The sequence below is a fragment of the Engystomops pustulosus genome, chromosome 6 (assembly GCF_040894005.1).
Source record: "Engystomops pustulosus chromosome 6, aEngPut4.maternal, whole genome shotgun sequence".
Classification (NCBI taxonomy): domain Eukaryota; kingdom Metazoa; phylum Chordata; class Amphibia; order Anura; family Leptodactylidae; genus Engystomops; species Engystomops pustulosus.
This window is the reverse complement of record NC_092416.1, coordinates 172,963,605-173,035,693: the sequence shown is the minus strand read 5'-3', so window position 1 is coordinate 173,035,693 and position 72,089 is coordinate 172,963,605. Positions and strand designations below refer to the sequence as shown.

Here is a 72,089-nt window from a genome sequence, read left to right as displayed (position 1 = left end):
TCCATAATAGTTTTTACATTGGACTGCGATAACTTGTTAAACTGATAGAGGGCGCTGTACGTATGCACTGATCGTAATGCATGCAGTGACTTCGCATTACAATAGAGGGCGCTGTAAGTGTGCACTGAGCGTAATGCATGCAGTGACTTCGCATTACAGTAGAGGGCGCTGTAAGTGTGCACTGAGCGTAATGCATGCAGTGACTTCGCATTACAATAGAGGGCGCTGTAAAAGCTTTACAATCCTAAAACCATGCAATTAAAGGAGATTCCGATAGAGGGCGCTCTAAACAGCGCACAAAAGGGGTGCCATTACTTCCAATTCCAATAGGCGGCGCTCCAGTAGCGGACGAACTATGAATATAGTTTTATGTAAATCCTATAGAGAGCGCTCTAAAGACTGAGCAATTACATGTGATACGAATAGATGGCGCGCTAAGGCTGCGTTTATGGTAAATCATTGATTTCCAATAGAGGGCGCTAGAAATACAGTACTATTACTTTTAATTCCAATAGATGGCGCTCCAAAAGTGCGCGAACTGTAAATACAATGTCACGTATATCCTATAGAGGGCGCTCTAAAGGTCCGCTTATAACAAGTATCTACAGAGAGGAATAAGTAGATCTCTCCGCGCTCCGTCAAATAGAGTACATGAGCGGACATCAGTAGATTAGTTGTGGATGGTAATATTGAGTTATTATTATGAAAAGACGGCAATAAATATAAGCTCATCGCCCTCCTGTAAACCCAATGGAAAGCACTGCATAACGCAACTCGATCATAATTACACCAGAGGGCGCTCCAAACACTCTTGATAGTCAGCCTACGCTGACCTTGAACATGCGTCTCGTTCCAATAGAGGGCGCTCCCAGCCTACACTGACCGTGAACATGCGTTTTGTTCCAATAGAGGGCGCTCGCAGCACATTAATTTCTTCCCACGAGCTGAATACTGTTCACATCTAGCTCTGTTCAAACGGAAACAACAGGAAATGAAAACACAACCAGCTCTTATCGCCAGGTAGTGATCACTGCTTCTAAAACCACAAAAAAACTCATAAGCTCATGTGAACACAAAACTGTTCAGACAAGTCTGCTGTAAACCTAATGGAGATCACAACTAAGGTTTACGCCAAAATGCATCAATCGCTTCTGTATGTTTTAACCCATTGGGGCACATTTACGTAGGGTTTCACGAATTTTTCCCTTTTTGGCTTGCATATGCGACACAAATCGGGGGGCGTGGACGTCGGACAACCCGACTGATTCGGACAAACCGCGGAATTTAATTTTCAAGATTGTGTCGCAAGATCAGCACTTACATGCACTGGGAAGAAGAAGGTGAACTCCTGCGGACCTGAGCAGGGGAAGTGACACATGCAGGATATCGGGCGCACGATCTTAGTGAATCGCGGCAGACCCGAATCCTTGTCGGACATTCCGGATTGGCGGCGTCAACAGGACGGGTAAGTTAATGTCCCCCATTGTATCAAATTTTTATGTAGCAATAAAATCTGCCTGATTGAGGATAGAGGACGTTGTGCTGGATCTGTTTTCTCTTCTATGTGTTTGCTTCGACCTTGAGCAACCCGGGAACAGTCCATTAATTCGGCAATTAAGGGTTAGTGAGCTGGATCTCCAGGGCTGGAATTAAAATTCTCTCTATTTTGGGTGTAAGAAGTCCGACCAGTGGCGTAACTAGTAGTGGCTGGGCCCCATAGCAGATTTCTGCATGGGGCCCCCTTCCCCTTTAAAAGATATATGCAAATTTATACAGACATATACACACATATAAAGTTCTACACTCATACATTCACTATCCTATACTCGCATCCACATACATACATGTATACACTCATATGCATACACAAATACATTTATACACATATATACAAACTCATACAGTATATGCACATCAAATTTGCACACTTACTGTATACTACATACACATTATATACATATAGTATGTATATGTATACTTATACATACAGTATAAACACAACATATACATACAGTGTTTACATACAGTACATACAGCATTTACACATATACATTTAGTATATATAGCATATACACACACATATAGCATGTACACACATACAGCACATGCATACATTCACATACATTCACATTCGCACCATATACAAAAACACACATACAGCATTTATATATTATATATACACACACACACACACACCCAAACATAAGCATATATATATATATGCACATACCCAAGCATATATATATATATATATATATATATATATATACACACATACCCAAGCATATATATATATATATATATATATATATATATATATATATATATATACACACACATACCCAAGCATATATATATATATATATATATATATATATATATACACACACATACCCAAGCATATATATATATATATATATATATATACACATACCCAAGCATATATATATATATATATATATATATATATATATATATATATACACATACCCAAGCATATATATATATATACACATACCCAAGCATATATATATATATACACATACCCAAGCATATATATATATATATATATATATATATATATATATATATACACATACCCAAGCATATATATATATATATACACATACCCAAGCATATATATATATATACACATACCCAAGCATATATATATATATATATATATATATATATATACACATACCCAAGCATATATATATATATATACACATACCCAAGCATATATATACACATACCCAAGCATATATATATATATATATATATATATATATATATATACACATACCCAAGCATATATATATATATATATATATATATATATATATATATATATACACATACCCAAGCATATATATATATATATATATATATATACACATACCCAAGCATATATATATATATACACATACCCAAGCATATATATATATATACACATACCCAAGCATATATATATATATACACATACCCAAGCATATATATATATATATATATATATATATATATATATACACATACCCAAGCATATATATATATATATACACATACCCAAGCATATATATATATATACACATACCCAAGCATATATATATATATATATATATATATATATATATATATACACATACCCAAGCATATATATATATATATACACATACCCAAGCATATATATACACATACCCAAGTATATATATATATATATATATATATACACGCACAAACATAAGCATATATATACAAAACGCACAAACATAAGCATATATATACAAAACACACACATTAGCATATATATACAAAACACACACATTAGCATATATATATATATACACACATTAGCATATATATACAAACACATGTAAATAATAGTACTTACTTTTTTGATGTCCAGCGTGGCGGCTGTGTAGGCCATCAGCTGGGTGGTTCGGCGTTCGGGCCGGCAGGTGGGTTCGCGGGCGGTTGGCAAGTGCGGGGGGGCCGGCGGATGGCAAGTGCGGGGGGGCGGGCGGATGACAAGTGCGGGGGGGCGGGCGGATGGCAAGTGCGGGGGGGGCGGGCGGATGGCAAGTGCGGGGGGGCGGATGGCAAGTGCGGGGGGCGGGCGGATGGCAAGTGCGGGGGGCGGGCGGATGGCAAGTGCGGGGGGCGGGCGGTTGGCAAGTGCGGGGGGCGGGCGGTTGGCAAGTGCGGGGGGCGGGCGGCAAGTGCTGGGGCGGGCAGCAAGTGCTGGGGGCGCGCGCGCGGGGATAGTGCGGTGGGGGCGGGCAGTGTGGTCGGAGGTTCCTTGTGCCGGCGGCTGGGAGGGAAGTTCAGTATTCGGGGTGGGTCAGTCACGGGGTGGGTGGTCGCTCCCCTTTGTCGGCCGGCGTATGGGAGGCTGTTTGGGAGGGAGTAGGCGGGTTAGGCACATGCGGCCGTGCGTCCCCGGGCCCCTTAAGTTCACGGGCCCCGTAGCAACCGCTACGGCTGCTACGGTGGTAGTTACGCCACTGAGTCCGACCCATCACGTGGCACAAAAAAAAAATTCCAATATTTAAAATGCACTTTATATTAATATACTATTTAAAATCAATCATTTTTTTGTATCTAAGATTATTTACTTAACATATGAACTCATATATAGACATATACAACCCCAATACCAACCCATAAATACAAAGATGTTGTGTTACTGCATAGATCCAGAAGGTAGAACACATACAACACAAGGATCAAGTTAAATACAGCACCAGAGCCAAGATCATACAATAAATACAGCACCAGAACAAAGTTCTATACATAATTACATAACCAGAACCAAGCCAAGTACTTACAGTAAATAGAGCAGAAACACCAAGCCACTTTAAATGCATTTTTTTAATCAATTTCACAGAATTTGGAATATTTTTTTCTGCCTCCAAACTGGAGAAGACTCTGATACAGATGTAACAATGTAATTTGGACTGGACAGTAAAAGCTTGTAAGAAAAATGGTGCAACTATTTTTTGCACCACATTTGGATTTATTTTGTAGCTTCCAGTGGATTGTGTGGAATATCAACAACAAGTACAATTTGTCTCTTAAAAAAACAAAAGTTACAGAAAGGGGGGTGGGGGGTGGGGGGGGGGGTATATACCTTGGCGGTAGTCTCAGAGTTCAGGTACCGGGGGGGGGGGGATTCCAACCAATCTGCAGGGACACTGACCATCCCTAGTGGACCATGGAAGAAGTTAAACAGGTCCTTTTTGATGTTCAGGAGCTTCAGGAATGTCTCATCTTTATAGTCCCATCTTGTACCAAACATAACTATGTTGATGACATTGTTCGCAGCCCGAAAACTTTCAAGAACTGTGTGGGGGATGAAGGTTTCTCCTGCAAACAAATTTTTTTTATAAATAATCCATATTCAAACTTAGTTCACATCCAAATATAGATGCACCTATGGCAACAGTTTGGTTTTGTAGAACCACATGGAGGTCCACATTGACTCACATCCAGTTTTCATCCAGTGCCTCCTGACACAGACATATTGGTAAAATGGTGGCCGAACAGCCAATCCGGCAAATTGACCCTCCTAGCAAATACCCATGGCTATGATTGGCCAGGATGACCCGTCATTTTACTGGATTATTTGTTCAGTCGCCAATCTGGAAACATGTCCAGGACTCCCCATGGGCAATCATAGTCAGGGGTATTTGCTAGTGGGGTCAATTTTCCAGATTGGCTTTTTTTTACTCCTCCAAGCTGGCAATATGTGCTGGTCAGGCAGACAAACCCGAACCTGATCATTGGGTCTACTCATATCTACCGCTTGCCCATTCCAATATTCCTTAGTGTGGTTACAGCAAATGTTTTTGTGTACTCAACGGATATCATTCCACCCAATAGGGGTTCAAAATATGTGCTCACGGATTACAAAGTGTCCAGAGCACCAGTTTAAGGCACACCCAATTATAGTTGGAAATGAACTACACTGAATATGTTTTTTGATAAAATACAGTTTTATTAAAACGTTAATGTACTAGAGGTCCAACATCCCACCCCTACCAATCGCATAAAAACACATGCATACATCAAAATAATATATATATATATCAAACTAATGAACCTAATAGTACACCTAAGAAAATCACTAGCAACATACACTCACCGGCCACTTTATTAGTTACACCTGTCCAACTGCTCGTTAACACTTAATTTCTAATCAGCCAATCACATGGCGGCAACTCAGTGCATTTAGGCATGTAGACATGGTCAAGACAATCTCCTGCAGTTCAAACCGAGCATCAGTATGGGGAAGAAAGGTGATTTGAGGCCTTTGAACGTGGCATGGTTGTTGGTGCCAGAAGGGCTGGTCTGAGTATTTCAGAAACTGCTGATCTACTGGGATTTTCACGCACAACCATCTCTAGGGTTTACAGAGAATGGTCCGAAAAAGAAAAAACATCCAGTGAGCGGCAGTTCTGTGGGCGGAAATGCCTTGTTGATGTCAGAGGTCAGAGGAGAATGGGCAGACTGGTTCGAGCTGATAGAAAGGAAACAGTGACTCAAATCGCCACCCGTTACAACCAAGGTAGGCAGAAGAGCATCTCTGAACACACAGTACGTCCAACTTTGAGGCAGATAGGCTACAGCAGCAGAAGACCACACCGGGTGCCACTCCTTTCAGCTAAGAACAGCAAACTGAGGCTACAATTGGACAGTAGAAGATTGAAAAAATGTTGCCTGGTCTGATGAGTCTCGATTTCTGCTGCGACATTCGGATGGTAGGGTCAGAATTTGGCGTCAACAACATGAAAGCATGGATCCATCCTGCCTTGTATCAACGATTCAGGCTGGTGGTGGTGGTGTCACGGTGTGGGGAATATTTTCTTGGCACACTTTGGGCCCCTTGGTACCAACGCCACAGCCTACCTGAGTATTGTTGCTGAGCATGTCCATCCCTTTATGAGCACAATGTACCCTGTAACATCTGATGGCTACTTTCAGCAGGATAATGCGCCATGTCATAAAGCTGGAATCATCTCAGACTGGTTTCTTGAACATGACAATGAGGTCACTGGACACAAATGGCCTCCACAGTCACCAGATCTCAATCCAATAGAGCATCTTTGGGATGTGGTGGAACGGGAGATTCGCATCATGGATGTGCAGCCGACAAATCTGCGGCAACTGTGTGATGCCATCATGTCAATATGGACCAAAATCTCTGAGGAGCTTCCAGCACCTTGTTGAATCTATGCCACGAAGAATTGAGGCAGTCCAACCCGTTACTAGCATGGTGTACCTAATAAAGTGGCCGGTGAGTGTATATAGGAGTATGGCTACATACACTAGTTGGAAAAAGAGGTCCCTGAAACAATAGTGTGACTGAGCAGTGTTCACAATGTTGAGGTAAAAAATCTTCTTATGTGTCTCCAGGGTTCATCATTGGTTCCTATGATTCCTGAATTAGAAAGAGTAGACAATAGTGAGACCAGCAGAAAATCATAATCCCCATAAACAGGGTTTTTACTGCCATGATGGAACATCAGACTTTAGGTAAAAAACATCATGGCACACTAGTCCACCATTCTCCACGGCTGCAGTTAGGATCAAGGCGTTCAACTAACCCTCCGGACTTCAGGATTACACTAGATGTGTAGCCCAGAATAAGTTTGACCATGAAAACACTGGGAAAGATGAGAAGTAAAGTTACTTCTAGAGTCCAAACAGGTGAATGCATTAGAGGAAAGTCACTAAATGCATAAACAATTCTACTCTAATGATCACCCACTGATATTTCTCATACCATATTCTTCATGGTAAGCTTGAATAAAGCCAACTTGAGTTAGGGCGTGAAGTCCAAATACAGACTTCTGAAATTAAGTTACAAACATTTTGGCAATTATTAATTTTACACCAGTCCTATCAGACATGCCCTAGGTTGATAACATTGCATATAATCTGGGAAGACTTCTGCTGGTCTAAACAGAACATCCCAATTGCTGTATTCAGTGAGTCTCAGGACAAATTGTCTTGTGTGAACTTACCACTTGGAAGAATAACAGAGTGTTAGCAATATGCTCTTCACCTATAGTTCTATAAATCATCCAGCTCTAGTGGCAGAAGATAACATCTCCATGACTGATCCTTCTGAGAATCATCTGACAAGAAGAGAAGACTCCAAGCTCTGATCCCTGCTGAGAGGATCAAAAGGAGTCAAGATCTTGGGCGAATGTTTGCTTTCCTTTCTCTAGGCAGAAGATGTAACATGGGGGTTGGGTGGAATAGATAACAGTAGGGAGGAAGAGTTAGTGAATGGTTCTTATCAGCTCTTGGTAAGGAGTATACTCATTCACTGTTACATTGGACACACAAACTGAATCCTATAGATAACACTTGTACAAATTTGACTATGAAAGAACAACCTCAAGTAAATAATATAAATAAAACATTACCAGGCAGATTTTGGTACAATTAGTCTACAATGGGCTTTGTATGGGGGTGCATTTGGCAATGTGCTGGATTTTATGAATATTGCTGGAACAGACAATCTCCCCATACACATCAGATTGTCACACACAACAGAAGGAACTTGGGAGTACCCGGGAGGAAAGTATCTATGGGAAGAGTCCAGAGGGAGGAGTCTGTGGACTAGTGGACCATCTGGACCACCACGGGAGTTGATGCTAGCCGCAACCTGGGACCGGAGTCTAAGTGGCACCTGGTCTTCGCCAGAACTCGCCGCAAAGCAGGATGGACTTGCTGTGGCAGGGTGCCACCAGGTAGTTCCACAGGTGCGACCAGTCCTTTGGTGGCAGTCAAGGTGGGATTCAGGAAACAGTCCAAGGTGGGATGCAGGAGACAGTCCGTGCCCAGAATGACAAAGGGGGTACAACACTGGGAAGAACCCTGGAACCTCTCAGCAGGGAGATGGAGCTGGCAGGAGTATAGGAACGCTGGCACACAGGAGACACAGAGGAACACAGGTGACGCTGGAGACACAGGAACATGGAGGAACACTGGTAACGCTGGAGACAGGAACACGGAGGAACACTGGTAACGCTGGAGACAGGAACACGGAGGAACACTGGTAACGCTGGAGACAGGAACACGGAGGAACACTGGTAACGCTGGAGACAGGAACACGGAGGAACACTGGTAACGCTGGAGACAGGAACACCAGGAGTGTATGGGAACGCTGGAGACACAGGAGACACTAGGAGCGTATGGGAACGCTGGAGACACATAGGGAGCGTAGGAACGCAGGATGGCTTTCTCTTCCTCAGGAACGGCTTAGGGAAGCCTGGTATGGAAACCATAGGAGATCCTAGGAGAAGATCCGGCGAGGCAGGAAGGGAGGTGCCGGAATATAGGGGCGAGCCGGATTAGCCAGAGCCAATCAGGAGGACGCTGGCCCTTTAAGTCTTAAATAGCCAGGGCGCGTGTGCCCTGGTGAGCGGGGACGTGCGTGGCCTAGTCAGGCAGCAGGAGCGCGGCCTTGATGGGACCGGAGCACAGCCAGGAGCCAGGAGAGGTGAGTACGGGCTGGGGGTACACCGCGCCACAGGGAAGGGCACGGGTGTGACACAGATGAATATTGGCCAACCATCTAATGTATGTGGAGCATCCCTATTCATCTATTCCCTATTCACCTCAATGGCAGATAAAGATAAGAATAGTTCTAATTTTAACACCAAAACCAAAATTTGTTTGCTGTAATAGACTTGAGTCTTTTACCAACCTTACCTACTATGATACTAAGCTTTATAATTATAAGTACTAAGCATCTACATGCACATTGCCGTTGCCCGTCGTACCGTAGCACCCCGCGCCGTATCCCGCGATAATGAGATCGCACTGGTTTCGGACGCCATCTTGCGTACTGTCAGCCATTTTAGATACAGTGGCCATCTTAACCAAGAGAACCAAACAGTGGCCATGTTAGGATTGGACCTGGTGGTGGGGGGAGGGGGGGTTATGTTGCCCAATCAGAAGCTATATGGTTGAAAGTCACTATGCAGACTTCATCCAGTGTGAAAGTGTCCACTGTTTTCTTGCTTCTCTCTATTTGAAGGCCATGTTATGACTTAACAGAACTAACACAAGGCCAGTTAGTCTGAGAAAAAGGGAGGCCTCTGAGAACAGGGAATAGTTTACACTTGATTAACATTTTCGGAGAATGTTCTGGTAAATTAATTATGGCCAATAGCATTACGGTATTCTATCTCCTTGTCACGCCCCTTTGATGATGATGTTTCTGTCTTTTATATATGCAATTGCGCACTAATAAACGGGAGAAGATTTTCTACATACACTAGAGGCTGATGTGTCTAGGTTTGTTCTCATCCTGGTACCAGGGAGCCATTTTTGGCCATAAAAGAGTTAATTTGAAAGTCACCTTTACAACATGAAGTAAGGACAGTTAAGCCCTAGATAAAAATCTCTAACACCGAGGAAGGATAGGACATCCTATCTTTTCATGGGGAACGGAGCGGTACGGTGCACCGAACTGCTTCAGTAGGGCGACTTGCAGCCATTGCCGTCTATGGGGGACATATATAGGCCGTATATACGTCGGCCATATATATACGTCCCCATATGGCAGTGTGAGTGCAGCCTTAGTGATTCTGATGGTAGATGTCCTTTAACCCCTTGCCGCACAATGACATCCCCCAATGTTGTGGTGCAGCAGTGGTTGTATGAAGAGGGCTCACAGGCTAAGCCCTCTTCATACACACTGGGTGTTTTCTGCATAATGCAGCAGACACCTATACGATCGCTGCTGGCGGCAACACGTGATGTCATCGCGGAGTGACAATCAGTTGTAATTTCTAAAGGTCTAATACAATATGCCTGTGGCGCTTGCGACAGATCATGTAGCCACCTTCCACTTCATTTCCCTAACTAACCTTCAACACATCCCTATTAATTAACTATCCCTTCCTATCCTAAGAGCGGTTGCTAAAAACACTCACCTGACACCTGACCGAGGGGTCCTCCCATGTCCTCCATTGTCTGTGGCTTTCATCAGTGTATATATATATATATATATATATATATATATATATATATACAGTATATAAATATATGCAACATCCCACCAGCGCCAAGTCTTTCTTTGGGTGGCTGGAGGTAGCCGGGGCCCAAAATACCGGAGTGGTTGGCTTATGCGGCCTTGGGCACGCTGTCGTCACAGTGCTTGGTAGTGAGACGGGAGGACGGGCCTTGAGCCCAGCAGGTCTCCAGCAGGTGGTGCGTGCAAAAAAAGTGAATGGAGAGGCTGATACCCCTGGGTGATGGAGGATGGGGTGCCCGCCATGGATAAGCAGCCTGATCCAGGGATCATACAGAGGCACATTGTGCAAATTAAATCACAGTTCCTTATTGGAACTTCAACAGCAGGTTGCAGCCTAACATCAGCAGCAGGTTCGGTGGGCTGAGAGATAGTAGGAGATAGCTGGTCTTCAGGAAGGGTTGCTCACAGCCTAGTAGTAACTTCAGGCTGGGCTGGTAAAGATGGAGACGAGTCCGGACAGTGGACCTCTGCTCTGGGGTTTAGTCTCCTGACTGCCCCCAAGGTGTCAGACAGCTGGCTTGAGACACCTCTGCTTCTTTTAGTTTGTCTGACTTAATCTGACTCTCTGACCATGTGCTCCTGCCCACAAGGGGTTTTATACTCCCCTAGTAAGGTGGCAGTACTCTCCAATAATCTTCCAGCTTGCTTTAAAGAAAAAAACAGCCAGCTGTCACCCTCGAAAGAGTAACAAGATGCTGCTACTCAAACATCCACAAATAAATAGAAAATACAGCAGGAGGTTCAGAATTCATAAAACAGAAATTTTTAATATTATTGGTTAAAAATAAACTATGGTATCGACCACCTAGTCAATTAAAAAGATACCACATCCAGAAATCTCACCAACCACTCTAGTGACAATTTATGACTAGTAATACAGTAGGTTCAATGTTTGAGGACAAGTGTCTGAGCAAACTGCTCACCTCAATATGCAACATAAAACTCAATACGCACGGGTGACAAATACTTATCACATAACCCTTGACAAGCAGATGTCATATATCATATACAGGACAAAATTATATAAATTGGAAGGATCTCACCAAGGTTTGGGGTCCAGCATTAAGAGCCTATTGAAACCCTAAGCTTATCTGGTCTCCTAACTCCCTGAAAAGACTCCCTTATACAAGGACAGTCCCAATACTGTCCCTAGTGCTACAGAATAGCTAATGTTGCAATTTCCCTACGTGTTTCATGCGTCATCAAGGTAACTTTTTGTGGTGCTGCTACCACCTAACTATATGAAGCCAGTAAGACTATGCTTAATTGGTTTGTTAGAGAGAACAAGCAGTGGCTCAATTACTCCCTTAACCATCAAGCATGTTAACTAGGTGCTGTGGTGGGTGCCATCTTGTTCCCCTGATGATTGTGTCTGTTGATGCATGAAACGCGTAGGGCCACAGCAGCTATTCTGTGGCACTAGCTACTTGCAGATGTCACAAGGAACAGTGTTGGAACCGTCTTTGTAAGGACAGGAGTCTTTTTAAGGTGTAAGGATACCAGATAAGTTTAGGGTATGAATAGGCTCTTTATGCTGGACCCCGAACCTCGGATCAAATGACCTCGGGTGAGGAGATCACGTATTGAAGATTGGTGAGATCCTTCCAATTTATATGATATATGACATCTGCTTGTCAAGGGTTATGTGATAAGTATTTGTCACCTATGCATCATGACTACTATTGTCTTTTATGTTGCATATTGAGGTGAGTTGTTTGATACAGTTTTGCTCAGACACTTGTTTACTGGTCCCCAAACATTGAACCTAGTGCATTACTAGTTATTAATTGTCACTAGAGTGGTTGGTGAGATTTATGGATGTGGTATCTTTTTAATTGACTAGGTGGTTGATACCATAGTTTATTTTTAACCGATAATATTAAAAACTTTGTTTTATGAATTCTGAACCTCCTGCTGTATTTTCAGCTTGCTTTACAGTAAAGAACACAGAATATCATTGACAATAGATAGGTTAATTGTTGCCCTGCTAGGCAGTGGTCCCAGCTGCAATTATAAAGTATTCCACTTTTGGAAACCTCCTAGAGAGGGGATCAGTCCCCCTAGACAGCTCCTAACATTGAGAGGGCGCTATTCGCAATAACTACCTACCCTGTGCACTGGCAGGGTTGTTGCATACCTCTTTGGTAATTGAATGAGCCGCCCATGGCTCTGTTTTGGATAGGATGGGGATATAGGCTGGGGCTGACCGATAGTACACCGCCTCCAGAACACGCACACTAAATCCTGTAGGTGCGAAAATAAAGTGCACTTTGGGTAAAGTGCTGGCAGCTTTTATAGAGTGGCGGAAACTGCCCACGGTCCTGGCTATTGGAACCAGGGTTGTTGTCGTTGTAAATACATTACATAGAGTACAATAAAGTTGGTAGTTATCACCAAGGCCTGAAATTTGTCCAAGGACACATCACCTAGGTGGCATAATAATAGACACATATAGTACTGTCACAGTCGTCCATGCGATCCATGTCTCGGATCGCAGGCACACCTGTGCTCCTCACGGTGGCGCTGCCCGCCCCAGCCCTCACTTACCTCTGCACGCTCCTGCTCCCATCCTGGCTAGGCCGCGCGTGTGTCTCTGCACCCTAGGGTGCACACGCCAGCTCTCAAAGATTTGAAGGGCCAGTGCACCGCTGATTGGCGCTGGCCACTTCCAGGTTTGCATTTAAATCGGCGGCTCGCATCTTTCCCTACTGGATCTTTGAGCTATACGCCATAGAGAAAGCTTCCTTGCTGTTGCCGTTCCTGTTTCCCGTTCCCATCCTGTTCCTGTGTTGATCTCCAGTTGTGACCTCGGACCTGACCTCTGAGCTTGCACCTCTGCCGCCTTTCCTGACTGCCTGTGCCTGACTCCGAGACTGCCCGCTGAGTTTATACTTTGACCTTGGCTGCTACCGTGGGCTACTCGCACCTGTGGAACGACCTGTTGGCATCTTGCCGCAGAAAGATCATCCTGCTTTGCGGTGGGCTCTGGTGAAGACAGGGTGCCACTTAGATTCCGGGCCCAGGTGTCGGCTAGTGTCATCTCCTGTGGTGGTCCAGGGGGTTCACTGACCCTGAGCCCTGACAAGTACATACAGTATACCTGCCGTCTTACCCTAGTGTGCAACGTCACTGCTTAGACACCCCCGGTCCCCTAAGAACCGCAGTTTACAGAGGCCACACAAGTACTGGGCGCAAGCCTGCGGTCCGGAGTTAAGCCTGCGGTCACAAATACCAATATCAAGGATCATATCATGCAACTACGACTCCGTAAAACAAATAATACAGAGATTTGATACTTCCTTATTATACAAGATCATAGAGTGTAGTTCATCCATTTTTTACTCAATGATTGCACATTTCCTGTTAACACAGAGGGAACAAAAGACCTCACCCCCCTCTTCTTCTGTTTACACTTAAACCCAGCATGTGTGCCCCAAAATGGTCTCCGAATTCCTTTTGGTATTCCTTCATGGAATTCCATGGTATTTCCAAGTATTGCTTTCCTGATACCTAAAAGTGCATATCTAGACCACAAAATCCTGTGCTTCTTATCAAATCTCAAGTTCTGCCCCTTATTAGCCCCTCTCAGTTATTAACAATGGGGCTAAGATTCCCTAATCTCAGTCCCATATTATAGATATTCCAGCTACTCGAGTATCCTGATCCAAATCTGTACTTTTATCAGCCAGCAATTCGAACCCATCGTCCATTCTCAGCCTTGGAGAATATTGTGTTCCAGCATAATGCTTCGCCTGTACTGCTTTATCGGTACCTCGGTAGGCCCCTCCAGTTGGTGGGAGCGAGCGTATGCCAGGTACAATATGAAACCCGACAGGAAACCCTTCCTAAAACTGAGAAAGCTTAGGCCTCTCTAAACCTATGGGGTGACTCATCAGATAGACCTTGGCAAACATGGGCAGAAGCCCCAAAGGGAAGGCCAAGAACAGAGTGGGACAGTACAGCCCAACCCAAATATATAGTACAGGGGTAGAACAAGACCCCCCACCCTAAATCCCAGCTGGACTTTTTCTCCAAAGATGCAACAGGACCCCATTACAGGGCAAAAAGCACCATCCCCGGTACCATCATTGCACCTTGGGAGATTCTGCCTCATCGATCATCAGGCTGTGATGAGAGATGTTCCAAAGCATAGGAATCCCCCCTCTACCTCAACTTCAGATGCTGACCACTAGGTCCCACACACAGGTTTTTGTAATCTTTCTAAGACTGAACTTCTTGTCTTTCTACCATCTACTAACCGACCCAACCCTGACCCAACCCAGCCTGATCTGTGGCATCACTATAAGGCTACATTCAGCCATAGCACGGCGGACACAGCGCTGCTCACCCCCACCCCTCTCAATAGAGGTTTATGGCACACGGCACCGTAATACGGGAAAAGTTAGGACATGTCCTGTCTTTTCCCTGGAACGGTATGGTGCCGCACCGTACCACGCTGTACACCCATTGCCGGCCTATGGGGGACGTATATACGGGGGCCGTGTATATGTCCCCCAACGGTCGTCTGAATGTCGCTTAACACTGAGGCAGCAGGTCCGCTGTCTTGGGGTTGTGCTGGTCTCCGACCTCTCCTTTGCATGGTATACTCACTCTATTGCTCGCTCTTGCCCCATGTATCTCAGAAACATGTCCAGAATCCGACCATTTCTGAGAATTGAAACTTCTAAAATGCTAATTGTTGTGCTGATCCACTCTCAACTAGACTCCTGTAACTCCCTACTAATCGGTCTTCCACTCTCTAGACTCTCTCCTCTACAATCTATTCTTAATGCAGCAGCCAGGCTCGTCTTTCAGACCAAACGCTACCCGGATACCTCCAGTTTATTATTTTATTTCCTTTATTCACGGGTGGAGGACTGAATTGTACTATATACAGGTGTATTACATTTAACAACAGCTGAACTGTACATAGCTGCTTATCTCTGCTCTCACTATATACAAGGCAGCGGTTACCTCAACAGACTTTCCCTGTTATCACTATGACTGCTTCTTTCCTGTAATGAATACTTGACCGAATCAGGAAAGAACCCACCGGGAAAGTCTATAGGAAGTAACATAAGACAGCAGGAGCAGATTGCAGGGAGCAGTTACAGCTCAGTATTTCTCCTTCAGCACTTTGCCATCTTTCCATCACTAATGCCCATCCCCCCACACCTCCTGTAGTCAGTAGCTCCAGTAGCTGTAAAAGGCATGGGATGTGTTACTCCAGGTCCCAATAAGACAGCAGCCTCCTCTCTCTTGGGAGATGAGCAGTCTGCATTCCGGGAGAGGGGACTTTGTGAATCCGGGGCCCCTCTACTCAGTGGGCCCTTGACTGGAGGAAAATGATTCCTCTGTATATATCTATGCTGCTACTGCACAGGTGTGGAAATATGACCAATTAGGACAAGCCAATGAAAATGAAGTTGTAGTACCTGGGGGGAAGGTTACTCCCCCCTAAGATAGATAAATGTTTAACAATAAAGTAGTTATTATTGGCTTTGTGCCACTTCTTGTGTTGCTTCTCCAGGTGCCCCGAATGTATTATTAGTCGGCACCACAATTTAGCTTCTTTTCTGATACTCAAAAGTTTTTTTTTTGTCGCAGCTCTTGAATCCCAACACTTTTCCAGTACTCCAGCACTTCTAGTTTCCCAAAACCATGATGGCACGAAAGACCAACAATAAGCAAAACAAAATAGCAAGTTCTATATCACCATTTAAGACAGTGGGGGTCATTTACTAAGGGCCGGATTCGCGTTTACCCAACGTGTTAACCGAATATTTCTGATTTGCGCTGATTTTCCCTGAATTGCCCCGGGTTTTTGGCGCACGCGATCGGCCGAACGAAAACCCGACGGATTCGGAAAAAACGCCGCATTTAAAAAAAAAAAGTGTTGCTGGACACGTGCTTACCTTCACCAGGAATAGGATCATGTACTCTGGCGGACCTCGGCGGACTTCAGCGCAGCGGCGACACCTGGTGGACGTCGGAGGAACTGCCTTAGTGAATCGCTGGAAGACCCGAATCCACCGCAGAGAACGCGCCGCTGGTTCGCCGCTGGTTCGCGAATGGACCGGGTAAGTAAATCTGCCCCACTATCTGTAATGCGCTAAATTATTGAAGGGTGTTAAAATAATTTATTTTATTTAGTTAATAGAGAAATAGTTAAGGCAATAAACTTATCAGCTTCTTCACTGTATGTAAGAATGAACTTTATACAGCGTAACAGCACAAGACACAGGGATGTGGTTTGTGGTTCTTTGACAAAAGTTAACCTTGAGTTAGTTAAAATTCTTCCTGTGTGAAAGGATGAGTATAATTTGATGGGAAATAACCATGTGATGACCCCCGTATTCTTCCTGATGTTGAAACATTTGCCTGTCAGTTATATTATTTATGAGTTATTCTCATGATTTTCCAATACTCCTGCTTATCCTCACTTATCCTGTCCTGTCTTACGCAAAACCAACAAGCCCTCCTACATTAACCCCTTATCACCGACACTAGTTTTCAGCTCAATGACCAGACTCGATTTTTCAAATCTGACAAGTCTCACGATAATTGGTTATAACTTCGGAACGCTTTAACATATCCTGGTGATTTTGAGAATGTTTTCTCGTGACACATTGTACTTCATGTTAGTTATAAAATTTAAGTGATAAGTTTTGCATTTCGTTCTGAAAAAAAGTGAAAATTTGGCAAAAGTTTGTAAAAATTCTTCATTTTCCAAGTTTGAAATGTTCTGGTTTCCAGACAAGATGTAAAACTACCCAAAAAGTTTGATAATTAACATTTACAGAATATCTGCTTTATGTTGGGATGATAATTTATGCTTCCGGTCATTTTTCTAGGATGTTATGAGGTGCAGAACTTTAGGTGCGATTTTTCTTATTTTCATGAAAATTGCCAAAACTCACATTTTGAGGGACAACTCAGCTTTCAAGTGACTTTGAGGGGCCTAAATAATAGTAAAACCCCATAAATTACCTCACTATAGAAACTTCACCCCTCAACGTATGTAAAACAACTTCTATTAAGTCTATTAACCCTTTAAGTGTTTCACATGGGTTAAAAAATATGGACCTGCGATTTAGAAACTATTGAATTTTTTTGGAAAATACATTCATTTAGGCCAAAACTGAAATTTTCAGAATAAATTAAATGATGAAACGCACTGCAACGCTTGATGCCCAATTCCTCCCGAGTGTACTGATACCCCATATGTGGTGGTAAACTGCTGTACGGGTGCACGGCCGAGTATAGAATGAATGGAGGCGCCATTCACTGCAGATTTGTATTGTCACATTGTACAACCTATAAATTTTTATTTTTTTTGGTAATACAAACATATGAGGGCTTATTATGTACGGGATGAGATACAATGTATAGATAATTTATTTTGGGAGTCTAAAGCTTATTCTTGAGATTTTATTAACTATTTCAAGGGGGACACAAACAAAATCATCAATTTTTATTTTGGATTGTTAGCATTTTTTTTTCCCCCGCTCACCGTAATGTAAAAATAATATTTTATCTTTAATCTCTGGTTCACTACGATTGCGGTGATACCTCATTTATATAGTTTTTCTTATTTTTGCTTAATTTTCCTGAGCAAAACCAATATTGGAGAAAATCGCATTGTTTTTACTATTGACAACTTTTGAGGGCCATAACTTCTGTATTTTTCTGTTGTCAGATCTGGTTGAGGGCTTATTTTTTGCGAAAACAGTTGTTCTTTTCAGTCGTATCATATTAGGGAACGTAACTTTTTTTGATCACTTTTTAGAACATTTTTTGTGATGGTGTTTGATGAAAAATTGTATATTATGGGAAGTTTTCCGAGTTTTTTTTTTACGTAGTTCACCGAGCGGGTTCAATATTGATTTAGATTTATTGTACAGATTAATACGGACGCGGTGATACCAAATATGCATGTTTTTGTGTTTTATTTACTGTATATGCATTTTATGTGTTACTGGGGAGATTATGGGACTTTTATTTTATTTATTTATTTAAGTATATTATAAAAAGTTTTAATTTTTTTTTTTAACTTTTTTACATTTTCCACATTTTGGCTTGAATAAGCGATCATCCGATCACTTATTCAAGCCTCTACACTGCAATAACCTTGTATTGCAGTGTATAGTGAAAGTAACTGAGCATGCTGCGCATGCTCAGTTACTTACAGCCGGGTCCTGCCAGGAAGGCAGGACCCGGCAAGAAGAGGAGCCGACAGCCTCGGGTCACTCGCCGGGACCCGGGGCAGCGGCAGGAGGGATCGGATCCCCCGGTAAGCACACCGGGGGGGTCCGATCCACGGGGGACACACTTGCACGCCGCGGTCATGCTTGACCGCGGCGTGTAAGGGGTTAAACACCCGGGATCGGAGTTTTTCCGATCCCGGGTGTTAGTGCCGGGTCTGGGCTGTGATATCACAGCCCGACACCGGCACTAAACTGACCCGATGTCCCGAAATCTTCTTCTGACGCGGCGCCGTAGAAAGGCGTCGCGTCAGAAGAAGTACCCTTAATGACCGACGTAGAATCCCGATAGGGCGGTCATTAAGGGGTTAAAAAGGGTATAAAATAAAGATACACAAAGGTCTTATCGGATCTCCGTGGATACAACTTAATTTGCTTGTGTCTACGTTATTTGGCCAATACATTTAATGAATTAATTACTTTCTGCCTTGAATTAATTATTTACTTTCTGGTTGAAATTGGACTACTCTAACAAGGGGTTGTCCGAATTAGGGGCTGGGGTGGGCTTTTAAAAAAAATAAATGTGTACTCACCTCCTCCGTCGCTCCTGATGTCCTGATGTCCTGCTCCGTTGTCCGTCTGATCCGTGACCGTTTGTTGTTTCAGGGAGCTTCCGGTCCGCCTGGCCACTCCCATCCATCACCATGGGGCAGATTTACTTACCCGGTCCATTCGCGATCCATCAGTGCCTTCTCTGCGGTGGATTCGGGTCCGGCCGGGATTCATTAAGGCAGTTCCTCCGCTGCTGCGCTGAAGTTCCCCGGAATGCACTCAAGTTCACTGGCCTATTCCTAGTGAAGGTAAGTGCAAGCTCCGCGACACTTTTTTTTTTTAACATGCGGCGGTTTTTCCAAATCCGTCGGGTTTTCGTTCGGCCACACACCCCGATTTCCGTCACGTGCATGCCAGCGCCGATGCACCACAATCCGATCGCGTGCGGCAAAATCCCGTGGGGAAAATCGGCGCAAATCGGAAAGATTCGGGTAACACGTCGGGAAAACGCGATCGGGTCCTTAATAAATGACCCCCCATATCCAAGCACCTGTCACAGCACTGGGATAAGGACGGATGGGCGGATCAAGCATCTCAGTAACATCCAAAGTAGGGTGGATTAGGTAGGTGGATATCTATTCTTGTCTTTTCTCTCTACTTTATTTTCATCTGTCTCTAGTCTCCCACACACAGTGCAACATGCGGAAACAGGATAACAAGGATAATGTGGAGACTTCTGAGAAAGGAATTCCTCAGTAATACTTCAAGAAACAGACACGTAAGAAGACAAGACGGGTTCATCCATAGGTAGATTAAACTTCCTGGATAAATTGAAGAAATAATAATGAATAATATCCATTATTCACACGAGGATAACTAAGACTTGTATTTTTATCTCGGATGCCTAATACTACAAATTTGACAAAAAAAAAAAAATTAGATTGGAATGTGAGAAATAAAAAAAAACTTCAATATAAAACTTAGTGAGTTCTGTATTCGTCACTTTAGAGCAGAATATGGAAATCATTCTTTAGGTGCGGGGATAGGCTCTCAAATAATATGAAAGTCCTGTTTTTCGGAACGCTCTTCTACTGGTACACAGGTCATATGTGTCTGATGGATTTGCAGGTTTGAATGTGAATTTATGAAGGAGAGCTGTGAGGAAGAGGAAGATTTCCATCCGAGCCAGTCCTTCTCCAGGGCAGAGCCTCTTACCTGTAAGAATACAAACCTTTTTAGTGCTTAAGCTTTAGTGCTTAACCATTTGACATTTAGACTTGTGAAAACCCCTTGAAATGGCAGTGACTTCTCCAATACGTAAGGGGGACGTTTACAATTTGAAAGTTCAGGGTCGACGTACCTGCTGAGAAGGGCATCCAAGCATCATTTGTGCAGAACAATCCACTCTGGTCCAAAAAGTTTTCTGGATTAAAATCCCAAGGAGACTTCCAACATTCTGGGTCTGACAAGATGGAGCCGAGCATGGGGAGTACGGTGGTTCCCTGTTTGGATGTCATGAAATGTTAAGTAACTCTCTCACCTGTTGCTGATAACTTATGTTGTTACCTGATTTTGATCTCTGATCCAAGGAAAACTACTCAAGAACCCTGAGGTTGGTCACTGACACCTGACTATGATAACTCACTTTGACATCTGACTTTGATACGTGACTAGTCATTACTAGCGGTGTAACGTTTGCAGTATTCTTATATATCTATTAGCTCTACATTACAGTTATATTGTCCTATACACAGATTATTACACACATGTACATATACACCTATGCACTGTAACACAAATAGACCTGTAAACTATTACAACCCTATGACTACTATATACACTACTCACTATGATGGATGTGTCAGCTGTGTGTGGCATCATAAGAGCAGAGCATACACAAAGCAGAAACGATGGAGCTGCTTCCTGTAATCACCAAGAAGATGGAGGAGCGTACTGCGTACAGCTCCTCCTGCTCTATAACATGCTGCCAACAGATGGACACGAAGTACAATCTGCTAAGCTCCTCCTTCTCTATAACATGCTGCCTGCAGGCTGCAGATAGGACTCTGTATACAATCTGCTCAGTTCTTCCTGCTCTATAACATGCTGTCTGCAGATAGGACACTATATAATCTGGTCAGCTCCTCCTGCTCTATAACATGCTGCCTCAAGATAGGACACTATGTACAATCTGCTGAGCTCCTCCTTCTCTATAACATGCTGCCTGCAGATAGGACACTATATACAATCTGCTCAGCTCCTCCTGCTCTATAACATGCTGCCTGCAGATAGGACAATATGTACAGTATATAATCTGGTCAGCTCCTCCTGCTCTATAACATGCTGCCTCAAGATAGGACACTACGTTGAATCTGTTAAGCTCCTCATGGTGACAGATCATTGCTCCCTGATAATATCAAGGGGATCAAAGGGGATCATTTTGGCGAAGATGAGGGCACCCAATCAAATGGCGGCAATCAAGGGTTAACAGAGATCAGTGCTGCCACAAGGCGCTGTGGCTTAGTTGGTTAAAGTGCCTGTCTAGTAAACAGGAGATCTTTCAGGGCAACACAGTGGCTCAGTGGTTAGCACTACAGCCTTGCAGTACTGGGGTCCTCAGTTCAAGTCACTTTCAGGTCAACATCTGCAAAGAGTTTGTAAGTTCTCTATATGTTTGCCTGGGTTTCCTCCGATTTCCTCCCACACGCCAAAAAAACACTGGTAGGCTGATTAGTTTGTGAGCCCCATTGGGGACAGGGACTGTGTGGAATCTGTAAGCGCTATATAAATAAAGGTGCTAGCACCAATCACAGGTGTTTCCGGTGGGGGTTTGTTGCAGTACGCAGCCCCCTATTATGGAGAGGTGTCAGCCCGTGAGCCCTCTCCATACACCCGTAGCCAATGTGTGACTTAATGATACTGCACACGTTGGTAGGGGGTTTACATGTATATGCAGTGGATCTTAAAATGGTAGGAATGTATTGGAAATTTACAGATCTTTTCACCCCTAAAGATTATTGAAGTTCTTACCTTAGGGATCATAAAACCTCTGAAGATTGTGTCCCCAGAGACCTTGTGAGCGAGAGCCATTGGAACAATGTCTAAGTATCTCATGATCTCATGTATCACAGCATTTGTATAAGGCATCCGGGACCTGTCCGAGATTGCAGGTTTCCTGCTTGGACCAACCACAGTATCAATTTCCTTCTGGACCTTCTCTGCAAAATATTAAACTTGTGGATTTATGCAAATTAGCTTCACTCTGCAGCCTTTTCCTTTTCTCTATACTGTCCACCGCTGCTTTATATGAGTTGAATCTGCAATAAAGGCTGCACCTCTGAGAAATGAATTTGCATAAATATGAAAAGTGCAAAAAGAGAAGACGAGAAGTATGACAGGAGCTTATTAAGTATCCTAAACAATACCATTTTTATTGGTGTAACGATGCATATATTTTGTTTCTTGCCCTCTTCATTCTATAGTTATGGTATTTTCTGTTTTGAAGCTACATGGCAGCAATCTCTCTCAGTAGCATTGAGTCAAATTTAGGTTGCCCACAGTACCCATGATGCCTAGTGCTCTCTCATTGTATGCTCAAGCAGTAAATCCAATTAGATTCCTACCATTAAATTCACTAAACACTACATAGTGTACATACAGGATCTATACAGTGACTAGCCTGGCAATAACATGCAGAAACAAGAAGCATGTAATAAATAGTAGAAAACAGCTGTGAAACAATCACATGAAGTGTATAGTCTGTTCTGTGTGACAATAAGGGGGTTAATTGCTTCTATGATTTGCAGAAAGTGTAGAAAGAGGAGAAGGAGAAGGAGGGGGCTGCAGAGGAGTGTGGGTCACAGTTTGAGGGGTAGAGAGAAACAGATAAAGTTCTGCAGAATCACAGAATGGAGTGGACAGACTGATACTGAAGAGTTGAGATTTTTTACCTAACAGAACTGGACTCACTTAGCTACACACGTAGAGCACCATCACATGAATGTCCCCTCCTCCCCCTTACGCAAACAGGTAGCAGCAGCCTCTTGTCTTTGTGAAAATGTATATGTAAACAGCTCTAGAAAATCACAGGACAAATGGGCACAGCCCTGAGACACAGCTAGTGCAGAGTTAGGCTAAACTCTCTGCCCCCTGAGGTGAGCTAAAGAATGTCGTCCCATCTGCCCCATTCAATAGTGATATATCAGGTTATATTTTTTAGCAAGTGGGCGCACATATGCTGACATCAGGTGTTAAGATACTGTATATACTCGAGTATAAGCCGAGTTTTTCAGCACAAAAAATGCGCAGACAAACCCTAACTCGGCTTATACTCAAGCCACGAAAAAAAAGTGTACTCAACTTCCGACGCCCCCCCCCCCCCCCAATATATGGTGGCCCCGGCATCAGCTCCGTGTCCCTGTGCGGTCTGTCGCTGGCATCGTGACGGCAGCCGCACGCTGACATTCTAATGCTGCCTGTGATGGAACGTGTGGGAACACTGAGCCGATGCTGAAGCTGAGATGGATAGAAGAGGACTTGCCGGGTGTGCGTTGGTAGGTGAGTACACCTTTTGTTTTTTTCCTACAAGCATTATATTGGGGGCAGGGGCTGGCAGGCTATATACTAGAGGGTGCTGGCAGGCTATATACTAGAGGGGGCTTGCAGGCTATATACTAAAGGGGGCTTGCAGGCTATATACTACAGGGAGCTGGCAGGATATATACTACAGGGAGCTGGCTATATACTTCAGGGGCTGGCAGGCTATATACTACTGGGGGCTGGCTATCTACTACAGTGGCTGACAGGTTATATACTGGGGAGGCTTTGACCAATGCATTTCCCACCCTCGGCTTATACTCCAGTCAATAGGCTTTTCCAGTTTTTCGTGATAAAATTAAGGGTCTTGGCTTATACTCGGGTCGGCTTATGCTCGAGTATATACGGTACATTATTTTTAAGTGGCAGGTCCTGCTTTGTAGCAGATAAATGTGCCCATGATGCTGCACCCTTACCTTGCTGCAGGCGGTGCGGCCTGAGGTAAGAGGCTCAACTCGCCTCATGGCTGGTACCCCCCTGATTGAAGCCCAGCAGATTTTTGATGCAAACAGTGTAATCTGAGCTTTGTTGGATTCTAGTCATATCTCTTACCTTGGATGTGTGGATTTTGTATCATCAACAGGAGACTGAAATGCAGCGTATTCAATGTGGTCTCTGTTCCAGCAATAAATAACTCAAAGGCTGTAACAACCAAATTATCCACACTGAACTCTTCACAATTCATCTCATTTTCCTGTAATTCAGAGATATACTAGTTGTAGACTGGGTATCAATATAAGGTTCTGTTCAAATTGAAAAACTGTGTATTGTGGAGTGCATATGTATTCAGCCCTTAGTCCTCTTATACCCCTTAGTAAAATCTGTATGTCCAGTTGCCATTGGAAGTCACCTAGTAAGTTAACATAGATTTGTTTGTCATTTATTTTCAGTACAGGCTGTCCCCTACTTAAGAACACTCAACTTACATACGACCCATAGTTACAAACGGACCTCTGGATATTGGTAATTTATTGTATTTTAGTCCCAGCCTACAATAATCAGCTGAAACAGTTATCACAGGCGTCTGTAATGAAGATTTAGTGTTAATATTGATTCTTATGACAACCCAACATTTTTAAAATCCAATTGTCACAAAGACCAAAAACGTTCTGGCTGGGTTTACAATGATAAAATATACAGTTCCGACTTACATACAAACTCAACTTAAGAACAAACCTACAGACCCTATCTTGTATGTAACCCGGGGACTGCCTGTATAACTAAACCTGTTTTGTGAAGGCCTCAGAGGTTTGTTAAAGAACGTAAGTGAATAAACAGCATCATGAAAATTAAGGAATACACCATGGATAAAGTCGTGGCAGGGTGTATTGCAGGTTAGGTATTTTTGAACATCTCAAGGAGTACTGTCCCTCTTCTGGGAATAGGAGAAGTATGATACAACTGCAAACCTATCAAGACAAGGTTGCCCATCTAAACTGATAGCTGCTTTTCCTCGTCTAGACTAAGTGGTCACTTTTGAGTAGCTGCAGCATGGCCAGAATTACCACCATGTACTTAATGCACAAGGCTGGTTAGCTGATGGGACAGCTTAGCAGCAGAAACTTTCTTCATATGTTTAAAAAAAAAAAAAGTGGGTCCATCCCCCCACCCCCCTTTGCTGCAGCAGCTGCTAGGTGCATCTGCCCTCATCTGCATGCAATAGTACCTGCGTCTTTAAGACATGAGTACAATTGATGGTGAAAGCGCCACACAGGACTATGAGTTCCTGTAGAGAAATTGGGGCAGATTTACTTACACGGCCCATTCGCGATCCAGCGGCGTGTTCTCTGCGGTGGATCCGGGTCTTCCGGCGATTCACTATGATAGTTCCTCCACCGTCCACCAGATGTCGCTGCTGCGCTGCAGAGCATCGGAACGCACTGGAGAACACCGAGCCGGGCTGAGTGAAGGTAAGCGTGTGCCGAGCGACATTTTTTTCTTAAAATGCGACGGTTTTTCCGAATCCGTCAGGTTTTCGTTCGGCTACCTGACCCCCCCCCCCCCCTGATTTCCGTCACGTGTATGCCAGCGCCGATGCGCCACAATCCGATTGCATGCGCCAAAATCCCGAGGCAATACAGGGAAAATCAGCGCAAATCGGAAATATTCGGGTAACACGTCGGGAAAACGCGAATCGGGCCCTTAGTAAATGACCCCCATTGTGTTTACTGTCACATAAAATATCAATAAAATACATTTGAAGGGGTATATGAAAGTCTGATACAAAAATAAATACAACAAAACTTTAATTGCCCAGATTTATCAATAGTGAGGTATACTGTACCAAGTACTGATTGCCTCACAAGTGTGCAGGGTGCACCAGATTTTTAAATACTGGCACACAGTTCCTGTCAGATATCGCTAACACCCTAGATCCTGCAAGTGCCGAGGCTATGGAGGCCCCTCTGGTGGTGGCTGGGCTGCTCTCTGCTGCTAAATCCTTCAGGCCCGACAGAACCCCAGGTAGTGACGGCCTCCTGGCTGAGCTATGTATTGCCAGACCTGCTGGAGTTCTACGAGGAGATGGTGGTGGAGGGCAGGATGCTCTCTGCAGCTAAATCTTTCAGACCCGGTAGGACTTCAGATAGTGAAGGTCTCCTGGCTGAGTTGTACGTATCGCCTGGAGGGCCTGATCTGCCTGGACCTGCTGGAGCTCTACGAGATGATGGTGGTGGAGGGCAGGATGCCGCTGACGCTGGGGCAAGGACTGATCATGGTCTTGTACAAGCGGAAGGGTGAGAGGTGCGACCTGAAGAACTGGCGTCTCATCTCTCTGCTCAATGCGGACTACAAGATCCTGGCCAAGCGGCTGGGCCACAGGCTGAAGGAAGTCATATCGGTTAGATTGTCCACCCGGACCAGACCTGTGGTGTCCCCAGCAACATGATCGCACACAACCTGGCCCTGGTGTGAGACACCCTGCAGTACGTCAGAAGCATTCGGGGGGCCCTGGTCAGCCTGGAACAGGAGAAAGCCTTTGACTGGGTCTTGCACCAGTTCATGGGCCTGGCCCTGCATACGTTTGGTCTAGTTAAGATGCTCTGCTCCATTGTCAATCTAATGTACCTTGATACCTTGCTCAGTGTTGGTGAACCGCTGGAAGACTGACCCTGTACTTTCAGGAGTCAGACAAGGCTCCCCTCGCTCACCTCTTCCTTTTGTTTGCGTTATAAAGCTATATGCGGTGTCTATCTGGCAGAACAAAGAGATCAGAGGGATCACTGCACCAGGTCATAGGGCTCGATGTACATGGATGACATGACAGTCTGCTACCCCGACCGGCATTGGGTGACAGTGCTCTTCCAGAGCTACAGGAGTTCAGACAGGCTTTGGGGGCAAAAGTCAACTGCAATTCGTCTAAGGTCATGGTATTCGGAGACTGGCAGCTAGCTTCTTCTGCCGCCTTCTTGAAATTTGATTCGGTAAGGAAGGCACAGCCCTAAAGACCTGGCAAGAATGCATGTCCAAAGTCAACAACAGAGTTGCACTGTGGGGCCACAGACAACTTTTTTTGGAGGGGAAAACTCTTGTCCTGCGTAACGAGGTGTGGCCCCTTTGGTCGTTCATGTATGCCGGAAGACTGAGCAACACTCCCTACCACCCCAGTTGCTCCTGGAAGGAGGAAACTCCTCTGCACCTGTTTTGGGTGTGTCCCTTTGCTCAAAGCCTGCTGCACGCCCTGGAACACGAATTCACAGACTCTGTTCTGAAGAACACCTTGACGTACGCATCACTTCATGGACTGTTTCAGGGCTTTCATGCCATTGAGGATATCCAGGATGCCTGGCTCCTTATAAATTGCTTTAAGGACGCCATCTTATATGCCAAGAGACTTCTCACTTGGCACAAGATGACCCTGTCTGTATTGCACTGCTACAGACTGGTCCGTAGCAACATGCGGGATTGTGCAATATCAGGTAGACAGCAAGACAAAGAAGAGGAGGAGCTCTATGGTGGTAGTCCTCCCCTCTCTGCTTGTGCAATGGGCGATGATGCTGCCAAAGCAGGTGTCTATATCTTTATCTTAAATGAAAATTGTGAGTTACACTACAGTAATGATTTTTCTATTTATTCTACAGGCTATGCTATGTGTTTGTGCTATTTCCCTATAGATTTCTAATGCCAAGGTGTTGGAGGGAAGACAGCCGCATGGTGTGAATGGTGGCCCGTTTCCTGTTTCCCATTCCTAGTGCCAAACAGTTTATTTTACTATTGCTGAAATTATACTTTGTGAACAGCTTTGTTCTTCTGAAGTTTGGAAGTGGATATATATATATAGTATTTTGCATTGGCAGCTATGGCTAGAATGGTGCGGGCATACGTCAGTGTGAATGTGCCCTAACACTGGGCTTGGAGTAGATGGTAAAGGTGCCGTTCCACATGTTCTCCTACCTGCTTTGCCCTGATGAGGAAGCAGTCAATAAAATCTTGTGGCAAGTCCGGATTTAGTGTCTTCCTATGAGATTCAATTTGCTCCCGGATGAAAGATTTCATACCTTCACATTCTTGAAAGACCTTCTGATGTCTACCAGGCAGATGCTTCATGATCCTTTCAAATGCAACATACGCCTGAGGAATAAAAATATGTTACAAATTATCAGGAGCATAGTGTTATACTTCTACCATGCCCATCACTGGTTTTAAGGTGCCATATTGTATATTTAGTTTTTCTATGTTCAATGAGTCTGCGTTAAGAGACCAGTTCAGCAATTTAATAATCTTTAACTCTTTCACTATTGAGCTCTATGGACCCATCCACCAATGAATCTCTGGCTCTCCGTGTCAGATTGTGCATCTGAACTCCACTAAAGAGGCTCCGCTTGCACTGACCTCTGCCTGTTGTATAGTTATAAAGGAACTGTGACTGTCCTGACCTTAGCTTGTCCATAGACCATGTCCCCAATTGTTGGAGATGCAAAACTTGGGAATATTTTAGGAGAATGTTTTAGTTTCTGAATTTTTATTGCCGCCATGTGAGTTAGAGGTGTCAGGGGTGTTAGAGACTAAGCTATCACTTTTCCACCTAGTGTTGAATACAGGCCTCAGCAACCTTTAGCAAGTTCAACCCGCCTTTTGATATCTACTCCAATAAAAATGAAAACCATATCACTGACCGCTCCTAGAGGAGATCGGACAAAGTTGAACAGGTCATTTGTGACGTTCAGGAGCTTCAGGAATGTTTTGTCCTTATAGTCCCATCTTTTGCCAAAAACAACCAAGTTGATGACATTGTTCACCGCCCATCCAAGAACTGCTTGAGGGTTGAAGGGTTCACCTGGAAACAAACATTTCATAAATCTTCTGGAAATATCTCAAATATTACTGCTAGGGATCCAGATTTCAGTGAACCACCTTTCCCATTTTACAACACCATCTTTACCTTCCCCCCCAACCAATTTTTTTAATGAGTAGGGACTAGCAGGGATACCAGGTGTCCCATAACTGCCAAACTGGGTAGACTCCATAGTATGTGGCCACAAGGCCCAAGCATTGCAAACCAAACATAGCTTGAGAATGCTGTAGCTACACGGATGCAGAAACATATCTTGTTTAATCCCTGAACTGAGTGGTTTTGCTGGAAAAACTATTATAACATTATGTTAATGAGGCTCTGTCACTCCTGTGACTGCCCCGGGGCTTCCCCTCTCACCCTAATTAATCACTGCTCCAGAGAACGCTGTATTCACTGTGTTGTCCCTGACAAGCAGAAGTAATCAATCGCTGCACTATCCCCCAGGTGCTGTGCAAGTCATCCAGCTCAGGTTGATTAGTCCTGTCTGCACAGTTCAGTAAGCTCTGTGTAATGTGTTTATGTACTGCAGCCATTCTGCACCAAGCTTTCCCAAAGTTCTGAATTTTATAATTGTTTTTTTTTTTTTTTTGGCAAAATCACTTGGATCAGGTATGAAACAAGATATGTATCTGCATCAGTCTAGCTAAAGCATTCCCAAGTTATGTTTGGTTCACAATGCATAAAAACAAATGGTTTAAACAATGGATTTTGTTTAATATAGTCACAAACTTCTGCACTGACTCACCATGCTTCTTTTTTGAAACAGTGCGCCTTCATGTAGAAAGATCATGCATATATTAAAGAGCTTATGAGTTACTGGGGCTCAGGCCTAATGGCCGCCTAACTGGCTGTCACATGTCTGTTTATGCAGATTATAATAATACTATACATGTCAGAGTGTAATGTAGATTCTATATTGTTCATGAGGAGATACCTATGGATGTCTTACACACTATTCTTACCACATTCAGCTTCCATTGCCTTGAGGAGATTCTCAGATTCTTCTTGTACTCTCTGCTCCATTGATCTTTTACCCATCCCAAAATTCCTTAACACGGTGACAGCAAATCTTCTTGTGTGTCTCCAGCGCTCACCATTGGTACTTATAATTCCTGAATCAGAACAAAGAAGTCAAGAGCAATCAAAGCAAAAAATGTCAGCCCCCATACACAAGGGTTTTTCTGCCTTTATGGAACCAGATTCGGGTATTTGGGTATTTGTTTGGCGCACCATAAGAAGAACAAATGAGTGTCAGAAATTTTAAAACCACATTCATGAAGAGTTTAGAAGTTGTGGACTCGCTTTTTTGTTGGTCTAATTAAGCAACAAAAAAGTTTTGGGAAACTAGAAGTGAAAGAAAAGGGATTGAGCGACAAAAAGAAAAAAAGCTACATTGTGTCAGCAAAAAAAAAAAAGAGAAATAATAAATGCCCTCCTATGTCTACTGAGAACCCAACCAGAAAACAATGGGACAAGTTAAAGGTAAAGTATGTAGTGGCAATGACATATCAGTAGGTAGAGGTATTCAGGCCAGTAATGGTTAATCTCTGACATCTGAGATACTTACTGTGGAGGTCAAAATGAATTTCTGAATAACACTCATATAAGGTGTCTAAACTTGATAATAGTAATAATCGTTAATTATATAGCGCCATCATATTCCGCAGCTCTTTACAAATCATAGGGGACATATACAAATATAATTTTACATTACAGAGTGCAAACAGTCATATGGAACAACAGGCGTGAGGGCTCTGCTCACAAGAGCTTACAGTCTATGAGGATGAGGAAGTGACACAAGAGCTTACAGTCTATGAGGATGAGGGGGGACACAAGAGCTTACAGTCTATGAGGATGAGGAAGTGACACAAGAGCTTACAGTCTATGAGGGGTAGACACAAGAGCTTACAGTCTATGTGGATGAGGGGGTGACACAAGAGCTTACAGTCTATGAGGATGAGGGGGTGACACAAGAGCTTACAGTCTATGAGGATGAGGGGGTGACACAAGAGCTTACAGTCTATGAGGATGAGGGGGTGACACAAGAGCTTACAGTCTATGAGGATGAGGGGGTGACACAAGAGCTTACAGTCTATGAGGATGAGGGGGACACAAGAGCTTACAGTCTATGAGGATGAGGGGTGACACAAGAGCTTACAGTCTATGAGGATGAGGGGGTGACACAAGAGCTTACAGTCTATGAGGATGAGGGGGTGACACAAGAGCTTACAGTCTATGAGGATGAGGGGGTGACACAAGAGCTTACAGTCTATGAGGATGAGGGGGACACAAGAGCTTACAGTCTATGAGGATGAGGGGGTGACACAAGAGCTTACAGTCTATGAGGATGAGGGGGTGACACAAGAGCTTACAGTCTATGAGGATGAGGGGTGACACAAGAGCTTACAGTCTATGAGGATGAGGAGGTGACACAAGAGCTTACAGTCTATGAGGATGAGGGGGTGATACAAGAGTTTACAGTCTATGAGGATGAGGAGGTGACACAAGAGCTTACAGTCTATGAGGATGAGGGGTTGACACAAGAGCTTACAGTCTATGAGGATGAGGGGGTGACACAAGAGCTTACAGTCTATGAGCATGAGGAGGTGACACAAGAGCTTACAGTCTATGAGCATGAGGAGGTGACACAAGAGCTTACAGTCTATGAGCATGAGGAGGTGACACAAGAGCTTACAGTCTATGAGGATGAGAGGGTTGAGGGGCATTGTACTATAACCCGCATTCCTTCAATTCAATAAAGTATATCCCCCATTCCTTCCCTCCTATATACACTGCATCCCCCTATTCCTTTGCTACCATATATTATAACCTCTTTGGTGATAAGATCTAAATAAGAGAGAGACTCTAAAAATTATTCTGCAACTGTAAACACAGGCCAAAGGCCAGGGTAGTCAACTCCCCAGCAGTGCTCAGCCAGACCCCCTCATAAAATTAATGGAATGTGGAGAAGTGCCTCTATATATCCTCTATACCCCATCTTTATTTATAGATCAAAGAAAAATGTGGCCTAATCCATATTTCAGCTTCTCAAATGTCCCTAATAATTAGAGGCAGGCTTCTGCAGGAAACCAGTGGAAGGAGGACCCCTTTTGGGAGTGTGGAGCCATGAATTGTGATGGGTAGGTCTGGCTTGAGGGATATTTTAGGTGGAGGGAAGGTTAGGAGTTCCATTTTGTCCATGTTAAGTTTTAGAGAAAGGGAAGAGAAGAAGGAGGATATGGCTGATAGACATTCTAGGATTCTGGCTAGAAGAGAGGAGATATTCGGACCGAAATATAATATCTATGTGTCATCTGTATAGGTGTAGAAATAGAGAAAAAAAAAAAAAAGGAGGGGGTTGAATAGTGAAACGCGCTACATCCAAGGTGTAATATTGATTCTTTTTTATTGGAATAATGACTATGCGTTTCAACACCGTAATGGCGTCTTCATCAGGTCAAACACTGTAAGATTACATAGTCAAAACAGAACAAAACATAATGTTAGTATGGTTAGTAGTTAGTAAACATAAAATTGAAACATAAGAATGACATAAACTAAAATCAAATAATGTTTTTACTATTACTGCTTATTTTAATATTTTAATATTGTAATGCTCTTTATATCCTACTTTATCCAATTATGTACCTTATTTTCATTCATTTTCTTTCAATCATTTTCTACTCTTCATTCATTTATCCATTCATTGAATTATCTATTTATCTATCCATATACCCACTATACCTACTTATTTATTTATTCACTCATATTTATTCATATTTTATCCATTTTTGTACCTTAATTTCACCCAATTTCTCCTACTCCACACTATTTATTTATTCATCAATCTAATCATTCATTATTCATATACCCAGATTCACCTGGAAATCTGCCTTTACATTTCTACGTAATCATGTACACCCTCTATTCGATATACTATATTCACATATGGTTTACATTTACATTTATGGTCCCAATTTTACATTTATGGTCCCACTTCTATGTGTCTAATCAAGTACAATCACAATCATCTATGCTTTTCATCCATATCCCATGTGCACTAGCACATGCGCATGTGCAGGTATGTGTATATGTATGTATATACAGGGTCTTCCACCCTTGTATATATTCACTTATATTTATTATTTATTTATTTTCTATACCTAAGTTAGCCCCTCATTAAGACATCGATGCATTTTATCTATACCCCATCTAATCATGTATCTATTTATCCATTTATTTAATTATTTACTGTGTCTTTAAATCCAGTCTCACTCTCTGCAATGGTATATATTTCTGATTGCTGAATCATTTTTCACCCATCTACTGTGTCTTTAAATCCAGTCTCACTCTCTGCAATGGTATATATCTGTTAATTGCCCTCGTATTGCATGTGTCTGTTTCTTTCTGTAACATTTGACCCTTTTCTGTCCTACCTGATTTAATGTTCATCTCTGCCCCTCAATGAGTTTGTTTTTCTCTGTTCAGAACTTGATCCACATGTGTTAAGTCGCCTAGATTAATTGTTTTATGAGCTAAATGAGGGCCTGGTCTCTTGTCTTCTCTGGGTATAAATTTAGTGATAGTATAGGATGCTTGCATTCCTTGTTTGCTTAGCATAATATTCTGCTAAGTACAATAATATTCTGACAAGTATGAAACTGCAGTTTGACATTGCAGTTAGACAGGGCAGGAGACAGGTAAGATGGCAGAGAAAAATGAACAATTATGTTTGTCTCAAAATGTTTTCAATTTTCTCCCTGTTTGCTAAGGTTGTTTTACTTGCCCACCGTCCATCTATTCCACCAGTACCAACTATCCATATCAATGCCTCCCTTCTTCACTCACCTTTCTTTACCACTCACACACTCTATACGTTATGTAACCAGACTAACTTATCACAGTCTTCTGCCGTGAAGCAAGAATGCGTGAATCTCTGAAGCATCTTTTGTCTCTTTTCTCTCTCCTTCTGCTTGCTGCAGGGGACGTCTCTCCTAACCCAGGCCCACCTTCTGCTTATTTTAACACTTCACACAGAAACCCTGCTAACCTTATAAAGATTCAGTGTATCCCCTCTTCTCCTTCTCCACCCGTAACCCCTTTTAAATGTGCCCTATGGAATGCCCGCTCTGTGTGTAATAAACTAGAATCAGTTCATGACCTCTTTCTTTCTAAGTCTTTTGACATGCTTGCCATTACGGAAACATGGATCCAGCAGGATGACTCCGCCTCCGTTGCAGCATTGTCTTATGGCGGTTTACACTTTTCGCACTGTTCCAGACCTGAGAATAGGCAGGGAGGTGGGGTAGGCATACTCCTCTCTCCACAATGCACTTTCCAGGTCATTCCTCCTGTACCTTCTCTTATTTTCCCATCTTTTGAGGTCCACACCCTCAGACTTTTCCGCCCATTCTCTCTTCGTGTGGCTGTAGTATACCGTCCTCCTGGCTCACCCTATCAGTTTCTTGACCACTTTGCCTCTTGGCTCTCTCACTTTTTATCCTGTGACATTCCAACCATCATCATGGGAGACTTCAACATCCCTGTTAACAATCCCATTTCCCCTCCTGCCTCTCAGCTCTTAGCACTAACTACTTCTCTCGGTCTTTCACAACTCTGCGATTCCCCCACTCATAGTGAGGGAAACATCCTCGATTTGGTCTTCTCCCGACCATCTTCAATATCTGATTTTACCAATTCCTCCTTTCCACTTTCAGACCATAATCTCCTTTCTTTTACTTTCAATAATCCTTCTCGTTCTCAGAAGCCTTCCACCCATCACTCATACCGGAACCCACGTGCAATAGATACTCAACAACTCACAGAAAACTTACAGTCTGCACTGTCCCCCATCTCCTCTTTCACCTGTCCAAACCTGGCTACTAACCACTATAATCACACTGTCAGAAGCGCCCTAGATGAGATGGCACCACTCACTATCCGAAATTTTCAACACACACGCAGGCAACCATGGCACACTGAACAAACTCGTTTCCTTCGGCAGTGCTCCAGGATTGCTGAACGTCTGTGGAGAAAATCGCGCACATCTGCAGACTTTCTACACTTCAAATTTATGCTAAAAACGTATAACTCTGCCCTCCACCTTGCTAAACAGGTCTATTTTACTAATCTCATATCCTCTCTCTCTAACAACCCCAAAAGGCTCTTTGATACCCTTCACTCCTTACTAACACCAAAGGTGCAGCCACCGGTCACAGACCTTGGGGCTGAAGATCTGGCCGCCTATTTTAAGGACAAAATTGATTGTATCCGCCAGGAAATAATTGCTCAATCCACTCACCCCTCCAATCCCCTTCCCTCCGATACCTTATCTTGTTCACTCTCTTCCTTTGAGCCAGTCACAGAGGAAGAAGTGTCTAGGCTCCTTTCCTCTGCTCGCCCCACTACCTGCATCAGTGACCCCATCCCCTCACATCTGGTACAGTCTCTCTCCCCAGCAGTCACTTCTCACCTAACTAAAATTTTCAATCTCTCTCTCTCTTCTGGGGTCGTCCCCTCTTCTTTCAAGCATGCTATTGTTACCCCTTTACTAAAGAAACCTTCACTGGACCCATCCAATGCTACTAACTACCGACCAGTTTCTAACCTCCCTTTCATCTCCAAACTCCTGGAACGCTTGGTCTATTCTCGACTAACCCGCTATCTCTCAGCTAACTCCCTCCTTGACCCCTACAATCTGGTTTCCGCTCTATGTATTCCACTGAAACTGCTCTTTCTAAAGTCTCCAATGATCTCCTCACTGCAAAATCCCAAGGTGACTATTCTCTCCTCATTCTCCTGGATCTATCGGCAGCGTTCGATACTGTGGACCACCAGCTCCTCCTTAGGATGCTTCACTCCATTGGCCTAAAGGACACTGCACTCTCGTGGTTTTCTTCCTATCTCTCTAACCGCACTTTCAGTGTCTCCTTTTCTGGATCTTTCTCTTCTCATCTTCCTCTCAGTGTCAGGGTTCCTCAGGGATCAGTCCTAGGTCCTCTTCTCTTCTCTCTCTATACTGCCCCCATTGGACAAACCATCAGCAGATTTGGTTTCCAGTATCATCTTTATGCTGATGACACCCAGCTATATACTTCTGCACGTAACATCACTCCTGCCTTAATCCAGAACACTAGTGACTGTCTCTCTGCTGTCTCTAACATCATGTCCTCTCTCTTCTTGAAACTTAATCTTTCTAAGACTGAACTTCTTGTCTTTCCACCATCTACTAACCAACCCAACCCTGACCTCTCCATCTCGGTCTGTGGGATCACTATAGCACCGAGGCAGCAGGCCCGCTGTCTTGGGGTTGTGCTGGACTCTGACCCCTCCTTTTTACCATATATTCAATCTCTTGCTCGCTCTTGCCGTATGCATCTCAGAAACATCTCCAGAATCCGGCCGTTTCTGACATTTGAAACTTCTAAAATGCTAATTGTTGCACTTATTCACTCTCGACTAGACTACTGTAACTCTCTACTAATTGGTCTTCCACTCTCTAAACTCTCTCCTCTTCAATCTATTCTTAATGCAGCAGCCAGGCTCGTCTTTCAGGCCAAACGCTACACGGATGCCTCCAGTTTGTGCCAATCACTGCACTGGCTACCTGTCTCCTTCCGTATTCACTTTAAAATAATAACCCTCATCCACAAAGCTCTGAATAATGCTGCACCTCCCTATCTCTCTTCTCTCATCTCAGTCTATCGCCCTTCCCGTGCTCTTCGATCTGCCAGTGACATTAGATTAATCTCTACCTTAATTCGAACCTCCCATGCACGTATCCAGGACTTCTCCCGAGTTGCACCAATTCTCTGGAATGCCCTTCCTCAGACTCTGAGACTAATGCCTACCCTCCAAAGCTTCAAACGTGCTCTTAAAACCCATCTCTTTAGGCAAGCCTATCACACTCGCTAACCGCATGAAATGTCAACTCTCCCTTTACTAATCCATCCTATGTACTATCCCATCTGTTATCTGGCAAACAGCTGATATATACCAAGCTCCAGGCTTCTCTGCAGTCTTTTTCACCTAGGACCCTGTAAATAAGATGGCGGCTGATGGCTGGTTCAAGCAGCAACATCGTTGTTTAGTAAATTATTTATTAAATTATTTTATATTGTTCCCTTATAAAGAATGGCTGGACCATTATACGACCTCTTGTGTCACCCCCTCATCCTCATAGTCTGTAAGCTCTTGTGAGCAGGGCCTTCACTCCTATTGTTCCATATGACTGTTTGTTCTTTGTAATGTAATATAGTTGTATATGTCCCCTATGATTTGTAAAGCGCTACGGAATTTGATGGCGCTATATAAATAAAGATTATTATTATTATTATTATTATTATAATTATTTATTTATTCATTTACCCCCTATTCACACTGACACCTTAGACTATGCATTCATTCATTCCTTCATTCATTTATATATTCTTCCTCCATTGACACTCACACCGACCTGACCCTCTGTTCTCCATACAATCACTTTACCCTTCCACTCTGCGTCCCTGCTCCGAGTCTTGCGCAGGCGCATTGCCACTACACCGTCCGGACCTGTCAGTCTCTCAATTAATCAATAAAAACCGCGTGTCTCTCCTGGCGCGCTTTCTGTCCATCCCGCGCCAGAAACAGCACGCAGCCCTCCCTCCAGCTACCCTGAACGCAGCGGTAAGTCGCTCTGACACCCCACATGCGCCCCCCCTCGGATCTCATCTCTCTCGTTATTCACCCCCGGTCTCATCTACATCCTCTTCTTCTCCTCCATTAGGTTTGGACACCTAGGCAGCAAAGCACCTGCCCAAAATACAGCAGGTACTCCTCACCCTTCTACCCATTCACCCACTCTTTAACATTTGCATACCCATCCATGGATCTATCCACTCATCACCACCATCTACTAATTAATTAATTATTTATTTATTCACTTATTTATTCATTCATCTATTCATTTATTTATTTATTTATCGATCCATTCACTACATATCATCCATCTAATTAATTAATTAACCAAGCATCTGCCCAATTCCCCCCAGACTAACCATTACCACTACAATCTTCCTGCCTATATCCATTACTTTGCATCTATAAACCTTGCTATTTTTAAGCTCATTTCATTTATTATTATTGTGTCAGGTGTGTGTATGTGTATGTATATATATTTTTTTATTTTATGTCTACATCTATGTCTATATTTATATCTACGCTTCTTATACTTTGCGCCTTTTATTTGATTTTAGTTATGATTGATGTTATGTTTCATTCTTATGTTTCAATTTTATGTTTACTAACTACTAACCATACTAACATTATGTTTTGTTCTGTTTTGACTATGTAATCTTACAGTGTTTGACCTGATGAAGACGCCATTACGGCGTTGAAACGCGTAGTCATTATTCCAATAAAAAAGAATCAATATTACACCTTGGATGTAGCGCGTCTCACTATTCAACCCCTTTTTTTTCTTTCTCTATTTCTACACACTACAACTGGATACACATCCAGCTCCGGGGCGTGACGCTGCAACTCCACTCCATTACCTCCCCCCCCCCCCTTCTTTGTGCATACCAATTGGCGCTAGGCTCTAAATAATCCCCCACAATTTTTTCTTCTCCACCTCATCTGTATAGGAGTGGTATTGAAAGCCAAGGGACTTAAAGGGTTTTTGCTACAAAACAAGTTAGGCCCTATCCACAATGATGAGACCCCCGCAGATCATGAGAACGAGGGGTCCGATGGGCACTTACTCTGTTAATTTGCAACTCTGGTTTGCTTGGCAGAAGAGTATTTTTTTTTCTACCGAAAATGAGTGAATCAGGCACCTTAGAAAACTTTAGCACTATTCATTTACTAATGAGAGATCAGACTAGTTCAAAACTGCAAAGTCCAACTATGGATTCCCCATCAGGAATAACATCTGCTGGTTGGTCAATCATTATCTAAAATGTATGGCCAGACAGGGCAGCCAGTTAAAGGAGGGTGGGGCAACCTTATATCTCTTTCTCCATAATAGGAGTTCCAAGCTATTTCATGCCATGTTAAGTTTTGCTATAGGATGGCCTTTCATTTACGAAAAGCATAGAAAAATGACATTACTACTAGTGATGAGTGATCCTGAACCACAAAAGGACATATTCCCTTTAATGAAAATGAAAAGGTCAGAGTTATACTTGGTAGTGCTCACCATATCCATTGGCCATCCTGCCTGTTATTGGCAGATATCCACGATCACCGAAACGATGTGAATTATTTATCAAGGCGTCTTTAACCACTGAATATCCACACAAGACAACCACTGGTGAATTGCCAAGCCAAACAGTGAAGACCGGTCCATACTCCTTGGAGAGCTGGAGAGAAATCCCATAAAGAAGTTTGTCATCATTCTTCATCTATGGCCACATTTGACACTAAATAAATCTTAGCCCTTCAGGTTAAGCCCCTGCCCTTTGTGACACAACTTTCAATATTAAAAACTTATACTTATACTTCCCACCAAAACCTCATCTACCCCAGTTACAGATGATCGTCTTCTGCATAGCAATAAGTATTTACCGTATATACTCGAGTATAAGCCGACCCGAGTATAAGCCGAGTATAAGCCGACCCCTAATTTCAACACAAAAAACTGGGAAAACCTATTGACTCGAGTATAAGCCGAGGATGGGAAATGCATTGGTTACAGCCACCCAGTATATAGTCTGCCAGCCCCTGTAGCATACAGCCTACCCAACCCCTGTAGCATACAGCCTACCCAGCCCCTGTAGAAGGAAAAAAAATAACACTGTACTCATCTTTCCGACGTCCCCCATAGGTCCTCTTCTGTCTCAGACTGTCTCAGACAGAAGAGGACCTATGGGTGATGTCAGAAAGGTGAGTTTTGTCTTTATGTTTTTAGTTGACTCGAGTATAAGCCGAGTTAGGGTTTTTGAGCACAAATTTTGTGCTGAAAAACTAGGCTTATACTCGAGTATATAAGGTACTTTTTTATAGGTCCAGAAGAGTTATGATCCATGTACATCTAGATCACAAATAGCAGAAAAAACTTTTTCAATAATTCTGTCATATAATATATACTCAAATCTCAGCCAGAAAAAATGACAGTTAAAAAGACATATGTTTAATTATAATCCTCTAAAAAGTACCTAGCGTCCCAGCAACTCACACACTATAAATAGTCAATTAATTAACGCACCAAACCACTACACCCTAGTGCAAATACATAATCTTGTGAACAATCGAAAACATGCTCAGATCTCATACAGGCTAGAAAGTGGCAAATTGGATTGGTTACATACCCTGGGGGAGCATCTACTGTGTAGGATCCCTCTTGGATCCAAACTTACCACTACTTTATGTAGCCAGGTTGAGAGGGCCTATGGCGGGAGGAAATAGATCCTTGTATTCTCATGGATCAAATGGGGGAGGTGTGGATTATGTTCTAGATACACCCTATCCCCCAAAAAAGACTCCCGTCCTTACAAGGACAGTACCAATACTCTGTCCCTAATACTCATTCAAACAAAAAGCACACCTCCCTGACGCGTTTCCACAGTCAAGCTTCATCAGAGGGAGAATATACACTGACATGGACAAGTGGCCCACAGGGGTACGTGGTCGAGTCCAAAAGGAGGTGCTATGTAAGGAGGGAGTGCCCTCTCATACCTGCCATACCTCGTGTTCACACCTGTGGCTTGGCGTGTGAGCCACCGGTGTGACTATTTATAGTGTGTGAGTTGCTGGGACACTAGGTACTTTTTAGAGGATTATAATTAAACTTATGTCTTTTTAACTGTCATGTACATCTAGATCCCAATATATTTTTTGGGTATCCAAGGTATATCCATAATACTGATTGTTATATGCACATAAACCCCTCTCAACCTCTTATGATCAATAAAGATGCAAAGTATTTAAAGGGTCATCCTTCATATGAGGCATCAACATTGTATGGGTCAGACTTTTGGCACCTCCTTGGTGTGAAGGTCTACTAATGACCAACAAAGACCTTGATGACACTCTCCATCTAAATTGTTCTAAGTCAAGGAATATACAAGTCAGGTTTGGTTACCTTCAAATAAGATTCATATAGTACGAAGCTTCCTTGAAATAGGTTTCCCAGGAATGGCAGAGGAGCGGGTCCAGGAGGCAAAGAGAGTCGTCTCCTCTGTATCCTCCAGGTTGTTATTAGAAGAGAGATGAGAAGGAAAAGACCCAGATACAATGCAAGCGCCTCCATGTTCTAGAACAAAATGTATACAATTAGAATTCTACTTTGAAGTCATCAGGTTTGGAGTTTAACAATGATTAACATTCCCTAAAAATTTAACTATGACTTGAAATTTTAACTAACAGCATAAAAAATTGATTATTTACATTACCTTTTGACTCATTTTGTATTTAGAAAAGGAGTTCAAATAAGTTTCTATTAAGGGAGACATTGGAGATGATATATCAATCTGTTTACTACAGAATTCTGTTGTACGTTATGCAGGAGAACTGGCTGAGACACTTTGCACCATGTTAATTAAGGATTTTAGACAGTTTATAGACACTTAATGGGGCATTCCAAATTCTTCCGAATACCATATATACTTGAGTATAAGCCGACCCGAGTATAAGCCGAGACCCTTGATTTTACCACCAAAAACTGGGAAAACCTATTGACTCGAGTATAAGCCGTGGGTGGGAAATGCATTGGTCACAGCCTCCCCAGTATATAGCCATCTAGCCCCCTGTAGTATATTGCCTTCCAGCCCCCAGTAGTATAAAGCCAGCCCCCAGTAGTATATAGCCAACCAGCCCCCAATAGTATACAGCCAGCCAGCCCCATGTAGTATACACCCAGCCCCCGATTATACAGCCAGCCAGCCCCCATGTAGTATACAGCCTGCCAGCCCCCATGCAGTATACTGTAGTATACAGCCAGACAGCCCCCATGTACTATACAGCCAGCCCCATGTAATAGTAGTCAGCCAGCCCCAGTAGTATACAGCCAGCCAGCTCCCATGTAGTATACAGCCAGCCTGTCCCCAGTAGTATACAGCCTGCCAGCCCCCATGTAGTATACTGTAGTATACAGCCAGCCTCCAGTAGTATACAGCCAGCCAGCCCCATGTAATATACAGCCATCTCCCATGTAGTATGCAGCCAGCCAGCCCCCATGTAGTATACAGCCTGCCAGCCCCCATGTAGTATACTGTAGTATACACCCAGCCAGCCCTCAGTAGTATACAGCCAGACAGTCCCCATGTAGTATACAGCCTGCCCGATGTAGTAGTCAGCCAGCACCATGTAGTATACAGCCAGCCAGCTCCCATGTTGTATACAGCCAGCCCACCCAGCACATAAAAATAATAAACTTACATACTCACCCTCCAACTTCCTGATGCTCCATGCGGCTCCCAATGGCTCTTCTTCTATCTTCTCTATGCTGTAGTAGCCGGCAGAGATGCATCCACACGATCTGTCGTCTGGCACACACCATGACGTAATCAGCGGCGGCACCGCCGCATCATAGTGTGCACAGGCCGGCAGGTCCCATAGTCGCGTCTTTGCTGGCTAATACATCACAGAAAAGATAGAAGAGGAGCCGTGCTGAGGATCGCGAGCCGTGTGGAGCATCCCGGCGCCGGAGGGTGAGTATGTAAGTATGAGTATGGTTTTTTTTTACTGACTGTGTATGAGCCAAGGTGAGGTTTTTTTAGCACATTTTTGTGCTGAAAAACTCGGCTTATACACAAGTATACAGTATATGGTAAATTATACTGTTTGTAAAATGAAAGGTTATGTCATTTTCCAAATACTTTCTTATCAATTCCTCACAGTTTTCTAGATCTCTGCTTGCTGTCTTTCTATAGAAATCTGACCATGGTCACACAGGTGCACGGCTCGCTATAACCCACAGCTCTGATTACTCTCTGTGACAATAACGAGCCGTGCACCTGTGTGACCATGGTCCAATCTCTGTCCACTGGAAGTAATATAGAAGCTTCCATTAGTATTGCACCAAGCAGAGATCTAGAATTAACCCCTTCCCGCCGCAGCCCTTTTTCGTTTTTGCGTTTTCATTTTTCACTCCCCACATTCAAAAATCTGTAACTTTTTTATTTTTCCATGTACAGAGCTGTGTGATGGCTTATTTTCTGCGTAACAAATTACACTTCAAAATGGTGTTACTGGGAAGTGGGAAAAAAATTCCAAATGCAGTGAAATTGGTAAAAAAACGCATTTGTGCCGTGAGCTTCGATTTTACAGATTTCACTGTGCGCCCCAAATGACATGTCTACTTTATTCTTTGGGTCGGTACGATTACGGGGATAACAAATTTATATAGGTTTTATAATGTTTTCATCCATTTACTCCTGTACAAACATTTTTGGGGGGATTTTGCCATCTTCTGGCGCTAATAACTTTTTCATACTTTGGTGTATGGAGCTGTGGGTGGTGTAGTTTTTTGCAGATTTTGATGATGTTTACAATGTTATCATTTTTAGTACTGTATGACCTTTTGATCACTTTTTATAGAATTAAAAAAAACATTTTTAAATGGCAAAAAAGTGTCATTTTCGACTTTGGACGCAATTTTCCGTTACGGGGTTAAACGCAGTGAAAAACCGTTATCATATTTTGATAGATCGGGCATTTTTGGACGCGGCGATACCTAATGGGGGTCATTTACTAAGGGCCCGATTCGCGTTTTCCCAACGTGTTACCCGAAAATTTCCCATTTGCGCCGATTTTCCCTGTATTGCCCCGGGATTTTAGCCCACGCGATCGGATTGTGGCGCATCGGCGCCGGCATGCGCGCGACGGAAATTGGGGGGGGGGGGTGGCCGAACGAAAACCCGGCGTATTCGGAAAAACCGCCCCATTTAAAAACGGAAAATCTGTCGCGGAGCTTGCACTTACCTTCACTCAGCCGGCCTCGGTGCATTCCAGTGCGTTCCGATGCTCTTCAGCGCAGCAGCGCCACCTGATGGACGGCGGAGGAACTGCCTTAGTGAATCCCGGCCGGACCCGAATCCACCGCAGAGAAGGCGCCGCTGGATCGCGAATGGGCCAGGTAAGTATATCTGCCCCAATGTGTTTATGATTTTTACTTGCAATATAGAAAAGAAAAAGGACAGCTCACCGCACAGCACAGCTAATTCAAGGTCTCTGAAGTTCTTCAGCACGGACAAACTTTGCTTTAAGTCCAGTACAAACAGTAGAAAATATCCAGCTGTCCGAACTCCATATAGTCAAAGAAGCCTCGGTGAATATGGTTAAAAACAGTATTCGATCTTTATTTTCCACGCTTAAAACACTGCATAACGATGAACAGAGGGTGAACGCACAGCCACAGGTCAGCAAGTCTACGCGTTTCGGAAAGATTCCTTACTCATGACTGAATGTCGAATGTGCACAGGTGAGTTAAATTGTGCAATCGGGGATCACATGATCACACTCCACATACTGGAGACAAAACATTATAAAACCTTGAAAAATTTTGAAAAATAACAAAACATGGTTATAATACAATGGGATATTACAAATATGGTGTACACATTGGGGCAGATTTACTTACCCGGTCCATTTGCGATCCAGTGGTGCGTTCTCTGCGCTGGATTCGGGTCCGGCCGGGATTTATTAAGGTAATTCCTCCGCCGTCCACCAGGTGGCGCTGCTGCGCTGAAGAGCATCGGAACGCACTTCAATACACCGAGGCCGGCTGAGTGAAGGTAAGCGCAAGCTCCGCGACACAATTCCCTTTTTTAAATGAGGCGGTTTTTCCGAATCCGTCGGGTTTTCGTTCGGCCACGCCCCCTGATTTCCGTCGCGTGCATGCCAGCGCCGATGCGCCACAATCCGATCGCGTGCGCTAAAATCCCGGGGCAATACAGGGAAAATCGGCGCAAATCGGAAATATTCGGGTAACACGTCGGGAAAACGCGAATCGGGCCCTTAGTAAATGACCCCCAATGTGTTCTAAACAGAGAACAGCCTCTATATTTGATAAATCATATCTTGTCTTTTGTTTAAACTTAGTGGATATCTGGTATCAAGAGAAAAAATCCAAAAGCTTTCTCTGTTTAATAATTTGCGCCTGTGGTCCCCTCCCCGCAGTGGTTTACAAACTTTTTCAACGGCTGTCACGGTAAAATGAGAGCAATTACCATTATGTATGGTTTGAAAATGCCGCAATGCCATCGATATGTTCACAGCTTGTCTGTTTTTTGCGTCTGATAAATGACGCCTAATTCTGGTTTTTAACCCCTTAAGGACGCAGCCTGTTTGCAGCTTAAGGCTCAGTCCCATTTTTTAGATTCTGACCTGCGTCTCTTTATATGGTTATAACTTTTGAACACTGTTACTTATCAAAGCGATTCTGAGATTGTTTTCTCCCCACATGTTGTACTTCATTTTAGTGGTAAATTTTGGCAGATAAGTTTTGCGTTTATTTACAAAAAAAAGAAAAAAATGATGAATTTTTAGAAAAATTTGCCATTTTCGAAATTCAAAATCACTGCGTTTTCAGGCAGATCGATTTACCACCTAAATAACTTGCCGAATAACATTTCCAATTTGTCTACTTTACATTGTCATAATTTTTGAAATGTTTGGATAATTTTTTTTGACGTCACGCGGCCTACAAATCGAATAGCGATTTTCCGTATTTTCGGAATTGACTATTTTGGGGATAAATACTGTTTGAAATCAAATTTTACATAATTAGCAACAAAACCCCCCATATAACCAACCCATTTTCAAATCTGCACCCCTCAAACTATCAGAAACAGCATTTACAAAGATTGTTAACCCCTTGAGATCTTCATAGTAATTGAATCAAAATGGCGGTGAAATTTAGAATGGTCAAATTTTGTCGGTTATACGTTCATTTAGCCCTAAAATTTACACATTTCCAAAAGATAAAAAGAGAAAACTCACCATAAAATTTGTTCTACAATTTCTCCTGAGTGCAGCGACCCCCCACACGTGGCTGTTACTTGTGTTATGGGGGCACAGCGAGGCGCAGAAGGGAAGGAGCACCCTGCAGCTGCCAGGATTTTAGTTTCCTCATTGGCCCCTTTTGAAGGCTATAAAATTTTCGCTTTTCCGTTATTTGGGCCATGTGACGGCATTTTTTTTGCGGGACGAGATGCTTTTTCCAGTGTTACCATTTTGGGTTTGGTATCACCTATTGTTGAACATTTAGGAACTTTTTTTGAGGTCATGAGTAGAAAAGCATCAATTCTGTACTGGATTTTTTACTTTTTTTTTTTCGTGTTCACCGTATAGCCTAATAATCCTGTTATCTTTATTCTATGGGTCGATACGATTACGGGGATACCAGACATGAATATTTTCTTATGTTTTACTAAATTTGCCAAATAAAACCCTAATGTGGGGAAAAATCTATCATTTTTGCATCGCCGTCTTCCAAGTGGCATAACATTGTTACGTTTTTGGCTACAGAGCTGGTTGATGGCTTGTTTTTTGCAGGACATGTTGTTCTTTGCAACAATATCATTCTGGAGTACATATGTTTTGTTGATCACTTTTTATTGCATTTTTAGTGGGATATAATAGGTAAAAATCATAATTTTTGGCGGGTTTTTAACGTTTTTTTTTACGGCGTTCATCATATGGGTTCAATAGTTAGTTAGTTTTATTCTATGGATTGTTACGGACGCGGTGATACTATATATGTGGGGTTTGTGTTAGGATTTAGACTTTTTTGAGCGTTATATGTCTCTTTATATGTTTTGGGGCTTATGGGCATTTTTAGTGATTTATAAAGTAATTTTTTATTGAAAAACATTATTTTGTACATTTTTTTACATGATCCACCATGGGATATGAACAAGCAATCATCTGATTGCTTGTTCTTGATAATACTCTGCAATACTAATGTATTGCAGGGTATTAGCAGTGCCAGCCTATTCAAATGCATAGGCTGACACTTTGCCTTTAAAATGACGTCACAGACGCCATCTTAAAGGCAATGCCTTCAGGCTTCTCTGGGGTCCCGATCGCCTCCCCCCCCCTGGAAACGGTGCGGGGGGGCCGATCGTGGGGTAAAGACCCCCAGAAGGCATGTTAAATGCCGCGGTCGCGTTGACCGCAGCATTTAACGGGTTAAACACCCGCGATCAGAGCCCACTCCGACTGCGGGTGTTAGCCGGGGATGTCCGCGGTAGATTACCGCTGAAATCCCGCGGCTAACGATGCCAGTTCGGCTGCTATACAGCGCTGAACCGGCATCGTCTCTGCGCAGTAGCTGTACTGCGCTGAGCGCTATTCGCGGGACTCAGCGCAGTACAGCTACGGCGCAGAGCGCTAAGGGGTTAAAGTGCAGGTAGTACAACCCACGTATTGGACTTGGCACATTACGCATGTTATGCAGTAAACAACATATGTAGAGTTGCAATTAATATAACTACGGATATTAAATGATTTTTGTGTAGCTGACATTTTGGACTGTTTATTTATATCAGTTCTAGGGAAAGGGGGGGGGGATTTGAATTTTTAGGTTTTTTTATTATAATTTTTTTTAAACTTTTTTTTTATTTTTACTATTTTTCAGACTTCCTAGGGTACTTTAACCCTAGGGTGTCTGTACGATCCTATCATATACTGCCATACTACAGTATGGCAGTATATGTGTATTTTACTTCTCATACATTACAATGTGCTGATATCACATTGTAATGAATGGTTTAACCCGAAGTAGCTTCGGGTCTTCGTGAGACCCGAAGCTACCATGGTGACGGATCGCTGCTCCCCGATGATCGCCGCTCACCGATCGCGGGTGTTACCGGTAAGCCTTTGCTGCAATATGCCCGCGAGCCCTCTTTATGCACCGGGACCGGGACTATTACGTCACATGTCGGTAAGGGGTTAATACAGAAAGTATATTGACTCTAGCCTTTTTGCTGCCTGAGGCGAAAATTCAAAAGCCCCCCCCCCCCAACCCTGTATACACATGCCTATACTCTTTGTATGTAGACAATCACTCACACACATGCCCATATGTATCAATTGTTTACCTCCTGAGATCAGCATTTTCTCCCTCTCCGGGAGGTGGAGGATACAGCTCACTCCAAGACCCGAGGTGCAGCACAGCCGCCATCACCCTACTCCCCCTTCTTCTCTGACCTGCAGTAATATCCAGCATTAACATGGAGGGGGAGGAGGGCTCTGAACAGAGTATGAACAGGGGCAGAATAAGTGGCAACTATTTTTCCCCAGTATCCTGGTCTATAGAGTATAAAGGAGCCCCTGCCTGGCTCCTGCTATAACACAGGGTTAGATACCGGGGGACAGGAGAAGGTCACATGACCTTCTATTTCCAGTTAACCCCTTAAGGACTAAGCCTATTTTTACCTTATGGCCAGATTTTTCTAATCTGACGTGTCAATTTAAATTGTAATAACGTTGGAACACTTTAATATACCAAGTTGGTTTTGTGATTTTTTTGTGACATTGAACTTCATGTTATTTGAAACATTTGAGTGATATATTGTTAATTTATTTAAGAAAAAACTGAAAAATAGCAAAAAGTTGTAAAAATTAGCTCTTTTTTTAAACTATTGAACTCTTAAAATTTTTGAACAAATAGTTATAACACAAAATGACTTCATATATAACATTCATCATATGTCTGCTTTGTGTTGGCAACATGTTTTAATTTTGTATCTGTAGGATGGTAGAAGGCCTTTAAGATATTTTTAAGAAAATTTCCAAATTCATTTTATTAAAGGGACATTTCATTTCTCAAGTGGTTTAATGGACCTAAACAGCAGAAAATACATAAATTACACCATTTAAGAAACTACACTCCTTAAATTATTCAAAATGTCTTTAAGGAGCTTTATTAACCCTTTAGGTTTTTTTCATAGTTAAATCAAAATGTAGAGGAGAGCCCAGATGGGAGAGGTATGCAGCTGGGCAGTGAATGGGTTAATTGTATGTGGTGTGCAAGTGATTTATGGTGTGCAGGGTCACTGTAGGCATCTGATCTCCTTCCTCTGTGAAGGAAAATGAGGAGATCAGATACTGATAAGGTGAGCTCAGCCAGGGAATGCTTTCTGCTGGGATTTGTCTGTCTGTACTAAATGACCAGTCACAGCAATCACTTGAGGTGATTTATGCACTGCTGCCCATAACATTGGGGAACGTCATGGTGGCTTGAGGGGTTAATTGGCTGATAGCTAAAAGGATCCTAACTAAATAGTATATGACCTGTGCAGGGGGGAGCAGAGAGCAGCTAGCAGGAACATTCTGCCGCCTCTGATATCCGCCGCCTGAAACAAGATTTTTATCCTGCCTCATGGCAGATGTGGCCCTGACTACTGTGGAGGGCACTGTGACTATTGACTACTGTGGAGGGCACATTGTCTTTTAGCTTCTTGTAGAAGCTGCAGGCTCTATGTACGTTATTTTTCCTTTGCTTGAAGATTTATTTTTTTTTTGGTTAGTATATAAACAGTTATTGGAGCTTATTTACTAAGGGTTGCATGCTGCACTATTGCTGACTTTGCGCCATTTTCGGGTTTTGCATGGCTTTGACAGGTATTTATCAGGCAATACGCCGTCATTGTGTCGCACGCGTTTGGATTGTGTGTCGCAGATGCGCCGGCTTTCATGCAACAGAAATCGGGGGGCGTGTCGTCGGATGATCCAACGGATTCGGCTGAACGTGGGATTTAACTTTCAAATTGTGTTGCAAGCCCAGGCACTCTGAAGACGTTGGTGAACTCCGTCGGACCTTGAGCGGGGAAGCGACACATGCAGGAAATCGGGCGCACAATCTTAGTGAATCCCAGCACAGTGCATTTTCGTCGGACAATGCAATTTCGGGGGAACTTGCTGGACTGGGTAAGTAAATGTCCCCCAATATGTGTGTGAGATATATATATACACATAAATACATACACACATACCGGTATGACTATAAGAAGGAAGGAAGCTGTTATACCTTGCAGAGTATTCCTATGTAGACGGTATAATAGCAGGAATAGAAAATGCAGGATATGATTAGGTGCAGGAATAGAGCATTCTCCCAATACAGGCGGACCCCTACTTAAGAACACTCGACTTACATACGACCATTAGTTACAAATGGACCTCTGGATATTGGTAATTTATTGTACTTTAGTCCTAGGCTGCAATAATCAGCTATAACAATTATCACTGGCATCTGTAATGAAGCTTTAGTGTTAATCCTGGTTCTTCTGACAACCCAACATTTTTAAAATCCAGTTGTCACAGAGACCAAAAAAGTTCTGGCTGGGATTACAATGATAAAATATACAGTTCCAACTTACATACAAATTCAACTTAAGAACAAACCTACAGACCCTATCTTGTATGTAACCCGGGGACTGCCTGTACTCCTGTAAATTGTTGTAGTGCAGGGCTAGAGAGATGAGCCAGGAGTGGGGTTAAGTGACATCACCTGAGAAAGGTGGAGTCAGGAGGTGGAAGGGGCGTGGCTGAGTGACATCACCTGAGAAAGGAGGAGTCAGGAGGTGGAAGGGGCGGGGCTGAGTGACATCACCAGAGAAAGGTGCTGAGCAAGAGTCAGTGAAGTGGAGCTTATGACAATACGAACTGGAGATTCTTGAGGTAAAAATCGGACGAAACTGAATTAAACATAATTTATTCTCAATGAGAAGCAGGATACAAATAATTTACATCGATGTAGAGATACGGGAGATATTTTCCTTCACACAGAGATTTGTGCTGAGAGACACAGACTCAGACTGTGAGGTAAAGCACTGATATGCCTCCATTTTTGACAAATTATTTACCTCTTCAAAGAAATATTTATTCATTTCTAGATAATTTATCGATCCGTTGACTGAAGTTGTCGGAAATATTTGCATCCTGTAACATATTATTTGTGAACCAAGGTCTACATGCTGTGAATAGTGGATACCGTGGGCTACTAGAGGCCCTTCCTATTGGCTAATGGAGGTCACTGTCACGGTTGTCTTTTTTGGGGGCACTGGGACTATTAGTTACAGTGAAGGTACTGTAGCTGCTGACTACTGTGGGGGCACAATGAGTATTGACTTCTGTGTGCCTCTGTGACTATTGGCTACTGTAGACACCATGATTATTGGCTACTGGGGGAGTATTAGTATTGGCTTTTGTGTGACCACTGGCTACTGGGGCATTATGACTTGGGTCACTATGATTATTGGCTACTCATGCACTGTGACTATTGATTACTGTGGAATAACTGGGACTATTGGCTACTCTGTGACATTGTTACTGTTGGCTACTGTGAGGGCACTATGACTAGTGATTAAAGGGCACCTACCACCACGATTCTACCTATAAAGGTAGATCGGGTGGTAGGTGGATGAATGGGACGTGAGGATAGCCCTTTTTTGGGCTAATCCTCACGTCCCGGCTATCAGTTGTAAACTTTAATGCTGGTATATGCAAATTTGCATATACCAGCATTAAAGTTTACTAAAGGATAGCCGGGACGTGAGGATTAGCCCAAAAAAGGGCTATCCTCACGTCCCATTCATCCACCTACCACCCGATCTACCTTTATAGGTAGAATTGTGGTGGTAGGTTCCCTTTAATGTGTGTGGCACCGTGACCATTGGCTACTTGGGGCCTAGTGACCAAAGCCACCATTACTGGACACTTTATTATTACTGCCTACTTGAGGCGCTGTAACTATTGGCTACTGTGAGGGTACTATGACTATTGCCTACTTTGGAGCACTTTAACTTTTAGCCACTGTGCGGCACTGAAACTATTTGCTGCTGTGGGGGCATTGTGACCATCAGTTGTGAAATTGGGCTACTGTGTGGCAGTCCAACCGTGGATTCTAAAAGCATTGTGACTATTATCAGCCTAAAAAATGAGGACACAGAAACTCAGACTGAAGCCTCTCCTCAGTGTTACTGATATAAAACACAAATGTGACAATAATCTGATAAATTTAATGTCAGTTCTACCTCCTCACTTCAATACTAACAGTGACCTAATTACACAGATTATTACACACATATACACACCTATGCACTGTCACACAAATAGACCTATAATCTAATACACTAACTACCGTACACATTGGCTGGTATGATGGATGTGTCAGCCTGGATATGTTCAGCAGACGGCGTCACTCTCCCCTTGTCCCTGGATAGTGGGGGGATGCTGCTGACATCCAGAAGGATAGGACACAGTCACATAAGTGCACAGTATTAAAAGGTTTTGGACAAAATGCAACCCAGACTCAATTGTAATGCACACAAATTTATAAAAGTTATGAATTCACAATAGACTTTTTTAATGTGCAAACCAGGACAAAAACCTAGCACAAACACAATGATAATCTGCCCCATCGTATTGACAGGACAGAGCAGACATGAAGGAGTTTCCCACTGTAATTACTAAGCAGAAATGGGAACACGCACACACGCCCCTCTTCTTCACCCTTTGCTGACTATAGAGTCCATAGCCTGTATAATAATAATTCCTTTATTTATATAGCGCACACAGAGCTTGCCAGATCAGTCCCTGTCCCTAATCGGACTCACAATCTAATCAACCTACCAGTATGTTTTGGAGTGTGGGACGAAACTGGAGGACCCGGAGGAAACCCACACAAACACTGAGAGAACATACAAACTCTTTGCAGATGTTGACCCTGGGACTTGAAACCAGGTCCCCAGCACTGCAAGGCTGTAGTGCTAACCACTGAGCCACTGTGCTGTCCTTGTTGCCTCCTGTACAGTTTCTTCCTGGCAACCAGAATGCAGGACTGGGAGAGGGCTATGACAGGCAGAGAGCAGAGCATTAGAGGACAAGCAGCTACAAAAATGTAATGAATGTATATTGGGAAAAAAAATATTAGTTTTCAGGTACTGCAGCTATAGAATAGACTTTAAACTTTAAAGTTCTGCTATAACAAATGGCTGTAGCATTGTACTAGCTCTTATACTTCCACCCGTTCCTCCTCATAGACTGTAAGCTCTTGTGTCACCCCCTCATCCTCATAGACTGTAAGCTCTTGTTTCCCCCCTCATCCTCATAGACTGTAAGCTCTTGTGTCACCCCCTCATCCTCATAGACTGTAAGCTCTTGTGTCACCCCCTCATCCTCATAGACTGTAAGCTCTTGTGTCACCCCCTCATCCTCAAAGACTGTAATCTCTTGTTTCCCCCCTCATCCTCATAGACTGTAAGCTCTTGTGTCCCCCCTGATCCTCATAGACTGTAAGCTCTTGTGTCACCCCTCATCCTCATAGACTGTAAGCTCTTGTGTCACCCCTCATCCTCATAGACTGTAAGCTCTCGTGTCCTCCCCTCATCCTCATAGACTGTAAGCTCTTGTGTCCTCCCCTCATCCTCATAGATTGTAAGCTCTTGTGTCCCCCCTCATCCTCATAGACTGTAAGCTCTTGTGTCACCCCCTCATCCTCATAGACTGTAAGCTCTTGTGTCACCCCCCATCCTCATAGACTGTAAGCTCTTGTGTCACCCCCTCATACTCATAGACTGTAAGCTCTTGTGTCACCCCTTCATCCTCATAGATTGTAAGCTCTTGTGTCACCCCCTCATACTCATAGACTATAAGCTCTTGTGTCACCCCCTCATCCTCATAGACTGTAAGCTCTTGTGTCACCCCCATCCTCATAGACTGTAAGCTCTTGTGTCACCCCCTCATCCTCATAGACTGTAAGCTCTTGTGTCACCCCCCATCCTCATAGACTGTAAGCTCTTGTGTCACCCCCCATCCTCATAGACTGTAAGCTCTTGTGTCACCCCCTCATCCTCATAGACTGTAAGCTCTTGTGTCACCCCCTCATCCTCATAGACTGTAAGCTCTTGTGTCACCCCCCATCCTCATAGACTGTAAGCTCTTGTGTCACCCCCTCATCCTCATAGACTGTAAGCTCTTGTGTCACCCCCTCATCCTCATAGACTGTAAGCTCTTGTGTCACCCCCTCACACTCATAGACTGTAAGCTCTTGTGTCACCCACTCATCCTCATAGACTGTAAGCTCTTGTGTCACCCACTCATCCTCATAGACTGTAAGCTCTTGTGTCACCCCCTCATCCTCATAGACTGTAAGCTCTTGTGTCCCCCCCCTCATCCTCATAGACTGTAAGCTCTTGTGTCACTCCCTCATTCTCATAGACTGTAAGCTCTTGTGTCACCCCCTCATCCTCATAGACTGTAAGCTCTTGTGTCACCCACATATTTCAGCAAAGAAAAAACGGAGGGGGAAAATGTAGGAGAAGGAAAGTTGTGAGTGTGATAAAATTTCACTTTTATTAATTTATTTAAAATCTGGAGTATATTCTCACACTGTAGAATCAAGTGTTAATTAAGCAACTAGTATGGCATTATTATGCTTTGCCATACTATGTCCTTGCCACATAAGTAAGAATCTTGTACTTAGGGATATAAGTTCAGGTGGGAGTCCCCTTGTATTTTATTTAAACCCTCCTGTAAGTATAACTGATGCCCACCACTAATTCCTTGTGGGGATCAGGGACTGTGTGGGTTAATGATGATATGTTGTTGAGATCGCAGGGAGCAGGTGTGTGTCTGTCTTATGACAGGACACAGCACTGTGCTGCTGTCAGCTATTGTTATGCAGGGAGATCCCTAAGTACAAGATTCTTACTTATGTGGCAAGGACATAGTATGGCAAAGCATAATAATGCCATACTAGTTGCTTAATTAACACTTGATTCTACAGTGTGAGAATATACTCCAGATTTTAAATAAATTAATAAAAGTGAAATTTTATCACTCTCACAACTTTCCTTCTCCTACATTTTCCCCCTCCCTTTTTTCTTTGCTGAAATATGTTACAATAGGTGGTGCACACCATGAGTGTTTTTCCAAATCTGAACACGTCTTGTGTCACCCACTCATCCTCATAGACTGTAAGCTCTTGTGTCCCCACATCATCCTCATAGACTGTAAGCTCTTGTGTCACCCCCTCATCCTCATAGACTGTAAGCTCTTGTGTCACCCCCTCATCCTCATAGACTGTAAGCTCTTGTGTCCCCACATCATCCTCATGGACTGTAAGCTCTTGTGTCATCCCCTCATCCTCATAGACTGTAAGCTCTTGTGTCACCCCTCATCCTCATAGACTGTAAGCTCTTGTGTCACCCCTCATCCTCATAGACTGTAAGCTCTTGTGTCACCCACTCATCCTCATAGACTATAATCTCTTGTGTCACCCCCTCATCCTCATAGACTGTAAGCTCTTGTGTTACCTCCTCATCCTCATAGACTGTAATCTCTTGTGTCACCCCCTCATCCTCATAGACTGTAAGCTCTTGTGTTACCTCCTCATCCTCATAGACTGTAAGCTCTTGTGTCACCCCCTCATCCTCATAGACTGTAAGCTCTTGTGTCATCCCCTCATCCTCATAGACTGTAAGCTCTTGTGTCACCCCCTCATCCTCATAGACTGTAAGCTCTTGTGTCACCCCCTTATCCTCAAAGACTGTAATCTCTTGTGTCACCCCCTCATCCTCATAGACTGTAAGCTCTTGTGTCACCCCCTCATCCTCATAGACTGTAAGCTCTTGTGTCACCCCCTCATCCACATAGACTGTAAGCTCTTGTGTCACCCCCTCCTCCTCATAGACTGTAAGCTCTTGTGTCACCCACTCATCCTCACAGACTGTAAGCTCTTGTGTCACCCACTCATCCTCACAGACTGTAAGCTATTGTGTCACTCCCCTCACCCTCATAGACTGTAAGCTCTTGTGTCCCCACATCATCCTCATAGACTGTAAGCTCTTGTGTCCCCACATCATCCTCATAGACTGTAAGCTCTTGTGTCATCCCCTCATCCTCATAGACTGTAAGCTCTTGTGTCACCCCCTCATCCTCATAGACTGTAAGCTCTTGTGTCACCTCCTCATCCTCATAGACTGTAAGCTCTTGTGTCCCCACATCATCCTCATAGACTGTAAGCTCTTGTGTCATCCCCTCATCCTCATAGACTGTAAGCTCTTGTGTCACCCCTCATCCTCATAGACTGTAAGCTCTTGTGTCACCCCCTCATCCTCATAGACTGTAAGCTCTTGTGTCCCCCTCTCATCCTCATAGACTGTAAGCTCTTGTGTTACCTCCTCATCCTCATAGACTGTAAGCTCTTGTGTCACCCCCTCATCCTCATAGACTGTAAGCTCTTGTGTCACCCCCTCATCCTCATAGACTGTAAGCTCTTGTGTCACCCACTCATCCTCATAGACTGTAAGCTCTTGTGTCCCCACATCATCCTCATAGACTGTAAGCTCTTGTATCCCCACATCATCCTCATAGACTGTAAGCTCTTGTGTCATCCCCTCATCCTCATAGACTGTAAGCTCTTGTGTCACCCCTCATCCTCATAGACTGTAAGCTCTTGTGTCACCCCTCATCCTCATAGACTGTAAGCTCTTGTGTCACCCCCTCATCCTCATAGACTGTAATCTCTTGTGTCACCCCCTCATCCTCATAGACTGTAAGCTCTTGTGTTACCTCCTCATCCTCATAGACTGTAAGCTCTTGTGTCACCCCCTCATCCTCATAGACTGTAAGCTCTTGTGTCCCCCTCATCCTCATAGACTGTAAGCTCTTGTGTTACCTCCTCATCCTCATAGACTGTAAGCTCTTGTGTCACCCCCTCATCCTCATAGACTGTAAACTTTTGTGAGCAGGGCCCTCACTTTTATTATTTCATATGACCATGATATTACCCTCTAGTGTCTTATTGTGTTTGTATATATTGGGGCTCATTTACTAAGTGTCCGAACGCCGCATTTTCGTCGGGTTTCCCGAATACTTCCGTTTTGCACCGAATTTCCCCGGTGCGCGCGATCGGATTTTGCCACATTGGTGCCGGCTTGCATGCGACAGAAATCGGGGGCGTGGCCGTCGGACAACCCGACGGATTGGGACAACCGCGGAATTTAAAAAAGGTTTTGTGTCACAAGATCAAGCACTCACATGCACCGGGAAGAAGAAGGTGAACTCCGGGGGATCTCGGCGCAGCAGCAACACAGGAAGGAACTCGGACGCACGATCTTAGTGAATCGCGCTGGACCCGAATCCACGTCGGACAATGCACCGCGGGATTGCGACGGGACCAGGTATGTAAATCTGCCCCATTGTGTGTTTTTATTATTAAAAAATACTACCTGAAAACATTTACCACAAGTTATCTAATATGGATTGTCTTCTCAGGTAAGTGGTCTTTCTAAGTGGTTTTACTATTAATATCTACAAAATATCACACCAAAATAGTCACAGACATCTGCTCCTCCTACACTATGGTGTCAGCCCCTGTTGTCTTAGGATTATGATCATTATCCCTACACTTGACCTCCTAGGCCCCAGACAACAAGAGATCGTCATACTACAAACAATGGTTTTTGGGTTAATGAGCAAAATCAATTTTCATTATCATGTTAAGCAATAGTGGCACTGTACATGATGATGACGTCCTGCTTCAATGTAAGGAGCAGTTTCTGACATCCACAAAGATCCAGTAGAGGATTATAATACAGGTGGTTTGGGCGGTAGCCTGGGGTCCATCCAAACCACCCCCCAAATTATTTTTTATTGAGGAGGACCTTCACCCGTGAAATCCTGGCACACATGTCCCTGCTCTCAATACATGTGTGCACAAGAGCCATTTCAGGACCTTGGAAGGTCCTCTAAAAGGTCCTGAAACCACAGTTTGAAAGCAGCAGAAGGGATGCATCCTCCATTACCCAGGAATCTTGATTCTAGTCCCAGATGTAGTAAGTGATTCCAGATTTGTAGGAGCTATAATATTCATACACCCACGACATTCTTAATCCGCTCAATCCTGCAAAGACCTTAAGACTTTAAAAAGGATAATAATGATAATAATATATGTATAATTATTTATATAGCGCACACAGATTACGCAGAGCTACACAGAGATTACCAAATCAGTCCCTGTCCCCAATGGGGCTCACAATCAAATCACCCTACCAGTATGTTTTGGAGTATGGGAGGAAATCGAAGGACCCGGAGGAAACCCACACAAACACGGAGAGAACATACAAACTCTTTGCAGATATTGACCTGGATGGGACTTGAATCCAGGAACCCAACGCTGCAAGGCTGTAGTGCTAACCACTGAGCCACTGTGCTGCCCACAAGGGTTGTACAAGAACATATGACTCTTATTTTGGCTATGGGATGTGTTGGGTTTCTCCCATTCCTTGTCCTGGGAATGGCTCCTCCTCTCATTCATTCTATCTATTCAAGTTCTTTATCATCGCTGCCTCCGGGATCAAGGACTGTTGTTGCCATAACCCAAACCTTCACTCCAACATGAGATGTAATGCTGCTAATGGGGAACATAGATGTCACAACACCATTGGCATTACTTCTTCCCAGCATGGGTCCACTGTTATTCTTGGTTTCCAACATGGCTCCTTCTTTAATTTGTGGTCCCTAGCACATATCACTCTTCTTCCTGGCTCCCAGCACAGCTTACTACTATAGGAACCAAAAGCATCCACCACATGTTTGTTCTGTCATCTGAATGCTTTTTTTTAAATTGATGGTTTATCAGAGAGGTTTTACTATTTTATCTGCAGTTTCTGCAATATATCCCAGGAAATAGTCAGACATGGCTTCCCATTTATCTGTTTCATCTCCCTTGTTATATCTACTAAATGCCCTACACAATAGTAGACGTCACACCTTGTAGGGTCTAATGATGTCTAGTATACACTTTACCTCCAGTTAAGACCCCAGACAGCAGGACATAAGACACCACACAAGTTCCCTAAGCTAATGACACTAGAAAAAGCAAAGACCCAAATGTAATTAACGTTAATTACACCATAATGAAGTAAACAAAATAACAATGAACGTTGTGGTACGTCCCACTAGATTCTGTCCACACCTCAAGACACTTCTTTCTAAAACTAAGCTCTTTTTCCAGCTGTAAACTCCTCTACCTGCACAGATAAAGCAGCTTCACTCTTGACATGGATCGTATCTGGAATTGCACTTCAGCCACATGTGGATAGCTTGCACTACCAGGCATCCCGTTTTGTCAATAGTGGGATGGCTCTCCTTCCCCGTCCCCCCATTGTGGCTCTCCTTCCCGGTCCCCCCCATCGTGGCTCTCCTTCCCGGTCCCCCCATCGTGGCGCTCCTTCCCGGTCCCCCCATTGTGGCTCTCCTTCCCGGTCCCCCCATTGTGGCTCTCCTTCCCGGTCCCCCATCGTGGCTCTCCTTCCCGGTCCCCCATTGTGGCTTTCATTCTTGGTCCCCCATCGTGGCTCTCATTCTTGGTTCCCCATCGTGGCTCTCATTCTTGGTCCCCCATCGTGGCTCTCATTCTTGGTTCCCCATCGTGGCTCTCATTCTTGGTCCCCCATCGTGGCTCTCATTCTTGGTCCCCCATCGTGGCTCTCCTTCCCGGTCCCCCAATGTGGCTTTCATTCTCAGGTCCCCCATTGTGGCTCTCATTCTTGGTCCCCCATTGTGGCTTTCATTCTTGGTCCCCCATTGTGGCTCTCATTCTTGGTCCCCCATTGTGGCTTTCATTCTTGGTCCCCCATTGTGGCTCCCATCACGGCTCCCATTCCTGGTTCCCAACAAGTCTTTAATGCCTAGTTTCCAGTATGGCTTCCTTCTCATTCCTGGATCCCCAGCAGGGCTCTCCTATCAATTCCAGTTCTGGATAATACTATGGATCACTTCTCTTCCTGGTTTCCTGCAAAGCTCTTCTACCCTTTCTGGTCCTTAACATGGCTTCCTCTCCTTTCCCTAGGGCAAAATTCTTAATCATGTATAGCAGTAAATCACCACCAAGATTTACTGCTATGTGAATGCAGTTACATCACATGCCCTCACATTTCAGCTGGCAGGAGTTCTTGTTAGCTAGGAAGCAAAATCCTCGGGCTCTTGAGGGATATAAAACACTGTACCCTGCTTGATAATCCACTTAGTCTCTACCTAATTAGAATAGTAGATGATAACAGCACCAATTGCTCTGGCATGGTGGTGGAAAGTGGGTGTAGAAAAAACATAAAATAATTTGAGCAACATCTATTAAAGAATACAGAGAGCTGAATGAGGTGGCTAAAGGTCATCTTCAAAAATGTATGGGCTAAAATACCACATTCCACCGGTTGACAAGTGTGAGGCTTGTTCTAGAGAAAAACTGTCATGTTTTTTTTATATCCGACACTTCTAATCCATGGTTTTCTTTTTAAAAAAAAGAAAACCACCCAAATTGGATAGAAAAATGATCCTATAAGATCATGGTCTTCTCAAAGAAAATAGGAACCATATGCATCTACTACAGGTTCTCGGATCTGGACACTCAACTCAAGGAGGTCTTTCAAAGAGGTTTTACTATTTGTTAACGTCTACAATATATCCTAGGAAATAGTCCTAGACTTGACTTCTTATCTGCTTCAACCTCTTGCTGTTGTGTCTTCAGCCCTTTCAGCCTTCACACCTCGTGGTGTCCAATGATAAGGTCTATACAGATCACTAGTTGTTAAAGGCCCCAGAAAAAAGGAGATGCTTACATAACACACCACAGACAATGATTCCTGACTAATGAAAACGTTAATTACATCTGCACCTTTCCTTCTGCTAGTAAGTCCACCCTAATGAAGTAAATTAAATGACAATGAAAGTCTCATCCTTCCACACAGAATTGTACATCTAAGCTCACCAAAGAGGGTCCATGCTCTACCAACATAGGCAAAGCATCTCCACTAGAGATGAGCGAACACTAAAATGCTCGGGTACTCGTTATTCGAGACGAACTTTTCCCGATGCTCGAGTGCTCGTCTCGAATAACGAACCCCATTGAAGTCAATGGGAGACTCGAGCATTTTTCAAGGGGACCAAGGCTCTGCACAGGGAAGCTTGGCCAAACACCTGGGAACCTCAGAAAAGGATGGAAACACCACGGAAATGGACAGGAAACAGCAGGGGCAGCATGCATGGATGCCTCTGAGGCTGCCTAATCGCACCATTATGCCAAAATTATGGGCAACAGCATGGCCATGACAGAGTGACAGAATGAAGCTAGATAGCATCTAAAACATGCAATAATTGACCCTGACACTATAGGGGACGGCATGCAGAGGCAGCGGCAGCAGCGGAAGGCTAGAGAGTGTCATGGCGACATACCCTAAATGGACTCAGGCTTCAAACCAATGGGTGGCAGAGAGGAACCAAAGGAGGTGAGCAAGAAGCGCTCAAATAATATCGGTACATGATAAAAGTTTGCCAGTATATTTTGTGGATTACACAGCAGGGTGGCGACAAAGTTAACATGGAAGCCATGAAAACAACCCAAAATTCTGCCTGACACAGCTCGTTTGATAAGGGGACCATGTATGGAGGCAGTGAACTAGTAGTAGATTAAAGGTGCTGCAGTTAAAACTATGTTAGTTGGATCTTGGGATGGAGCTGGCGCTCTGCAGCCAGGCGAGCTTTCGCCAATCCAAGCCCCTGTCTATAGGCTACTCCCCAAACAGCACTTCTAAGAACCTTTTGTATAAGATCAAGTGTAGTAGCGTTCTTATAAGTTTAGGATATGGCGGGTGAGGGGAATGTAAACAGATGCGCAAGAAGCGCTGAAATAATATCCCTAAATGGTAAAAGTTTGCAAGTATATTTTGTGGATTACACAGCAGGGTGGCGACAAAGTTAACAACTTTGATGTGGAATGCCCTGTAATAGCTCTTGGGCGGTGTGCCTTTTATCGCCTAGGCTCAGCAGTTTCAGCACCGCCTGCTGTCGCTTAGCGACGGCACTGCTGCTGTGCCTAGAGCTACCGACTGATGGCGCCATGCCCACGGATGGTAATTCGGAGGAGGAGGAGGTGGAGGAGGGGTGGGAGGAGGTATAGTAGGCCTTTGAGACCTGGACCGAGGTAGGCCCCGCAATTCTCTGCGTCGGCAGTATATGACCAGCCCCAGGGTCAGACTCGGTCCCAGCCTGCACCAAGTTAAGTGTAGTAGCGTTCTTATAAGTTTGGGATATGGCGGGTGAGGGGAATGTAAACAGATGCGCAAGAAGCGCATGATGCGCATGGAGCTGGCGTTCCGCTGCCAGGCGAGCTTTCGCCAATCCAAGCCCCTGTCTCTAGGCTACTCCCCAAACAGCACTTCTAAGAACCTTTTGTATAAGATCAAGTGTAGTAGCGTTCTTATAAGTTTAGGATATGCCGGGTGAGGGGAATGTAAACAGATGCGCAAGAAGCGCTGAAATAATATCCCTAAATGGTAAAAGTTTGCCAGTATATTTTGTGGATAACACAGCAGGGTGGCGACAAAGTTAACAACTTTGATGTGGAATCCATGAAAACAACCCAAATTTCTGCCTGACACACCTCGTTTGATAAAGGGACGATGTATGGAGGCAGCTATATGGACGACTTTTGGAGGTAGCAATGGAGACAACGTGTGGAGGCTGCTATGGAGACAATTTAATTTGGATAGTGCCTGTATGTGGCAGTCCCAAACATTTTTCAAACCAGAGGAGCAGGTAGGTGGCCCTCCAGTAAAATGGGATAGATTGAGTGCCTGTATGTGGCAGTCCCAAAAATGTTTCAAACCAGAGGAGCAGGTAGGTGGCCCTCCAGTAAAATGGAATAGATTGAGTGCCTGTATGTGGCAGTCCCAAAAATTCTTCAAACCAGAGGAGCAGGTAGGTGGCCCTGCAGTAAAATGGAATAGATTGAGTGCCTGTATGTGGCAGTCCCAAAAATTGTTCAAACCAGAGGAGCAGGTAGGTGGCCCTGCAGTAAAATGGAATAGATTGAGTGCCTGTATGTGGCAGTCCCAAAAATGTTTCAAACCAGAGGAGCAGGTAGGTGGCCCTCCAGTAAAATGGAATAGATTGAGTGCCTGTATGTGGCAGTCCCAAAAATTGTTCAAACCAGAGGAGCAGGTAGGTGGCCCTGCAGTAAAATGGAATAGATTGAGTGCCTGTATGTGGCAGTCCCAAAAATGTTTCAAACCAGAGGAGCAGGTAGGTGGCCCTCCAGTAAAATGGAATAGATTGAGTGCCTGTATGTGGCAGTCCCAAAAATTGTTCAAACCAGAGGAGCAGGTAGGTGGCCCTGCAGTAAAATGGAATAGATTGAGTGCCTGTATGTGGCAGTCCCAAAAATTGTTCAAACCAGAGGAGCAGGTAGGTGGCCCTGCAGTAAAATGGAATAGATTGAGTGCCTGTATGTGGCAGTCCCAAAAATGTTTCAAACCAGAGGAGCAGGTAGGTGGCCCTCCAGTAAAATGGAATAGATTGAGTGCCTGTATGTGGCAGTCCCAAAAATTGTTCAAACCAGAGGAGCAGGTAGGTGGCCCTGCAGTAAAATGGAATAGATTGAGTGCCTGTATGTGGCAGTCCCAAAAATGTTTCAAACCAGAGGAGCAGGTAGGTGGCCCTCCAGTAAAATGGAATAGATTGAGTGCCTGTATGTGGCAGTCCCAAAAATTTTTTAAAACAGAGGACCGGGTAGGTGGCCCTCCAGAAAAATGGAATAGATTGAGTGCCTGTATGTGGCACTCACAAAAATTGTTTCAAACAGAGGACCGGGTAGGTGGCCCTCCAGAAAAATTAAATGCATGAAGTACTATAGCAAGAGCCAGTGGGCCCTGTCAAAAAATAGCCATTTTCCTCTGCTTTACTGTACAAAGAGGAGGAGAAGGAGGAAAATGAGGAGGAGGAGGAGGAGTGGATCAATTATTCAGGTTGAGCTTCCTTCACCTGGTGGAGATTGGAAATTCTGAGAAATCCAGCCTTTATTCATTTTAATAAGCGTCAGCCTGTCAGCGCTGTCAGTCGACAGGCGTGTACGCTTATCGGTGATGATGCCACCAGCTGCACTGAAAACCCGCTCGGACAAGACGCTAGCGGCAGGGCAGGCAAGAACCTCCAAGGCGTACAGCGCCAGTTCGTGCCACATGTCCAGCTTTGAAACCCAGTAGTTGTAGGGAGCTGTGTGATCATTTAGGACGATGGTATGGTCAGCTACGTACTCCCTCACCATCTTTCTGTAAAGATCAGCCCTACTCTGCCGAGACTGGGGACAGGTGACAGTGTCTTGCTGGGGTGACATAAAGCTGGCAAAAGCCTTGTAAAGCGTACCCTTGCCAGTGCTGGACAAGCTGCCTGCTCGCCTACTCTCCCTCGCTACTTGTCCCGCAGAACTACGCACTCTGCCGCTAGCGCTGTCAGAAGGGAAATACTGTTTCAGCTTGTGCACCAGGGCCTGCTGGTATTCATGCATTCTCACACTCCTTTCCTCTCCAGGGATGAGAGTGGGAAGATTTTGCTTGTACCGTGGGTCCAGGAGAGTGAACACCCAGTAATCGGTGCTGGAATAAATTCTTTGAACGCGAGGGTCACGGGATAGGCAGCCTAGCATGAAATCTGCCATATGCGCCAGAGTACCAACGCGTAAGAATTCACTCCCCTCACTGGCCTGACTGTCCATTTCCTCCTCCTCCAACTCCTCCAACTCCTCTTCTTCTGCCCATACACGCTGAACAGTGAAGGACTCAACAATGGTCCCCTCTTGTGTCTCGCCAACATTCTCCTCCTCTTCCTCCTCATCCTCCTCCACCTCCACCTCCTCCGATATGCGCTGAGAAACAGACCTCAGGGTGCTTTGGCTATCAACAAGGGAATATTCTTCCCCCGTCTCTTGTGACGAGCGCAAAGCTTCCGACTTCATGCTGACCAGAGAGTTTTTCAACAGGCCAAGCAGCGGGATGGTGAGGCTGATGATGGCGGCATCGCCACTGACCATCTGTGTTGACTCCTCAAAGTTACTCAGCACCTGACAGATATCAGACATCCACGTCCACTCCTCATTGTAGACTTGAGGAAGCTGACTGACCTGACTACCAGTTCTGGTGGAAGTTGACATCTGGCAGTCTACAATCGCTCTGCGCTGCTGGTAAACTCTGGATAACATGGTCAGTGTTGAATTCCACCTCGTGGGCACGTCGCACAACAGTCGGTGAGCGGGCAGTTGGAGGCGGCGCTGCGCTGCCCTGAGAGTGGCAGCATCTGGGCTGGACTTCCTGAAATGCGCACAGATGCGGCGCACCTTCGTGAGCAAATCAGACAGATTGGGGTATGTCTTGAGGAAACGCTGCACTATCAGATTTAACACATGGGCCAGGCATGGCACATGTGTCAGTCTGCCGAGTTGCAGAGCCGCCACCAGGTTACGGCCGTTGTCACACACAACCATTCCCGGCTTGAGGTTCAGCGGTGCCAGCCACAGATCAGTCTGCGCCGTGATGCCCTGTAATAGCTCTTGGGCGGTGTGCCTTTTGTCGCCTAGGCTCAGCAGTTTGAGCACCGCCTGCTGTCGCTTAGCGACGGCACTGCTGCTGTGCCTAGAGCTACCGACTGATGGCGCCGTGCCCACGGATGGTAGTTCGGAGGAGGAGGTGGAGGAGGGGTGGGAGGAGGAGGAGGCATAGTAGGCCTGAAACACCTGGACCGAGGTAGGCCCCGCAATCCTCGGCGTCGGCAGTATATGAGCAGCCCCAGGGTCAGACTCGGTCCCAGCCTCCACCAAGTTAACCCAATGTGCCGTCAGCGATATATAGTGGCCCTGCCCGGCAGCACTCGTCCACGTGTCCGTGGTCAGGTGGACCTTGTCAGAAACGGCGTTGGTCAGGGCACGGATGATGTTGTCTGACACGTGCTGGTGCAGGGCTGGGACGGCACATCGGGAAAAGTAGTGGCGGCTGGGGACCGAATACCGAGGGGCGGCCGCCGCCATGAGGTTGCGAAAGGCCTCGGTCTCTACTAGCCTATAGGGCAGCATCTCCAGGCTAAGCAATCTGGAGATGTGCACATTAAGGGCTTGGGCGTGCGGGTGGGTTGCACTATATTTGCGTTTCCGCTCCAGCGTCTGGGGTATGGAGAGCTGAACGCTGGTGGATGCTGTGGAGGATCGTGGAGGCGACGATGGGGTTTTTGTGCCAGGGTCCTGGGCAGGGGGCTGACTAGCAGCTGACACAGGGGAAGGAGCAGTGGTGTGCACGGCCGGAGGTGAACGGGCTTGTTGCCACTGAGTGGGGTGCTTAGCATTCATATGCCTGCGCATACTGGTGGTAGTTAAGCTAGTAGTGGTGGAACCCCTGCTGAGCCTGGTTTGGCAAATGTTGCACACCACAGTCCGTCGGTCATCCGGTGTTTCCTTAAAGAACCTCCACACTTCTGAAGATCTAGCCCTCGCCGCAAGAGCCCTCACCACGGGAGCTTCACTAGTTGACAGTGGCGCTGATGCACCAGCTCTGGCCCTGCCTCTCCGTCTGGCCCCACCACTGCCTCTTCCAACCTGTTCAGGTCGAGGACTCTCCTCCGTCTCAGAAGCACTGTGTTCACCCGGCCTCTCAACCCAGCTTGGGTCTGTCACCTCATCATCCTCCGATCCCTCAGTCTGCTCCCCCCTCGGACTTCCTGCCCTGACAACAACTTCCCCACTGTCTGACAACCGTGTCTCCTCATCGTCGGACACCTCTTTACACACTTCCACTACGTCAAGAAGGTCATCATCACCCACAGACTGTGACTGGTGGAAAACCTGGGCATCGGAAAATTGCTCAGCAGCAACCGGACAAGTGGTTTGTGACTGTGGGAAGGGTCCAGAAAACAGTTCCTCAGAGTATGCCGGTTCAAATGCCAAATTTTCCTGGGAGGGGGCAGACTGGGGGGGAGGAGGCTGAGGTGCAGGAGCTGGAGGAGTGGGGATTTCGGTGACATGGGTGGACTGCGTGGAAGACTGACTGGTGGTGGACAAATTGCTCGAAGCATTGTCAGCAATCCACGACATCACCTGTTCGCACTGTTCTGGCCTCAACAGTGCTCTACCACGAGTCCCAGTAACTTCAGACATGAACCTAGGGAGGGTAGCTCTGCGGCGTTCCCCTGCTCCCTCATCAGCAGGTGGTGTCTCACCCCGCCCAGGACCACGGCCTCTGACCCCTGCAGTAGTTGGACGCCCACGTCCCCGCCCTCGTCCTCTACCCCTAGCCCTCGGGTTAAACATTTTTAAAATGAGAGTTATAACTTTTTTTTTTTTTTTACTTCTTTTTTTTTTTTTGTGTTTTTTTGTGTTTTTTTTTTTTTTTTTGTGTTTTTTGTTTTTTTTTGAGTTTTTAAAACCAAACAATCCTATCCTATTGCTATGGCTATTTTCTAGCCAAGTATCAAAGGAAGCACACTACTATGCCAGATGAGATGACACTGAGTTATTGCCTAATAGAAATCCAACCCCTACTGAATTTTGCCACTTCGGCCTTTGCTATGGATATGTGCGCCACTAAGCGCAGAACACAGCGGTCGCAAGTCTCACTACAAATTGCTCAGAATTGGCTAGTACATGCACTGCAGAAACTACAGCCACCAGCAGATCAACCAGAAATCAAATATATAGAACGCTACTGTAGGCTTCAAGAAGCTGTTTGTATTCTCCTATGGCTATTTTCTAGCCAAGTATCAAAGGAAGCACACTACTATGCCAGATGAGATGACACTGAGTTATTGCCTAATAGAAATCCAACCCCTACTGAATTTTGCCACTTCGGCCTTTGCTATGGATATGTGCGCCACTAAGCGCAGAACACAGCGGTCGCAAGTCTCACTACAAATTGCTCAGAATTGGCAAGTACATGCACTGCAGAAACTACAGCCACCAGCAGATCAACCAGAAATCAAATATATAGAACGCTACTGTAGGCTTCAAGAAGCTGTTTGTATTCTCCTATGGCTATTTTCTAGCCAAGTATCAAAGGAAGCACACTACTATGCCAGATGAGATGACACTGAGTTATTGCCTAATAGAAATCCAACCCCTACTGAATTTTGCCACTTCGGCCTTTGCTATGGATATGTGCGCCACTAAGCGCAGAACACAGCGGTCGCAAGTCTCACTACAAATTGCTCAGAATTGGCAAGTACATGCACTGCAGAAACTACAGCCACCAGCAGATCAACCAGAAATCAAATATATAGAACGCTACTGTAGGCTTCAAGAAGCTGTTTGTATTCTCCTATGGCTATTTTCTAGCCAAGTATCAAAGGAAGCACACTACTATGCCAGATGAGATGACACTGAGTTATTGCCTAATAGAAATCCAACCCCTACTGAATTTTCCCACTTCGGCCTTTGCTATGGATATGTGCGCCACTAAGCGCAGAACACAGCGGTCGCAAGTCTCACTATAAATTGCTCAGAATTGGCAAGTACATGCACTGCAGAAACTACAGCCACCAGCAGATCAACCAGAAATCAAATATATAGAACGCTACTGTAGGCTTCAAGAAGCTGTTTGTATTCTCCTATGGCTATTTTCTAGCCAAGTATCAAAGGAAGCACACTACTATGCCAGATGAGATGACACTGAGTTATTGCCTAATAGAAATCCAACCCCTACTGAATTTTCCCACTTCGGCCTTTGCTATGGATATGTGCGCCACTAAGCGCAGAACACAGCGGTCGCAAGTCTCACTACAAATTGCTCAGAATTGGCAAGTACATGCACTGCAGAAACTACAGCCACCAGCAGATCAACCAGAAATCAAATATATAGAACGCTACTGTAGGCTTCAAGAAGCTGTTTGTATTCTCCTATGGCTATTTTCTAGCCAAGTATCAAAGGAAGCACACTACTATGCCAGATGAGATGACACTGAGTTATTGCCTAATAGAAATCCAACCCCTACTGAATTTTCCCACTTCGGTCTTTGCTATGGATATGTGCGCCACTAAGCGCAGAACACAGCGGTCGCAAGTCTCACTACAAATTGCTCAGAATTGGCTAGTACATGCACTGCAGAAACTACAGCCACCAGCAGATCAACCAGAAATCAAATATATAGAACGCTACTGTATGCGTAAGTAAGCTCTTTGTATTCTCCTATGGCTATTTTCTAGCCAAGTATCAAAGCACACTACTATGCCAGATGAGATGACACTGAGTTAGTGCCTAATTGAAATCCAACCCCTACTAAATTTTCCCACTTCGGTCTTTGCTATGGATATGTGTGCCACTAAGAGCTAAACACAACGGTAGCAAGTCCCCCTGCTAATTCCTCACAAAATGGTAAAAGATGCAAATTAAAATAAAAAAAGTAGAACGTTATTGTAGCCCTAAGAAGGGCTGTTGGGTTCTTTGAGAATCACTCCTGCCTAACAGTAAGCTAATAGAACACCCTAACGCTTTCCCTGACCAGCAGCAGCTCTCTCCCTAGCGGCATCCAGAGACAGAATGATCCGAGCAGCGCGGCCAGCGGCTAGTCTATCCCAGGGTCACCTGATCTGGCCAGCCAACCACTGCTATCGACGTGTAAGGGTACCACGTCATGCTGGGTGGAGTGCAGAGTCTCCTGGCTTGTGATTGGCTCTGTTTCTGGCCGCCAAAAAGCAAAACGGCGGGAGCTGCCATTTTCTCGAGCGGGCGAAGTATTCGTCCGAGTAACGAGCAGTTTCGAGTACCCTAATGCTCGACCGAGCATCAAGCTCGGACGAGCATGTTCGCTCATCTCTAATCTCCACTCCTGTCATGGACTGTGTCCAGTTTTGCACATTAGTCCTTCGCAGAAAACCTGCAATACCATATATAACCAACAGTTGTACATTTATAATGGAAGTTTGGAGGCAACACTGATATTAATGTTATGATTGTCCTTGATGTTAAAGGCCTGTTTCAATATGATGGACAGTTTCTGACAACCACAATCTTTATACAAGAATATACAACTATGAAGGTTGACTGCCGTGGGTTGTGTATGGTTTCTCCCATTCTTTGTCTAGAGAAGGTCCTCAATGTGGCTCTTCCTCTCATTTCTGGTTCCTACATAGCTCCCTTTTTATTCTGGGTTTTTAACATGGGTATACATTAATCCATGTCCCTTCTATTGCTGCCTTCCCTAGTTTCTGGTCTCCAGAACTGCACCCTTTTCTCCCTCATAGCTCCCCTGTCTTTCTTGGTCTCTAACATTGCTTCTCTCACTTCTGGTCCCTACCATGGATTGCTCCATTTCTTGGTTCCCAAAATGATTTCCATATGAATGCTGATCCCTTAGCATGGCATGATCTCTTATTTCTGTTCACTAACATTGCTTTTCTCTAATTCTTGGTCCCTAACATACTCCTTATTTCTTATTAGCTCACAGCGAGCAAAAGGTTGAATATACAATGAGAAACAGTGGGTCTGCTGCCCTGGGTTTATGGTGGCCCCCACACCAAGATGGAGGTTAGGGTTGGGTTGGTTAGTAGATGGTGAACTCAGCATGTCAGCGGTTTGCAGCGTTCAGGCCATGCGATTTTCTTTGGTTTTCTTTGTTTTGCAACTTTCTGTTAGCGCAAATTAGAGACTTTTTAGGTATAAAATGAAGTACAACTAGCCCTATGCCTAGTTCCATTGATGCGCTGAAAAACGTGCAAAAAATAAATTCAACCCCTTACCGACGCACACCATAATAGTACGCTACGCATCGGGTGGAGGTACATGGAGAGGGCTCACGGGCTCCATAGCCGGTAAGTCTTTGTTGCCATATTGCAGCCGTCATGCGCTGCCATCTTGCCGAAGATCGTCGCTCCCCGTGACGTCATTCTGTTGCTATGACAGCCTCGGGTCATGTGCTAATTGACTCAGAAAGTTTGCTATTACATTCTGTTCCCCTTTCAAATGTTTCATTGTTAGAGATAAGATATTGTTCTATGCCCTGGCGAGGATCTTTTTTGACAGGTGTAACAGATCCTGACCCCTGGTGCCCCCCTGATGACGGAGATAGGCTACCATAGTCACATTGTCTGAAAAGATTTTGACGTGAGAATTTTTCAGATATTGGGAGTTGCCTTTCAAGACCTCCCAAATTGCTTTCAATTTTTGGTAATTTGAGAAGCATTTCTGAGTGGTTAAGGGCCATAGGCCTTGTAGGTATCTCCCTTCCAGATACGCTCCCCAACCTGGCAAACTCGCATCTGTCTATACGACTTTCACAGGCCAGGGGAACCAATGAACTCCCTTTTCCAGATGCTCTTCTTCTGTCCACCAAACTAGGGATGACTTGATGGATGGTGGCAGATGCAGGCCCGGCGCCAGCACCCGGCCAACCCGGGCAAGTGCCGGGGCCCCGTGGTACTGGAGGGGCACACTCGGGCCCCCGGATCAATTGTACCAGTGTCGCTAAAACTCACCTGTCCCGGTTCCCACGATGCAGCGCTCCACAGGGTATGCGACGGCTCTGAAGGCGGCGCACATGATGACGTCATCGGATCACGTGTGCCGGCTTCAGAGCCAGCGCGTACGGGAGGCCCAGGCCGAAGACAGAAGGCAGCTGCAGGCGCTGTTCCGTGGGAACCAGGAAAGGTGAATTATTTTTTTCTTTTACGGAGGGGAGTCAGTGTGTCCGCGGGGGGCGGGGGGTTAGTGTGTATACAGGGGGGGGGGGTAGTGTGTCAGCAGGGGTGGTCAGTGTGTCCACAGGGGGAGGGGGGGGTCAATGTGTCTGCAGTGGGAGGAGGGGTCAACCAAAACACAAGAGAAAGAGTGCATTCAAATGGCTCAAAGGGTATTGCAAAAACATCAAATTTTATTAGTACAAAAACAAACAATCAGCGACATACTAAAAACATTTAAAATACAAAAATGTACATACCAAAACAATGTCCAGTGACCTGGTGTAGGTACACCGTGACTGCCTACTGTCAATCACTCAGTAGTGATATTGTACCTCCCCAAAGAACAACCCTCAGCCTGATCATTGCACACAAAATGTATATAAAGTGCTAAAAGTGCTAAGTACAAGAATAAGAGAGTATATGTTGGTGACGATACAGAGGTAAGCGCGACAATGATCAAGGAGAAAAAAAAGTTCA

At 44.4% G+C, this 72,089-nt stretch overlaps 1 protein-coding gene across 1 annotated transcript; it reads right to left on the bottom strand.

Annotated features, from left to right (window-relative positions):
• Positions 1–20,043: 20,043 nt before the first annotated feature.
• Positions 20,044–41,429, bottom strand: LOC140065040 (cytochrome P450 2A13-like). Its single transcript, XM_072112473.1, has 9 exons — positions 41,262–41,429; positions 39,378–39,540; positions 30,163–30,312; positions 29,022–29,182; positions 28,300–28,476; positions 24,460–24,601; positions 22,342–22,529; positions 20,672–20,813; positions 20,044–20,526 (listed from the first exon to the last, which is right to left on the bottom strand). The coding sequence occupies exons 1-9, from the start codon at positions 41,427–41,429 to the stop codon at positions 20,342–20,344; spliced, it is 1,476 nt and encodes a 491-aa protein (XP_071968574.1). The 3' UTR covers positions 20,044–20,341.
• Between the last annotated feature and the right edge of the window lie 30,660 nt (positions 41,430–72,089).

What these genes read in the sequence shown, in the direction of transcription:
- LOC140065040 (XM_072112473.1), bottom strand. Translation starts at nt 41,429, where the DNA reads ATGGAGGCGCTTGCATTGTATCTGGGTCTTTTCCTTCTCATCTCTCTT. An exon ending in GGCAATGGAAGCTGAATGTG is followed by an intron (nt 29,183 to 30,162) that starts GTAAGAATAGTG and finishes GTTTGTTTCCAG; the next exon opens with GTGAACCCTTCAACCCTCAA. An exon ending in GAGGTTTTATGATCCCTAAG is followed by an intron (nt 20,814 to 22,341) that starts GTAAGAACTTCA and finishes ACATCCAAACAG; the next exon opens with GGAACCACCGTACTCCCCAT.